The sequence below is a fragment of the Aedes albopictus genome, chromosome 1, assembly GCF_035046485.1.
Source record: "Aedes albopictus strain Foshan chromosome 1, AalbF5, whole genome shotgun sequence".
Classification (NCBI taxonomy): Eukaryota; Metazoa; Arthropoda; class Insecta; order Diptera; family Culicidae; genus Aedes; species Aedes albopictus.
In genome coordinates, this window is record NC_085136.1 from 97,277,286 (window position 1) to 97,349,374 (window position 72,089).

The 72,089-nt window shown below is 40.5% G+C and overlaps 2 protein-coding genes and 1 long non-coding RNA gene across 3 annotated transcripts; 1 reads left to right on the plus strand and 2 right to left on the minus strand.

The window, feature by feature from the left end:
• Positions 1-23,608: 23,608 nt before the first annotated feature.
• On the minus strand, positions 23,609-24,403 carry LOC134288762 (uncharacterized). The gene has a single exon (XM_062854624.1). The coding sequence runs from the start codon at positions 24,401-24,403 to the stop codon at positions 23,609-23,611; it is 795 nt and encodes a 264-aa protein (XP_062710608.1).
• Positions 24,404-24,722: 319 nt separating this feature from the next.
• On the minus strand, positions 24,723-25,919 carry LOC134288763 (uncharacterized). The gene has a single exon (XM_062854631.1). It carries the CDS (start codon positions 25,917-25,919, stop codon positions 24,723-24,725), a length of 1,197 nt encoding a protein of 398 aa, XP_062710615.1.
• A 23,919-nt stretch (positions 25,920-49,838) lies between these two features.
• LOC115257097 (uncharacterized) lies at positions 49,839-51,031 on the plus strand. The gene is made up of 3 exons (XR_009996324.1): positions 49,839-50,384; positions 50,442-50,718; positions 50,779-51,031. It is a non-coding gene; the product is annotated as an uncharacterized LOC115257097 (long non-coding RNA).
• The last annotated feature ends 21,058 nt before the right edge of the window (positions 51,032-72,089 follow it).

Below are 72,089 nucleotides of genomic sequence, written 5' to 3' on the forward strand. Positions count from 1 at the left end.
GTCCATCGCATCTCAATTGTGACATGCCACAATTTTCCTACACAATGGAAGCAGTGGTTTCAAAGGCAATACAGATAAGGGATGAATAGTTTGTGCTCAAAGTTTCCTCTTTGTATAGCTTATTAAATATCTGTACATTTTTATTTTATACACTCCCAGCCAGGTGCATAAAAAAGTTCCACTGTACACTTATCAATGCCGACGTTTCGGTCCGGCTATTGGACCATCTTCAGGGAATGCATATTTTTTAAACTTGGCACAAATTAACATTGAACACATAAAATTACATTACACAAGCTTACTCGATACGCTGTGGAAATTCATTTTTATTTGTAAATAAACGTGGAATTTCAGAAGTTCAGTAGTTGTACAGTAAATTCTTCAGGAATTTTCTCGGGGGGTACTTCAAGTTCCTTTGTGATTTTTTCTAGTTCTTACAGAAGTTTCTCCAGGTATTTCAAAAGGAGTTTTTCTAAGGTTCTCTCTATTAGTTCCTCCGGGAATTCTTCTAAGAGCTCCGGCAAGAATTACTCCAGAAATTCTTTCGGGAATACCTCTAGAGAGCTCCTTCTGCAATACACGTAGTACTTTCTTCAGGAGTTCTTCTAGGTCTTCCTCCGGAAATTCCTGCAGAGGTTTGGGAATTTCTAAAGGAGTTCCTCTAAAAAAATCATTTAGGACTTCTTCCAGGAATTTATAGGATTTTTTCACGAATTCCTTAAGAAGTTCATCCTGAAATTCTTCTAAGAGTTCCTGCAAGAATTCGACCAAAAGTTTTTTCGAGACTTCTTCTAGAAGTTCTTCCGGGAAATCTTGTAGGAATTCCTTCGGATTTTTTTCTAGTAGTTCCTTTGGGAATTTCACTCTCCATTATTTCAGAATTCCTCTAGGGGTTCCGCCGACAATTTCTATAGAAAATTCTTAAAAAAAAAGAGTTCTTCCAAAAATCATCCAAAAGTTCATCTGAGAATTGTTCTGAGAGTTCCTTCAAGAATTTCTCTAAAAGTTCCTCTGGGAATTCTTCTAGCAATTCTTCCGAGAATTCATCTAGCAGTTCCTGCGGGAATTTCCCTAAGTTCTAGAAGTTCATCCATGAGGAGTTTTAGGAGATCCTCCGAGAATTCTTGTATGAGATCTTCCATGATTTCCTTGAGAAGTTTTTCAAGAAATCCTTCAGGAATTTCATAGGGAATTCAGGTAGAAGTTTCTCCTGGTATTCGTTGAACAGTTTCTCCGAAAATTTCAGAGCGCGTTCAGAAATTTCTATTGAAGTTCCACCAGGAAGAATTTTCCGGAAGTTTATCCAGAAGATTCTCTGGGATACCGAGAGTTTGCACCGATAATGTTCCAGGGAATTCCATAGAGAAATATCCGGAGGTACTCCTAGATTCCTAGAAGAATTTCCAGAGGAATTCTCTGAGCAAATTTCCGAAGGAACTGATACAATTTTTTCACAAAATCTTAGAACAAATCCACGAGGAACTCCTGGAGAAACTGCAGGAATAATTTCCGAGGAATGTTCCAGAGATTCTTCCAGAAATTCCACCAGTGCGTTTTCTGAAGAAATTCCTCCAGGAATTCCTCATGTAATTCTTAAGAAATATTCAGGATATCCTCCAGGGATTCTTCCAAGAGTTTCTCCAAGGATTCCTCCAGGAATCATTCCAGGGATTCCTCTAGGAATTTCTCCAGGAATATCACTAGAAGATCCTGCAGTAGTTCCTCCAGGAATTTCGCCAGATATTTCTCCAAGAACCTCCATTGGCTCCTCATGGAATTCCTCCAGCGATTTCTACAGGAATTCCTCCAGATATTCTTCAAAGGATTCCTTTACGAATGTCCACCAGAAAGTCCTCCAGGGATTTCTCCAAGAGTTCCTATAAGGATTCCTCCAGAAATTCCTAGCGAGATTCCTTCAGAAATTCCATGAGGATTCCTGCAGGAGTTCCTACAGGGATTTCTGCAGGAACCTTCATGGCTTCCTCATAAAATTTCTTCATTTGTTCCTTCAGGAATTTTCCGGGAATTCCTCCAGAGATTCCTATAGAAAATCCTTCAGAAATTCCTCCTGTAATTATGCCAGAGATTCCTCCAGAAATATCCACCAGGAATTCCTCCAGAGATTCTTTTAGGAAATCCTCCAAAGATTTTATTCAGAAATTCTTCCAAGGATTTTTCCAGTGGTTCCTGCAGGAATATTCACCAGGAACTCCTGCATGGATTCCTGCAGGAATTCCTCGAGATATTGCTTCTGGAATTCCTCCAGGGATTCTTCCTGGAACATCCACCAGGAATTCCAAAAGGGATTCCTCACCAAATTCCTACAGAGATTCCTTCAGACTCCTGGGATTCCTTCAGGAATTCTTCCAGAAATTTCTATAGGAATTCGTCGTGGGATTTTCACAAATATTCCTCGAGGAATGTTTCCAATGGCTCCTCAAGAAATTCCTTCAGAAATTCCTCAAGGAATTCTCCACAGATTCCTCGTGGATTTCTTCCAGAAATTCTTCGAGGAATTCCTCCAGGGATTCTTTTAGAGATTTCTCAGGGAATACTCATCAGGAATTCTTCCAGGGATTCCTTCAGACATTTCTCGAGAAATTTTGTCAAGAAGTTTTCGAGAATTCCTTTAGAGATTTCTCAAAGAGTTGATGTTTGCTACCGTTACGGTTGGTACAAGAAGGCATGGAGCGTAGAGAGCACGATGTGCGGACTAGGTAGAGCGACAGCTACGAACCGAGTGTTGTGGCGTACTATTGCTAATTATGTATTATCTTAAATGTGATGTTTAACAAATGAATATATGTATGTATGTCATTCTCTAAGAATTCGTTCAGGGTCTCCTCCAGGAATTCCTTCTGAAAATTGTCTATTTTGGAGGAACCGACGGGAGAACTCCTTAGGGTATCTGTTGAGGAATCTTTAGATAAATTTCTAAAGGATTACATGGAAAATTCGCAGGATGATTTCCTTGAGGAACTCGTGAATTCTTGAAGAAATTTGTGGAGGAATCATTGAAGGAATTCCCCGAAGAGGAGGTTCTTGAGGATTCTCTGAAGGAATTCTGTGGGAAACTCGAGAGCAATTCCCAAAGATGTCCCAGGAGGATATGCTAGAGGAATTCCTGAAGGTATCCCGAGAATATACCCTGTGGGTTCATTCAAATATTACGTAACGCAAAATTTGCCAATTTGAGACCACCTCCCTCCCCCATGTAATAGCTTTTGTATGGAAAATTTTGAAATTTTGTATGAAGCGCAACGCAGCGCTGGACCCCCTTCCTCATCCCATAGCGTTACGTAATATTTAAACGAACCCCAACGGACTGGTCAAAACGGACCCCATTGCAAAAGGAAGGTTAAGAATTATTTTCTGAGAATTGTTTCCGTAATTTATCCAGAAATCCTTGATGACTTCCTTCCGAAGTTCCTCTGAAAGGAAAACTTTAAGGTGTTTCTCCTGGAGTTCCGTCTTTAGGTCATAATAGAATTGTTTCTCAAAATCGTCAGGAAATTCCTTCCAAAGATGCTTTATGATATACTTCCCTGGCACCATCTACCGTTACTCTATAAATTTCCCTCAAAGTTCCTCCGGGAAACCTTTCTTCCGAAGTTCTTTCAAACAAAATTTACCGTTGCTCCAGTGCAATTCCTTTTGGTGGTTCTATGGATGGCCTTCTAAAAGACTTACGGAGGAATGCTTTGTGGAATTCCTGGAGAAATCTCATATCGAACCCTTCAAAAAATTTCTGGTCAAATCCCTGGAGGATTTCTTCTTGACGAACCACAGGTGTCACTCCTGAAGAAATTGAAGGTGGAATTGCTGGAGATATCGTAAATCAAGGTGAAACTACCAAAGGTGAAACTTCTGTTAAAATCCTAGATGGAACTTATGGAGAAATTCCAGGTTGTACTCCTGCGGAATTTTTAAGTGGGCCGTTTGGAAGTATTTACGGTGGGACACCTGGAACAATTACAGGGTGAACTCTTCTAGAAATCTCAGGTGAACTCTTGGAAGAATTCCAAGTAAAAGTCCTGGCTGAATACCAATTTGAGCTTTTGAAAAAAAAAAATCCAGATGGAAATTCTAGAAATATCTGTGATGAGACTCCTTAATGAATATCAGTTTGTACTTCCGGATTAATCCCAGGTGGAACTCCTGGAGGGAGCCTTGATGTAACGTTCGAAAAAAAAAGTCCAGGTTGAACTCCGAAGGAATTTTATATCTGTGGTAATAAGCTTCACCTTGAAGGATAACAATTTTCACTTTCAAAACAGTGGCCACTTGACGTTTAATGCGCAATTTAGAATTTGAAACAAATACCGGAGGATGCGTGCGGGATGTGGTCTATTCTAGGCGTTCCAAATTTTTAGAACTGTTATAAACTTGGACCAAATAACACTAGTTTACAGCATTTTTGAACTCGGTAAGCTGATGATCATTTTTGGTGTAGATTCATGCCCTGAGTCCAAAAACGCGAAGGAAAAAAATTACAGTAGAGCGGAAATTTTTTCGACTTTCCATACAAGGTTGATGATTTGAAATCGATTTTTGTTCTATTTTTAAGCAAAGTCGCTCACTTCACACACCTTATTCTCCGTAACCAATGTTCCGATTGAGCTGATTTTTTTTACTGTATCTCGCCTACATATGATATGTCAAAAAAACGTTGAGAAAGAATTTTTCAATTGTTTTTTTCTTATTAAAAAAAATACATTTCTACATATATTTCTACATATATTAAAAAAAATACATTTCTACATAGATCGTTCCCAAAACTCGCCAATATCTTGAATTTTATCAATCTGACGCAAAATCTGCATTCAGATGATCGAATGATACTATATTCAGCTTTTAATTTATAGAAAAAGATTTAAAATTGGTTGAACAAAACACAAGATATTTGAATTTTATTAAATTCCATATTTTAAAAAGTTGTAAAACTCGATATTGAGCTAGATCTCAAAAACTGTTCTACTTTAAATTTTTTGAAGCACGGTTTCGAAATCAGCGCTAAATTATGCTTAAAAAATGTTGGTCATTGACAGAAGTTCACGACTTTCGTTTTATTTTGTAAACTTGTGTAATTGGACCACGGCTGAAAACCACCTAAAAGTTGATGGAACACGTGACCGTTCCCATATTGAACCACCGCGAAGCACATTGCCCGGAGGGTCGAGTCACATATACCAATCAACTCAGCTCGACGATTTGAGGTGATGTGTGTGTGTATGTATGTGTGTGTACAAAAAAAAACTTTTTGGCAGAAAACCTCAACCGATTTTAACCTTCACATACCCGACCCCCGACAACTTATTTTGAAAATGCTGGCATTTCGTCAATTTTCATCCGACTTTTTTGAAGTCGCCCTTAATCGATCATAAATTGGTCCAAGTTTATTACACTCAAGTGGTCATGTAATATCCGGAACCTTTCCGGAGATATTCTGGATTGTACTGGGGTCAGGGGGTGGGGGAGTTGTCTGTTTTGCCAAATGACCTAAAGTGATTATTTCGTGTGTTATTGTGTTTGAGAGGCCCTCGCGCAACCTGTTTCAGGTGTTCCGGAGCGGCCATATCAGTTGCTTCCTACTTCAGTCAATTTTTTCAGCCCCATTCTCTTGATATCATGAAGTTTGATAAGTCGCACGGCATGTTTTAGTTGCAAACCAGAAATGTCCCCGATGTCAACCGTTCCACGGGGTTATGCTAGATGTTCCGGGGTGGCCATATTAGTTGATACAGACTTCAGGGTATCGTTTCTGACTCAGGCATTCGAAATCATAAAGTTTGATATGTCGCACGCCATGTTTTGGATGAAAACCAGAAGTGACCCCAATGAGGCCCCCGCAGAACCTGTCACGGTGATCCGGATGGATCAACTTATTCAAATCTGCTTATCACAGTTGTGTTTTATTGTTCGCAATGAAAATTCCGCTGAAAATCGATGGTTCAAACACAATAACACACGAAATAATCATTTTTAGCCATTTCGGCACCCTCCCTGACCCCAGTACAATTCGGAATATCTCCGAAATGGTTCCGGATATTGCATGGCCACTTGGGTGTAATAAACTTGCTTCTGTTTATGATCGATTGAGGGCGACTTAAAAAAAGTTGGATGAAAATTGACGAAATGCCAGTATTTTGAAAATGAGATGTTGGGGGTCAGGTACGTGAAGGTTAATTACCGACGGTTCATTCGACGCGGAATCTAGTCCCTCTGTTTCCTATTGAAAATGGTCGAATCAGTTCAGCCGTTCCGGAGTTATGGCCAGATATGAAAATGCTACAATACCATGCATGCGACACATCAGACCGCGGTTTTTTCTATAACCTGTCGAACGGTAGGCAGGAAGATACTCTCAGTCTATATCTGAACCGGTAGTGTACCGAAATCGGTTCCGGATGTCCCGCCGGAAGTGCAACATATAAAAGTGAGCCAAATCCATGCATGCGACACAAAAAAGTCGCGGCTCTTTAGATAACCTGATGAACGGTTAGCAAAAAAAATGGTTTCAGACCATATTTAAGACAACCAGTAGTATTCCGGAGCCGGTTCCGGGTGTCCCGCTGGAAGTGGTCAAATTCATATGGAAGCCAAACCCATGCATGCGACACATTTAATTGCGGCTTTTTTGATAACCTGATGAACGGTTTGCAAGAACACAGCCTTTTATCACATCAGAGACTACCGGTAGTACTCCAGAACCCGTTTTGTATGTTCCGCCAGAATGACCAAAATGTAAAATGAATCAAATCCATGCATGCACATCAATTTTCGGCTTTTCAGAGAACCTGTTGAACAGTTAGCAAGAAACTAGTCTCAGATCACATTTGAAACAATAAGTACAGTCTTGGAACCGGTTCCGGGTATCTCACAGGAAGTGGTAAAACAGTGAAAATAATCAATGTAAGCGATATATATGTGTAAGAGAACAAAATCTTGACAAAACTGAAGCAGGCTCACCAAATCACACCTTTTCAAATTCCTGAGGTGTAAATATACAGTAGAATTGGGGTTGCATGGGAAAATTGGAATTTAATTGCATCAACCTCGAATAAAGTTTTCCAATCCCATTTTGCGTCTAAAATTACTGCGCAAAATTTTGATCCGACTGGTTGCTCCTCGCGCTCTGTGATATGGTTCAAATTTGAATTGGATTCAATGTGAAAAATTTCACTTGCTTTTATTCTTTTGGTCAAGTTTTATAATAAAATATAGCCTGCAGAAAAAAGGTTATCGAAGACTGTAAAGTGATTTTTAGTTGTGAAATAAGTTATATTTTAGCTTGTTATTATCGTCTTGGTATTGATCGGCCTCCAGTTATAGTAAAGGTGGTCACACAGTCAACTGATATTTTTCACCTCTGTCTATACATTGAACATAACGTCAGATATATGTATCAACAATAAGTTTTCCAACTCGATGATGGCTTGAATACAATTCTTGCTTTTATAAATAAAGTATTCACATATTCGACGAGAAAGGCACTATCACCACTAGGTGGATTAATCCGGTTTTTTTTTTCTAGAAAATTCGTTCAAAATATATTCTACTGAAATCTACTGAAATCTGCTTTTAACTAAGTTTTTCGAAACAGGTAGGACTATTTGAAATGTTTAGACAGAAATCCAATAATTTCAGGTGAAACATCAAAGAATACAAATATGGCTGCCAAAACGGCCAACTTGAACCTCTACTTACGTTTTAAAGTGCACTTATCTAAAAAAATCGTAAACAAACGTGCCTGAATGAATTATCTTACATTTTTAGCAAGTGAGCAAAGTAATAGTAGTAACCTGGGTAGTAACGTTATTAGTTTTTCAGGTTGCACGTTTTGCACCATGAATTTCGCTAACAACCGAAAAGATAAGAACTCTCTCTCACTCTCTCTTCTTGGCGTAACGTCCTCATTGGGACAAAGCCTGCTCCTCAGCTTAGTGTTCTATGAGCACTTCCACAGTTATTAACTGCGAGCTTCCTCTGCCAATGACCATTTTGCATGTGTATATCGTGTGGTAGGCACGAAGATACTCTATGCCCAAGGAAGTCAAGGAAATTTCCTTTACGAAAAGATCCTGGACCGACCGGGAATCGAACCCGTCACCCTCAGCATGGTCAAGGTCAAGATAAGAACTGAACCCTCCAGATAAGCTATCCAATACGTCTACTTGAGACTTACCAAATCATAGAAGAAATCAATTCCCCATGATCAGAAATGCTAATGCAGAACATCACCTTCATAAAAACCGCTCTTCGAAGTCGTAAAATTTTCCACCGCGGCTCGCGTCGCTTTCAGCCGATTCAAACAGTGCAGAACGGTCACCTGATGGAACACCGATTGTGGTGAGAAACAGCAGAGACCTCAAACTAGAACCGGACAAATTGCTTGCGAGGGATAACAAATAGGCCAATATGTAGATGAACGATTGGTGGAGGGAGGTGTGAGAGGGTCACATTAATAAACATACAGCCGCACGACCGACGAACCCCAACGGTTCAGCCGGCCCATTTCTCATACATAGACCCCACCGTTGACGAATTGTTGCGGGAAAAATGGTGTCCAACTTATTTTTTCGGAAAGTCTATTAACGAATGATTTAGGATCGCCACCCGGCCGGCCGCAGGCCACTGCGGAAAGTGGGAAACCTGCAATTAAGTGTGACCGCACCACAACAGGGCACCCGCCCGAGGTAGATTGGGCGTTGCGGTTGTTGGCACACGGCGAGGTGAGCGGAGCTTTATGGAGATGTTAATATTTATGTTTGGTGGATGCTGTTGGGAATCGATCTCGAAATGGGTCGTAAAAATATGAGATTTACAAATAGGCGAAGCCCCTTTTGTGTGAGAAGCTCCCATGACGATGGAAGCCGCCGCCGCCGTCGCGATGATGGAGTTCAAGGGTGAGATAGCTTTTATCAGGAATTTTATTGGATTTTAATGAGGATAACCGTAAAAGTCTAAAAATAAGCCTGGAGTCACGGCTTACTATCCAACATCGTTTAGCTAGGTATAGTGCGACGAGATGAATTACTCTAGGGATTCCTCTAGGAACTCCTTCAATGATTTCTTCTAGAATCCTCCAGAAATATAAGCTGGAACTATTCAGGTATTCCTCCAGGCATTCCTCCAGGGACTCCATCAGGAATTACCTCAGGTATTTTTTCAAGAAATTTATCCAGAAATTTCTCTAAGAAATCCTCTATGGGTTCCTTCAGAAATTATTTCAGGAATTTATTCAGGGATTCATCCTGGGATTTTTCCTAGGATTTCTCCGGGAATTCTACCAGGATTTCCTCAAGAAGTTTATCCAGGAATTCGTCCTCAAGAGGGCCCATATAGCCGTGGCGGAAAACGCACGGGTATTCAGCATGACCATGCTGAGGGTGACGGGTTCGATTCCCGGTCGGTCCAGGATCTTTTCGTACAGGAAATTTCCTTGACTTCCTTGGGCATAGAGTATCTTCGTGCCTGCCACACGATATACACATGCAAAATGGTCATTGGCAGAGGAAGCTCTCAGTTAATAACTGTGGAAGTGCTCATAGAACACTAAGCTGAGAAGCAGGCTTTGTCCCAGTGAGGACGTTACGCCAAGAAGAGAAGAGAGAAGATTCCTTGAGGAATTCTCTAGGAATTTCTTCAAGAATTTCATTAGAAAATTCTCCAGGGATCCCTCTTAAGATTCTTTCAGAGATTTCTCCAGGAATTCCTGCGATGATTTCTCCAGAAGTTCCTCCAAGAGCTCCTCCTGGAATTTCTCCAAAAATTTCGCTGCGAAATCCTCTAGAAAGTTATTTGGGAAATTCTTCAGAAATTTCTCCAGGAATTTCTCTTAGGATTCTTCCAAATATTTCTCCATGAATTTCTCCTTCAATTTCTTCAGGAATTCTTCTGGAAATTTCTCTAAGAATTTCTTCAGATACTTCTCCAGTAATATCTGCCATAATTCCTCTTGAGATTCCTCTGCCAATTTTTCCAGGAATAGTTCCAAGGAATTTCTCCAAGATTCCGCCAAGATTCCGCCAGGAATTTTTACAAAAGTTGCTCCAGGCATTCCTCCTGAGATTCCTCTAGTGATTGCTTAAGGGATTCCTCCAGGGACTTTTTCAAGAATTTCCCACAGAAATTCTTTCAAGAATTTCTACAGAACATTTCTCTAAGGGCTCCCCTAGGAATTCCTCAAGAGGTTTCTTCAGAAATTTCTCCAGGGATTCCTCTCAAATTTCCTCCAGGGAATACGCCAGGAATTCTTTCAGGATTTCTTCCAGGGTTTGCTACAGGAATTCTAGTAATTTATTCAGGGAGTCCTCCAGAAAATTCTCCTGGAATTTCTCCAGGAATTCCTCATGGGATTCCACCAGAAATTTGTCCAGAAGTTCATCCATGCATTCCTCCTGAGATTCCTACAGACTTTGTTTCAGAGATTCCTCCAGGGATTTCTCCAAAAACTCCTCCAGGAATTCTCCTAGGATTTTTTCCAGAAATTTTTCTAAGGATTAAAAAAAAAAAAAAAAAAAAAAAGGGATTGCTCCCAGATTTCCTCTATGGAATACTCCGGGAATTCATCCAGGAATACTTTCAAAAATTCATCCAGGAATTTCACCAAAAATTTGTCCAGAAAAGAAAATCGTGAAGAAAATTTTGGGTTAGTCTTAAATAAGTTCATAATTTCCAAAAGAGTTCAGCTATGATTTATATAGTTTTGTAGATATGACAAAAAAATATTACAAGCTTCAGAAAAAAAAACAATGCACGAGTAAAGAAAAATCCCTAATCTTCCATAAATTGGCCACCGCTACCAGCACCGCGCTGATTTGTGTGGAATAGGCGACTGTTGAAGAGTGTAGTAATCCTTTTAGAATAAAATTTTATATTTTCAATTTCATTGTGTTAGATTCAGTTATAAAAGGTAGTTTTTAAAAATTAGGTAAAGCTGCTCACCACACTCTCGTTCACACTTAAACTACATGGGTGCGTTCTTGTTATGTGACATCTGTTTTCTCTAGGCGTTCAAAAACTTCTGCTTGGAAAAACCATTGCAAATTCTACCACATTTTTTTCCACATAATACTTGAAATCCACAAGAAGCATAAAACAATATATTGCAGTAATGCTGCTAGAAAATTCAGAGGTTTTTTGGGATACCCATCAAAGAAATCTTTGGAAAACTCGGTCGTATAAAACAAGTTGAACAAAACATTGCTACTTATATAATTCTGATTATATCAAATTTCCAAACAAAACTAACAGTCCATTTTGGACAATGATTTTGGAATGTCTGAAAAGTTGAGAATAGTCTCCAATTTGGTATATTATGCCAAATAAATCTACTATTGATCTGTGTTTGCCATTATGACAATGATTTGCAGATTTTTTCTACTCTCCATATCTGGTCTGGTCTGGTGGGTTCTAGAGGAAGGGACTGGAGCCCAGCTACGCCAATGTTTACAATACCTCAAAGCAACACATTTTGTCTACAATCCTATTAAAAAGATTAACAATTAAACTTCTTTTTGCAAATTAACATTTCGGAATTGTCCCATTCTCTCAAGCCAACCACTAAAAGGTCACATTAGAAAATTTGGATCACCCGGAGCGGCACCCATTGGCAACAAATTTGCTGTGTGTGTCCCATAATGGACGGCTCGAGTGGAACGAATAAAGCTTTCCGATGGGATTAACGCTGAGGACAAACTACAAACAAGTTCATTATCACCGGGCTAGGACTAGGAGGACCGGATGAATTTCATCTCCGTACTCCTTTAGATTGTGACTGTGATGGGAAAGGGTGGGGCTAGGGGTTCCATTTCCGGGTATTGCCTTCCATCGGACAAAGTTACACATTGTCCCAAGGTTTAATTTCGGGTACCCCCTTTCCACATATACATAGTCAGCACGGCACAGTCGCCTCCGGATTAAGGGGTTAAATTCCAGCAAATTTGCCAAAACTGAAACCTTAAACTGTGCGACGAAAGTGTTTTGCGGGTGGAAACGATGGGAATGGAATGTCATACGGGCAGAGGGTCTCCGGAGCAAATTGATGACGAGCTGACTCCGACAAAACATTTTGCATAAATTATTCTCTTTGTCTTTTGGATTGGGGGTGATGGTGGCTTTGCACTACTACACGACCAACGAGGCAACTGAAAGGCGACCCGAAAGGGTCAAATGCCTGGTTCAAGCTTCGTTTTGGAGTCTACTGTGGACACTATGGGGAGTGAGTGTGTGGGTAATGGGTGCTGTGAACGACAACACAAAAGTGATTAAATATCTTCACTTATTGAAAGGTCTGTGTCCTTCGTTCAGTAGGAAAAGTGCCCCAGTAAGGGGGCACATAGCCAGACAAGAGCTTCCGACTTTCCAAGACCGAAAGGATATACTTTCGTTGATTTATTTTTCAAATGAGTGTAGGGTGCCTTTTTACTACTGTGCTGATTGTATGGAGGCAAAACTTTTCTTGGAAACGTAAATGTGACAAAAACACACCATCACAAAACAAATATGTATAAACGATTTTCTGGTTTTTTTTTTTAACTGTTTTGTATATTCTGTCTTCTATTTGATATGTATCTTCTATCATTTATTTAAGTTTTCAGTATTTTGTTTCAATTTGTTATCTTTTTCTATATTATTTTAAGTTTTGTTTTTAATCTTCTATTGTTTATCTTTTATTTTCTATTCTCTTAGCTATCTTCTATCTTTTGTATTTTATTTTCTGGCTGATATCGATTATTCGATATTTTGTGCTTACTCTGTGGCATTTATTGATCTACCGTATCTACTGAACACTTGCTGGTCATGAAAACAGTTTCAGATGGCTCTTGGGGGTCCAGCGGCTAGAACAGAACTCATTCCTCTACCACATACATCCCTCCTAATGGATGTTCTCTAAAGCGAGGAAATTTGTTTCAGCTAGACTCGATTGTTTTCGGAATCCGGTTGAAAATTGTAATTCCAGCAGACACTGAACCGAACCCCCATCCACCCCGAAGGGTGTTAATTGTGCTAATTTGGGGCATAAACTTGGTCCTCCCCAAAGCAGTCAGTCAGTGGCAGCAGTGGTGGCGGCATGCCCAAAGCTACCTTTGAGCGTTGAAAAATTGAACAAACACGTGTCTGCTACTGCTTCTCCCACTCGCCAGCTGTCCTATAGTTTACCTTATCCCGGAGACAATAACTCATCGAAGAGACTAACGAAGAGACATCCTGGGCTGATGCCGGAGGCAACACAGCAACTGCGATGGAACTCGCTCGCCTATCGTCGTCGTCATCGCATTCAAATGAGCCAAGTGTGTGCCATAGTTCATTTTTATCGCTCATTGCCGCCAGGTTTTATACTCTTGCCGTTCTGCTAAGGCGAAAGTGAAGGCGACGCGACTGCTTTGGTGGCTGTCATTATTCATCGAAGGTCCTTCGAAGAATGCACGATGGTACGATGGAGCACTGGGTAGAACGACAGAGGTGTGTGTGGCACACAGGATTCCTCCATTAATCTTTCGAAGATTCTTCTTGGAATCTTAAGGAGATTCTTCCATAAATCTCTCTTAAATATTTACACGGAGATTCCTCCAGAATCTCACAAAGATTCTTCCTTGTAAGATTCCTCCGGGAATCTCAGGGAGATTTCTCCGGGAATATCGGGGAGATTCCTCTGAAAATTTCTCGGAGATTCCTCCTAAAATCTCTCAGAGAATCCTCCGAAAATCTCTCGGAGATTCCTCCGAAAATCTCTCGGAGATTTCTCCAAAAATTTCTCGGAGATTCCCCCGAAAATCTCTCGGAGATTCCTCCGAAAATCTCTCGGAGATTCCTTCGGGAATCTCGGGAAGATTTCTCCTGGAAATCCGGGGAGATTCCTCCGGGAATCTCGAGGAAATTCCTTCGGGAATCTCGAGGAAATTCCTCCGGGAATCTCGAGGAAATTCCTCCGAGAATCTCGAGAAAATTCCTCCGGGAATCTCGAGGAAATTCCTCCGGGAATCTTTAGGAGATTCCTCCGGGACTCTCGAGGAGATTCCTCCGGGACTCTCGAGGAGATTCCTCCGGGAATCTCGAGGAGATTCCTCCAGGAATCTCGAGGATATTCCTCCAGGAATCTCGAGGATATTCCTCCAGGAATCTCGAGGATATTCCTCCAGGAATCTCGAGGATATTCCTCCAGGAATCTCGAGGAGATTCCTCCAGGAATCTCGAGGAGATTCCTCCAGGAATCTCGAGGAGATTCCTCCAGGAATCTCGAGGAAATTCCTCCAGGAATCTCGAGGAGATTCCTCCGGGCCTCTCGATTAGATTCCTCCGGGACTCTCGAGGAGATTCCTCCGGGACTCTCGAGGAGATTCCTCCGGGACTCTCGAGGAGATTCCTCCGTGAATCTTGAGGAGATTCCTCCGTGAATCTCGAGGAGATTCCTCCGGGAATCTCGAAGAGATTCCTCCGGGAATCTCGAGGAGATTCCTCCGGGACTCTCGAGGAGATTCCACCTGGACTCTCGAGGAGATTCCTCCGGGAATCTCGAGGAGATTCCTCCGGGAATCTTAAGGAGATTCCTCCGGGAATCTTAAGGAGATTCCTCCGGGAATCTTAAGGAAATTCCTCCGGGACTCTCGAGGAGATTCCTCCGTGAATCTTGAGGAGATTCCTCCGTGAATCTCGAGGAGATTCCTCCGGGAATCTCGAGGAGATTCCTCCGGGAATCTCGAAGAGATTCCTCCGGGAATCTCGAAGAGATTCCTCCGGGAATCTCGAAGAGATTCCTCCGGGAATCTCGAAGAGATTCCTCCGGGAATCTCGAGGAGATTCCTTCGGGACTCTCGAGGAGATTCCTCCGGGACTCTCGAGGAGATTCCTCCGGGACTCTCGAGGAGATTCCTCCGGGACTCTCGAGGAGATTCCTCCGGGACTCTCGAGGAGATTCCTCCGGGACTCTCGAGGAGATTCCTCCGGGAATCTGGAGGAGATTCCCCCAGAATTCTCATGGCGATTCCTCCGGGAATCTCACTGGAACACCTTATAACGCCTCTGTCCGCAGCGAAGTAACCCACCTGTGACAAATGTGATTTTCATTTCTCTCCTTATCAATTCATGCACCGACCGTCCAACGACAACGACGCTTTGAGGATGCGAATGCCTCCAGCTCAACCAGCGTAAGCGTGACAGAATCGAGTCGAGCAATAAATCACATTTATCACTCCTGCCAGGGTGTGTCGTCTTAGAGCTGAAGGAGGTAAGAGTCGAATTGCTCATCCCGTAAAATTCCACCAGATTTGAAACAATGTACATAATTTAGAAGCAAATTGTTTGCGAAATCGCTTGAGATTTCTTTGTTCAAGCAGACAATTAGTCAGGCACTCGGGCTTAAGTCGATGATTTGCTTCTTCCGTTGCGTTGGTTGATTCAGCGAACGCTGAGATTCCGTTTAACGACTCGTCTACGTCAGCCGGCAGCGAGAACGCTGACGACGACGACACCCGCGTTCTACTCCATACTCATCCTGGAAGCACATAAATAAATATAAATCGCAATAAAAGCGGTCTTCACATTATACTAATGGCATAGAAATTCATATATTAAGTTGCGCATCGCTCAATATAATATAATAATCGTAATGATGATGGTTATGATAATAATCGGGTGAGCGGACGCAGTCACCCCGAAGAAGCCGGGAGCGAGCGCTGGCTGCTGCTGAGGAGAATGCGTCTACCGACGCGACGGTCGTCTATCCAGCCGCAATCGCCTTCACAGGATAGGTGCTTCAGACTCTGACTAGACGGCTGGCCTGCTGCCGATTAAGAACCGAAGTCTTTATGCGAGAGCCTATTACCTCTAGACGTGAAGATAACGGTTATGTGATGATAACCACGAGGACTTCGGCTAAATATAGACACGAACGACGGTGACACCGTTCTGGTTTGTGATTTGAGGGTGACGTTTTGATATGATTTATTAAATTGTGAAATAGAGGAGGACAACGATGAATGTTAGTGCCACTGAAAGGAGTGTGCGTTGCTGAGCTGCTGCTTGACACAGTTTCCTATGGTGTTCGGGTCAATATGACAAGAGTCGCACTTTTAAGGCGCAATATCTTTTGATCCTGCTTTGCTATAGCTTTGAAACTTTGTGACTTTTAATCTCTTGCCAAAATTTTATTTATAAAATTTTGACCGATAATATTTGCCGTTTCTGAAGGGTTGCACAAAAAAGTTACGTTTAAGGTGTTCGGGTCATATTGACCCGGATTTGGTACAACGATTACACAGTCATTTCTCAATAAAATACTAAAGTTTTTGCGCTCAAAATTATCGTTGAGGCTTAAAGTTTGTGGATCCGGCCCAAAGCTAAGGTTCGGTTGTATGTGGCCACTTGTAACCGACGCCAGAGGGATCATGGTATGGTCATTTTCGCAGGAGAGTATTTTTCACAATGAATTATGCAAAACCCGAGCAGAAGGGAATAACAACAGCATAAGAACCTGTGTTATTTGGATAAAATAACTGAATAATAGAATCGATTATTTTTAAGTTATTAACATAACAGATTATGTTATAAACTTGTCTGTCAGAAGCGGCAAAATAACAAATATCATAACAAAAAAATGTTCTTGGAAAACCATTTTAATAACTTGTTTTGTTAGTTTCAATAACAACTTAATAACAGTGCATTTGGAAAATATTTCAATAACACATTTTAATATTAATTTGGTATTTATAATTATCGGAAATCAAAATTTGTTATTTTATCTAAATCGTAACTAAGCAAATTATGATACTTTTTATACAAAATTATTCACTTTGTCTCACGAACCCACAAATAACATGAGTAACAATACTGTAAAATGTAAATGATCGAAAAATATACTTCCAGAAATTTCTCCGAGAGTTCTTCCACGAAATCATTCACAGATTTTCAAAGGCTTCTCTAGAAATTCCTTCAGAATTATAAACAGAATTCCTTCACGAATTTCTTCAGAATTCCCCGTGATTATTTGTCCCGAATTTCATCCTGAGATTTCTCTGAATTTTTTTTTTGAGAATTTCACCAGGAGTTTTTTTCCGACGAATTCACCTGGAGTTTATCAAAAGAATTTGCCAAGAATTCTAATAATTACTCAGAAGTAATACTTTGGAATTTCTAAGAAGATTGTGCCAGGAGTTCCTTTGAAGATTTCTCCAGGGTATCGAAGGGTTCCTCCAGAACTTCCAAGTGTTTTTCTAAATATTATTTAAGGAATTTTCAGAGAATTCGTTCGGAAATTTCCTTCCTAACTGAATACAAAAGTGGAACAAAACAAAAGGACAGCTCATTATTATCGAAATGTCGCTTTGATTTCAATACTTGTTACTGTTGTGCTATTGTTGATAAGTTAATCAATAGTACAACAATAACAAAACTTGTACTCAACGAAACATGTTATTGAAATGTAATTGAGTGAATGTATATCAATAGCTTGATCCAACAAAATTTGTTATGGAAAAGCTATGCCTTGATAAATAAATAATAACAAAACAAGATATAAAAACAGGCTATGTGATTTCGTAGTTATTAATTTGATATTCTCCTTTGCTCGGGAATGCAGCTGATTTGAATGTTTGGAGAGCTAAATGCACCGGAAAAAGCATCAAACTGCTCTAACCACTAAGCTAACTAACCAGATGACTTTTGGCTAACAGGTGACCACGGGACTAAATATGGAGGCCTCGGAACGGCTTCCCGGGGACCCCGATAGGTGACCATTTTACAAATATGGTTAATCCATGCCGTGCGACATATCAAAAGTTGGAGAATACATCAGTGACCATGTTAGAAGCCAGAGGCAAGATTGGCCACTTGGTGGTCCCGGAATCGATTCTCGGGACCCCGGAAATGTGGTCAACTGTTGCAGTTTGTATTACCTTGCCGTATGGCACATCAAAATTCGCATTTTTTTTACTATGCCGTGCGAAATATCTACATTTGCAGAATTTTGTTGCGAATATATCAGTGGCCACATCAGATATGAAAAGCAGGATTGGTCACTTGTAGGTCCCGAAAATGTGACCAATTTTGGCATTTTATATGACCATCTCATGTGGCACATCAAAATTTGTAGAATTTCATAGATAATTCATCAGTTATCAAACCAGCAACTGAAGACAACATTGTCCACCTGGTGGTTCCAGAACAGGTTCCGGGGACCGGTTCTCAAGACCTCGGCAATGTGGTCAACTCTCACATTTTCTATGATCATGCTGTCCGATGCATCGAAATGCGCAGAATTTTGATGCGAATACATCAGTGCTCACATCAAATATCAGAGGCAGGATTATCTATTTGGTGGTCCCGGAACCAGTTCCTACGATACCGGAAATGTGGCCAATTTTCGCAATTTGTATGACCTTGCCGTATGGCACATCAAAATTCGCTAAATTTCATAGATAATTCATCAATAATTCGTAAGTCATCAAACCAGCAACTGGAAACAACATTGTCCACTTGGTGGTCCCGAGACCGCTTTCCAGGACCAGCAATGTGATCAATTCTCGCATTGTTTGTGAACATACCGTGCCATATATCGAAATTTGCAGAAAATTGATGCGAATATATCAGTGGTCATGTCGAATATCAAAAGCATGATGGCTACTTGGTGGTTCTGGTCTCGGAGGCCCCGAAAATGTGACCAATTCTCCCATTTTGTATGGCCATCTCGTGTGGCACATTGAAATTCGCAGAATTTCATAAAACAATCATCAGTTTTCAAACCAACCACGGGAAACAATATTATCCTCCTATTGGTCATAGGATCGGTTACCAGGACTACGGGTCCTGCCAGGTTCCGCATTTTCTATGACCCATGATCTGTCCGATGTTTCAAAATTTGGAGGATTTTTATGCGAATACATCAATGCTCACAAGAGATATCAAAGGCAGGATTAGTTACTTGGTAGTCCCGGAACCGGTTTCCGAGGCCCCGGAAATGTGACTAATTCCCTGATTTTGTATGTTTCTGCCATCAAAATTCGTTGAGAGCCCGCGAGAAACGTTTACGGAGATATCCAGAGAGGTTTCATCGAGCGAGAGGGGTGCCATTGATACACATGGTATGGAAGATATGGGTGGGAAAATACAAGAGGAGCTCCAAGACATGCTCGACTAGGGTGTGTGGGAGTGGGAGGAGTAGAGGGTAAAAGAGGACGTGATCAGAAAAGTTTTATCGGAGTTCAGGTAAAGAAAGCGGCATAAAGAGTATGCCATCGGAGTTTTCAAGAAGCTTTTAGAGGACCTAGAGACATTTCAGCGGGATACGAGAAGGGCTTAGACAGATTTTTGTGGCAGTTTCAGGGGGTTTGGCAATGAGAGAGTTTAGGGCTTCGTGGTGTCTTAAGTGAATTCAGAGGGTCTTCTTAGAGGGTTAACGTGAGGTTTCGAGGAATTTTATTGATTTATTTGAATTCCAACAGAACAACATAGTACTCTACTCAGGTAACAGGAAGTCTCAAGAGGATTCAGGTAAATTTCATGTGGTTTTAAAAAAGTTTAGGAGGGGCAATGGGTATTTTATGGGTTCAAAGGTATTCAGAATGAGTTTAATGGGCATTTTAGGACCTTATTGTTTCACTATGACTAATTCTTCACATAATTTTGAAAGCGAGTTCTAGGGGTTTCTAAGGATTTCAGATGTGTTGATGAGGGAGAGAGTGAGAATAGTTTCAAGAAATAATGCCCCTTAGGTTTCAGGCGATTGTGAGAAGGGCGCTGATATTCAAGGTGCGAGGGCTATGGCGACCCAAAAGGGGCCTCGGAGAGCGGCTAAAACGTCTGGCGTTCGATTTGAATAGGTCGAATCTACATAGGAATAACAGCAAACTTAGGACCAATTCAAATCGAACGCCTGAAGTAGTAGACGCGTCTTAAGGTATGTCAAGATCCATCAAGTTCTACGCTGCTGAAAATTTTAAGAGCACAAGGATCGACAGCCAGAAAACGCCCTTCACTCAGTAACTGCGGAAATACACAAATGAAACGAAATGAAAAAATGGACTCATTCGCGATGCAAACATAAACCATATTTACTTATTTGGTGGACTAGTAGTTTGCGTTAATTCTACGCTGAATGAAAAAAACATTGTCCATTGGGCCGATCCTGGACCAATCACTATCAGTCCGCAACTTTTCTGAATATTGTGATCACCATGCGGTTGTCCGGTATCCGTTCGATGTGGCGCGCTCATCGCGCCAGTTCAATCAGTCTGACCAGTTTCATCGGGAACCATGCTTTTTTATCTATTCGCCGCTGTGGAATCACAAAACAGATGATAGGTCTTTCAGTTATATACCCCAAACTTTTCTAAGATTTGACTAGCATACAGTTGGGGTGAAACATCAAACAATCCAAATCGGGATCTGTTGAGGAAATGGCTCGGGAGTGGCAGGATGTGGCTTCAGAAGGATCCTACTTCAATGGGACGACTCACCATCCGACGGCCAACCAGTCATCGAAGCGCCAAAAACTGCATACAGGAACTCAGAGGGCACTTCGGCAGGTGTCAGGGTCACTTTGCGACAAGATTCGGTGATCAGGAACCACACAAAATTATTTAATTTCACTACTTTTTATTGTTCATGAAGGTACACTGCAGTCTATTCGGGAGTTGACTGTAAGGATTAAATTCACTTCAGGCGTTCGAATTGAATTGGTCTTAAGTTTGCTGTGATTCCTATGTAGATTCGACCTATTCAAATCGAACGCCAGACTTCTTCTCTGTTTGAGCTACGGATACGAACTGACTGTATTTCTTGATTGGGTATTTAAATCCAGTTAGAATGACAGCTGACTCGGGTTTTATGTGTTTGTGGCAATTATACAAATTGACAGTAGTCGGTCTAGCAAATAGTACATAATATACCCGGTCCTGAACATCGCCCCCACCTTGAAATACTAAATTTCAATTATTCAATACAATATTGCATACGAATTCTACTTGCTATCAATAAAAATATAACTAAAGAGAAAGAAAAGGTAAACAAAGTGTAGATGTGCCTTAACTAAATAGAACGAATGAGCCATTTTACGAGACGTTTCGGATCAGCTGATCGCTCATATCATGAATGAAAATTTGACAGGAGGTTGCGCCCAAGCCCGTGAGTGTTAATATCAATATCAACACTGTTGTCGTTTCGTAAAATAGACTATAGGGCACTGCACTGTTTTGATTTTGTATGGGATTTTGACGTTTTGTGGCCTTGTTGTTTACAAAATGTCTGTAAGAGTGAAAGAGAAGGAGATAATTTCATGCACTGCCCTATGGTCCACTGCACGAATTTATGCTGGCCTGCTTACTCTCACGCGAAATTTGACGTTTGAGCGGTGCCGACACCGGTCAAACGTCAAATTTCGCGTGAGAGTAAGCAGGCCAGAATAAACTCATGCAGTGGACCATTGTCATTCTATTTCTCTTTCATGTTGACGTCTCTCGGTCGGTTGATGTCGGCGACGCTGCGTAATCGGCTCTGGCATCATTTCATTCTTCGCTGATTCCAGGAACGCAATCATCATCGTCGTAGGAAGGAAACAAACAATTTTTTGTGATCGGCCGCTTGATGATACCACGGGAAGTTTTCAAGGTCACCACCGCGTAAGCTGATCGTTGTCGGGATGAATACTGACGATGCGAGCAAGTGGCCACTTCACCGGATGCTGCTGTTCATCGACGAGGATTACGAGACGGCCGGGAAGAAAAGCGTCGTTCGGCTTGTTTTTGTTGCACAGCTGCAGTTCTTGCAAATGGTCCACTGCACGAATTTATTCTGGCCTACTTACTCTCACACGAAATTTGACGTTTGAGAGGTGCCGACACCGCTCAAACGTCAAATTTCGTGTGAGAGTAAGCAGGCCAGAATAAATTCGTGCAGTAATCCATAGGGCACTGCACTGTTTTGATTTTGAATGGGATTTTGACGTTTCGTGGCCTTGTTGTTTACAAAATTTCTGTGAGAGTGAAAGAGATGGTAATAACTTCATGCACTGCCCTATAGGTCACTGCATGAAATTCTCTCCTTCTCTTTCACTCTTACAGAAATTGTGTAAACAACAAGGCCAAGAAACGTCAAAATCCCATACAAAATCAAAACAGTGCGGTGCCCTATACTCGCTTCGCCAGTGGTGCCAGATTTGCTGATACGCTCGTTGTGTTGCTTGGAAACGGTCGAGCATGCTAAGGGAAACTTTCCTGAGATCCGGCTCGGGGACTGCGTGCATCGTTGATCCAATTAGAAAGTGTGCAGGAGTTAGACACGCCAGGTCGTTCGGATCCTCGGAAAGGGGCACCAGTGGTCGGCTGTTCATTGCTGCTTCGATTTGGGTCAGCAGCGTCGTCATCTCCTCGAATGTCAGACGAGAGTTCCCCAACTGGCGATACAGATGTGTTTTGGCAACCTTAACGGTTGCATCCCATAATCCACCGAAGTAAGGCGCCTTTGGTGGATCTCTCTCTCTCTTCTCGGCGTAACGTCCTCATTGGGACAAAGCCTGCTTCTCAGCTTAGTGTTCTATGAGCACTTCCACAGTTATTAACTGAGAGCTTCCTCTGCCAATGACCATTTTGCATGCGTATATCGTGTGGCAGGCACGAAGATACTCTATGCCCAAGGAAGTCAAGGAAATTTCCTTTACGAAAAGATCCTGGACCGACCGGGAGTCGAACCCGTCACCCTCAGCATGGTCCTGCTGAATACCCGTGCGTTTACCGCCTCGGCTGTATGGGCCCTCCATGGTGGATACAGGTGCCAATTGATAGATTCGTTGGCGCAAAAGGTGTGGATGCTGTCGGTGTTTTCCTGCAGTAGACGATGGATTTCCTCCAGCTCATTTTTTGCGCCTTCAAAATTTTTCCCGTTGTCGGAATAGACATCGGATGGTCGACCTCTGCGGGACACGAATCTCCGGAACGCTGCCAGGAACGTGGGTGTCGATAGGTCCCCAACCAGTTCGATGTGGACAGCCTTCGTGCTGAAGCACACAAAGATGCAGATGTAGGCCTTCGTTGGTTGTGCTCTCTTATGGATTGCCCGGAGATAAACTGGTCCAGCGAAGTCAACGCCGGTGATGCTGAACGGACGGCTCGGTCGAATGCGGTGGACTGGAAGCTGGCAAAGCTGCTGTGTTGCTGGAACGGGACTCGCTCGGTTGCAGCGGAAGCAGGCATGTATTTATTACGCCCTGGATTAGCCTTCGTCCTCGAATAGGCCAGAATTTTTCGCGCATAGCGGCTAGTGTGAGGCGGCCGCCACCATGGATTAGTTGAAGATGGTATTGCTTGGTGAGAAGGCGTGTGTAGGGGTGAGGATTTGGTAGGAGGACAGGGTGCTTGGTAATGTAGGGTTGCTCTTACAAATTTAATCTCCTTCCCACTCTAATTATGCCTTCAGGGTCTAGTATGGGGCTTAGACGGTGGATCGGCGATTTTTTGGAAATTGCTTTGCCACTGCGTAGGTGCTTCAACTCTTCTTTGAAACCATCGGCCTGGGTCAACTTGATGAGTATCGACTGGCTAGCGGCGAGCTCCTCTTGCGAAAGTGCGATGTTGGGAAGCGGATCACAGGAGGGAAGTGTACGCCGTTTTTCACGATATTAGCGGACAAATCGTAAGCAGTATGCGGTAATGCGGACCATTGCGGAATTCGAGGAGAATGAAGCGAAGTGCGGATTGACGAGCGTTTCGCTTCTGGCTATTGCCACGACGACCTTTCTACGTTCCTTTCCATCATCTGGGTATTCTGGTACTTGTTCACATGGCCATTGATTTCCTGGTAACGAAAGCCATTTTGGTCCATGCTTCCATTCTTCGCATTGGATGAACTCGTCGATTTCCATACCTCGAGATACGTGGTCGGCGGGGTTCTGCTTTCCAGCTGCATGGTTCCAGTGTGCTCCGTGGGTAGCTGATTGGATGGCGGAAACGCGGTTGGCCACGAACGTCTTCCAATTTTTGGGAGGAGCGTGAATCCATTGGAGCGTAACGGTGGAGTCACTCCAAAAATAGGAAGCGGGAACGTCGATCTGGAGTGCCTCGCTGATTTTGGTATGCAGTTTCGTTGCAAGGTCGGCGGTACATAGTCCGAGCCGCGGAAGGCTAATACGCTTCAGTGGGGCGACACGTGATTTTGATGCAAGTAGGTGGACGGCTACGTTGCCCTGGGAATCCACGGATCGGGCATACGTGCATGCGCCGTAGGCCACTTCAGACGCATCAGAGAAGGTGTGGAGCTGGATTGTAGCGTTCGGCAGGAGAGCGTAGCGTGGTACGTGGGAATAAGAAAGCTTCGGTAATTGCTTGGCGTAGCTGTTCCATTTGTCGGCAATCGATTCCGAAACGGCGGCGGCGTCGTAGCCAGAAGGTTGCAACCATAGGAGCTGCATCAACATTTTTGCACGGATGACAACAGGTGATACTATACCCAGGGGATCGAACAGCTGGGATATGCCGGACAGAATGGTTCTCTTCGTGGTCGGTCCATGGCTAGGTCGTAATGCGGTTTCAACTCGGAAGATGTCCGCCTCGGGTTCCTAACTAATCCCCAAAGCCTTGATCGTTTCATCCTTACCGAATTGTATTGCGGATTAAGTCCCGATTTGGTCAGGCTCCAGTCCCTGTAGAACTTCAAGCTTGTTGGAGGTCCACTTCCTCAGACGGAATCCGCCCTTCGCCATCAGTTCTCCCAATTCGGTCCTCAGCTTCAGGTCCTCAGATGGCTTCAGGAATCGACTGTGCACCACCAATAAAGTCGTCAACATAAAATCCTTTTTTGACTGCTGGTCCTCCCAGGGGGTACGCATCTCCTTCATCGTCGGAAAGTTGAACTAATGTACGAGTTGCTAGGAAGGAAGAGGGTGCCATGCCGTACGTTACAGTCAGAAGGCGGTAGGTTTGGACTGGGTCAGCATCATGGAAGCGAAACAGGATTTGTTGGAACGGTGTGTCGTCTGGATGGTGCAAAACTTGGCGATACATTTTTTCTACATCACTCACTTCGGCTACTGGGAAGGTTCGGAAGCGAAGGCAAATGGCGTGCATATCGTCCTGCACTACCGGCCCTATAAGTAATGCTTCGTTCAACGAGTGACCGGAGGACGTCTTGGCGGAGGCATAAAATACGACGCGAACCTTTGTTGTCGTGCTGGCCTCCTTTAGCACGGGGTGATACGGAAGGAAACATTGGTTTGATCCTTCAATCTCCTCGTCGGACACCAATCGCATATGGCCTAACTCCAAATACTCTCGCATGAACTTATGGTACTCCTCTTTCAACTGGGAATCTCGGTCCAGTCGGCACTCGAGGAGCTCGAAACGACGCAGTGCTGTAGCTCTCGATTCTCCAATAAGCTCATCAAAATTTTGTTTGCGTGGTAGTCGTACTATGTATCGTCCTTCAGGGTTCCGACTGACTGTTGATGCATAGAGGTCTTCGCATTTCTTCTCGTCCATCGAATAAGCAGATCTGGTCGGAAGTTTCTCTACCTTCCAGAAACGTTCCAAACTTTCTTCGAGCGATACCAAGGACATGGTGGTGATGGAGCAAGCGGATGCTTCTTGACGGTTCTTGGGGGTATTGACGGCACCAGAGACTATCCAACCGAAGGCGCTGTCTACCAGCAGTGGTAGGGAATCGGACAAGTGAATTCTGGCGGCAGACTTGAAGCATGAGAAGAAATGTTCATTCCCGATGATCATGTCAATACCGGAGCTCAGGTTGAAGTTTGGATCAGCATAGAACAAGTCCTGGGGCAGGTTCCAATCTTCGATGGGCACGTCGTGGGCAGGAAATTTAGGGACGACGCTTTTTAGGACCAGGAAATCAACGTCGAGAGCGAAATCTTCCTTGTGAGCGAATCTGCGTTCGGACAGCATTGCGAGCGTGCTGAGGCTTTTCTCCAACTCCATGAATCAAAACGTTCACTTTGCTACGTTGCAATCGTAGGATCGGCGCCATGTTCTCGGATATTATGTATGGCTTTCTGGGAAACGAAGCTTGTGGCTATGGAGTGGCGGACTGATGGTGCTGATTAACCGAGATCGATTCGAGGACTCGCATACGACGATGGAGGAATTCAACGAGGTGTTTGTACGTAAAAGCATTCAGAGTGGACGCATAATCCTCCCAGGCCTTCAGAGTATCATCATGCAATCGCGTACACAGGATGTGCTCCAGCATGGTACTCCAGCTATCCACAGGTTCACCCAGCTGACCTAAAATTTTCACATGCCGCTCGAAGTCATCAACTATGGCATGCAATGCGGATGCGGACTCTCTCTTCATCTTCGGACAGTCCAACAGTGCTTGAAGGTGGCGTTTTCCGTAGGAGGTACTCAATTGCGTAACGGCTGACGAGAACATCCCAAGCCAATGGATAATTTGCCGCGCTAATCCCAATTGACTCAATTAGTTGAGTTGCTTCACCTTTGATAGCAGCCCTTAGATAATGGAATTTTTAGATGTCCGCCACATCCGTGTTTGTGTGTATTAGTGCCAGAAACGTGTCGTGAAAGGCTAGCCAGTCTTTGTAGCCCCCCGAGAATTCTGGCTACGAGAAAGTAGGCAGTTTCAGACCCTTCAGAGTGGAAGGAGCCCCGGTGGTAGTGGGTGGAGGAAGATTTCCGTTCACATTAATAGGAGCAGGAAGTTTAGAGCGTAGGAAAGCTTTTATTTTAAAGAGCAACGGTTCAAAGTTAGAGCGATAGGACAGATTCCTCACCATGCCTTCGTTACCTTCCTCCATTTCCTCCAACTCGGCCTGCACGTCCTCCAACCCCTGCCAAATCACGTCCAAATTCTCCAACCGCAATTCGACCTCGAGCTTGTCCCGTTCCTCCTGGTACTGCGCCATAAACTGCTCAGCACGTCCTAGCGAAGCAATCAGGGTAGTGCGACGGGAGGCCAAAATCTGCTTTTGGCGTTCGTCATTTGTTTTCGAATGCTCAAGATTAGAGCTATTAAAAAGTGAGTAGGAATTCAAGACTGCCAGTTGTGGCAGCGTGGATATCAATGCTGCAGCATGAAACCCGACAGAACGTGCAAAGCTAAAAACAAACGTATCTTCTTTTAAAGAATGGGAGAGTTTATCTGTGAATTAATCTACAGACAATCCAAATTTTACTTTAATTGTAATACGATAAAAAAAAACTTCCCAAAACTGATTTCGGAAGTACATTATCCTTGTTTGTTTACTTTCGCATTCGTGCCAAATCCCTCTTTTCTTTCCCTTTCCAGTCCGTCGGCAGTCGAATCTTTTTCATTAATCCAACTCCACCTTTCCGAAAACAGCAGAAATCGAGCCCATTAACGGTTATGAATGGGAACCCTTTTGTTGTGTTGTGATGTGGCCTATTCAGCCGGCAGCCAGCTCATCCTCATTCATTCTCCGATGTTGTTCGGAAAGCAATAAAGAATCGTTACATAGTTAAAGACGGAAACGGCTTACATCTACGCTCTGTTCTCTGAGCCGCCCGGCCGGGCAGGTAACAGGTAGGATCGTTCTTTTGTCCGAACCAGACAGCAGGAACGGAACGACCAACGACGACGGTAGGTAATCCAATTTCGTTATAACATCCGGCTTTGAGGGAGGAGAGAGGCAACAAAAAAATAACGTCGAGAAGAGCCTTTTGAACTAGGATAATGAAAAAAGTTAAGCTCTTCAAACAGCAGGATGCAGGTACGTTACCTACACACCGCCGGCCAAAGCTGCTCTAACGGAAGCTCTTCTCTAGCAATTAATATCGTTAATATTGAAGTAAAAAGATACACATGGGAGCACCAAAGATGAGGCTTTTGTTGCCGGGAGCTGCCGCAGCCGGAAGAGAAAATGGATAAAATGTGGATTGTGGATGCGGTGCAGTATCATGGCTCTTTACCTGGTTTGCGACGTCGTCGTCGTCGTTCCATCACCATGGTCTGGTCGTATCATCGCATCGTATCGTCCGAAACGAGTCCCGGATTGTGCAGGATGAAACCACACGAAGGATCACAAGCGGCACCTCTTTAGTTGATGCATTATGCTTAATTCATGAGGCACAAAGTACATGAAATTTAATCACATTTACAGGGAATATGACCTCTTAGGATGAGTGCTTTAATCATTCCGGATTCCTATTACGCCCGACTTCAAGGATATCACCAACCATCCGGGCTGAAAATGATGATGGTTTTCCGTCACACGGGGTTGAATCAGGGATGGCACCTTCAAGTGTCGAGCTCATATTCGCCTTCATGCAAAAATCATTCGAATCCCGGTGTGTGTGTATGTTGAATGTAAGCTAATTAACACTTCAAAAGAGCAGTCAGTGAGTGTCAGTGGCACCAGCATCCAGCATCCATTAAATGTATGTGTGTGCATGTGCGTGGGTGAATCAACAGCAGCTGCAGACAGAGGATGCGGAAGGATGCTCCCAATTAGCTCTTGCAAATGCAAACAAAACATCCACCCACAAACGGGCTCTGTTCCGTTCTCAGTTTTGAGCTGTTCGCGTTGATGGCATCTAAAGCCTGTATCTGCAATAATTGGGACACAGAAATACACCTGTAACTCTGCAATAGATACATTAAAATTGCTCAAATTTGGCCTCATAACATCTTGAGATGTGTTCATTTCACCTGCAAAATATCATGTGGATCGTTGCAGTACTTTTTGTTGTAGCGATGAAAGAGTGAAATGTGCGCCATTGAATTTTGTACAGACCCTAGTTTTGCTTGCCAGCGCTGTAACTTTTGAATTTGGCGAAGAAAATGGCTGAAATTTTGAACACAAACCTCTCAATCTACATTTGTTGCTTAGGCAAAATTTCAAAAAAATCGATGCACTATCAACAATGTTATAGTCGAAACATGTATTGGGACTAAACGTGATTTTAGCTCCTCAGACAGCAAACAGTCTGCACCCTTTATTGTTCCGATTGTACTAAAGAAAGTACTATATCAATAATCATCAAATTTTGCAGGCATAATATACACGTTATCAACTATCTTCTGTAAAAATTTCATGAAAATTGGCAGAGAAATTCAAAAGTTATGAATAGGCAAACATTACACATGAAAAACACGAAAATTTTTCACTAACACTCACCCCTATCAACACCAGTAACTTTCAAACCAATTGATCAACGTTGATGAAATTTTGCAAGAAAGTGTCTCTATAAGTATCATAACTGCTAACGAAATTTTATAATTATCATCACAGAACTTTGAAATGTAGCGTAATAGAACCATCTATTATGCGAATGAAAATTGGTCATGATTGTACAAAATGCTTAAAACCACGTCTGTTTGTTTTTCATCCACAGTTAAAAGTAATGCATCGATTTTTATGAAATTTGGCACACATAATAAACATACACCAAAGAGTTCTTGGTCAATGATTTGGCAAATTTTACCGATTCATTACAGAGCTACTGCCGTACTTCTGTGTCCCGATTATTGCGGATACAGGCTTTAGGTAGGTAGGAATGAAATAACTTGCGACGACTACGACAACGACGACGAATGTCATCATAATCCATCAACCAGCATTGCACTGCTCTGGTTTTTGGTGTTCTGTCGTCTACCGGAAATGAATATTCAACCCGAAATGTGCGAAATGAAAAGTGAAGCTGTCCTGTGATTTTGGTGTGGAGTTGTTTCTGTTTGCTCATGCATTTTCAAAGTTGTTCACGGCATCACTCGATTCAGAAATTCCTCTAAGTATTTGCCATAAATTTGTTAAAAGATTTCTTAGGAAAATTCTTCAGAAACTTTACCATTAAAAATTTTTCAAAGGAATTATGTATGTATAAAACCTTTTACGGATTTCTTCAGAAAATTCTCCAAGGGTTTCATTAGAAAATTCTACAGAAAATTTTCAGAAGTTTTGCCGTCAGAAAATTTAAAATGGATTCCCTACGAATGTTTTAAAAAGATTTTTTTTTCAGAAATAGCAGTCTTTGATCTTCAGAGCGATTGTCTTTCTAGATATCTGCGACTGCAAAACTGAACTCCTAATACGTTATTTTCGAAACAGTCAAACCCCTAAATATCCAATGCTCATGAATTTCTTCAGAAATTTCTCCAAGAATTCTCACAGAAAATCTTTCAGGGATTCAATCGAAATTCCTCCAAAATTTCCTTCACTAATTCTTTCAGGAATATATTAAGAATTTCATCTACGAATTCCTTCAGAATTTCCTCTGAACTTTTTTTGCCATCAATCACTTCATTGATGTCATTGACAAGTCGTTCAGTTTTTCAATTGATTCCTTCAAATGGTTTTGCAGATTCCTTCACAAAATCTTCCAGGATTTTTTTTATGGATTCTTCCAAGGATTCACTCAGAAATTCTTAAAGGATTTCTCAAAAAAAATCTTCTATGGATTAATTCAGGAGTTTGTACAGCTTATCCGGGTATTCTCTCGCGAATTTCTTCAGGTATTCCATTAAACATTCTCAAAAGAATGCTGCTGGAAATCCTCTAGATTATCTAGCTAGATTTCTTTAAGAGATTTCAGAAGGAACTTTTCTAGGGACTACTACATAGATACCTCAAGTAATTCCTCCTGGTAGGCATGTCTTTTTTCACATTTTTTTTTTCAAAAACCTCTAGTAATTTATTTACGAATTAAATTTAGAATTCATTCAGGAATTTCTTCCTAAAAAAATCAACAGGATTTCTTTAAATTATTTTCAAGAGATTTTTCTGGGAATATTTGCAAAGGTTTGAAATTCAGATATTATTTCAAGAATCCCTTTCCCATTGAACAACAGATTCCTCCAGCAGTTACTTCAAAAAATTATCCAAGAAGTTTGTGATGAGTTTTCGCCAGGAATTATGAAATTATTCTGATTCTCAAAATACCTTAAGTAATTATTTTGTGAATTCCACCAGACGTTTACGAGCATTGTCTTCACGTATTCCTCCAGAGATTGCTTCAGAAAGTTCTGCAAGTATTTTTCCAGAATTTCAGCAGGAATTTTCACAGAAACTGTTCCGGAATTATTGCATAGCATTGCATATCAAATTCTGCTATACTTTGGCCTACGATGTGGACACGCTCCTTGCCACCGTGGAGTTGGCCTCCTACTCAGCGCACACGCCCATGTTGCGCTCATGAAGTGGGAACCTATTAATGAGAAGAAAATTGTAGCCAGATTCAGAACACGGGTTCGAAACCTTACCATGATCCAATGTTACGCGCAAACCGATGCTGCCAAACCGCAAGATAAAGAGAATAAAGGAATAATGCTCGAAAAACTATTGAGTTTTGTTTCTGGATGTTTCAGTCTTCGAGGGATTTCATTGGAGTATCATTGAGTGTCATGAGCCATGAGTGTATCAACAAGTTTCAGGAGCTTTCAGGTAGCTTGAAAGAGTTCTAGTCTGTTTAAGAGTGTTAATGAAGAGTTTCTTGGGACTTCAGGGGGCTTTAAGAGGATTTCAAGGCACTTAAATAAGCGGGTCTCATTGATTGTGGAGAGATTTCTGGAGGATTCAGGGGTGTTTAGAAGAATTTCAAGGTTGATGTAGAGGAGTTCGCTTTGGGAAACTTAAGAGAATTTCAGATGATTTTAAGGAGTTGTCAAATAAGTTTTGAAGGACCTCGGGGAGGTGTCAGGATATTTCCTGACTTTTCAAGGTTGTATCAGGGAATTTATGAGGGGTTCTAGGGATAAAATGGGGCTCCAAGTGCTTTAAGGAGAGATTTCCAAGGGTTCAAAGAATTTCATGAAGATTTCAGGGAGGTTTTAAGGCCGTCCAGGGAGCTTAAGTGGGTTTCAAGGGGTTTCATACGAGTTCCCGGGGATTTCGAGGCCTTCAGGAGAGCTCCAGGCGCGTCCAGCTACAGGTTCAAGTAGGGTTTAAAATAAGCTTTTGGAAATAGAAGGAAACTTACAAACGAGTTTCTAGGCAAATAATGACGATTTTGAAGGTTTAAGAAAACTGTTGTGTGAGTTTGTAGGAGCTTGTATGGGCATAAGTAAATTTAAAGGATTTGGTGGGTTTCATTACAAGTATCCGGTGGTCTACACTGAAGGGGGTTCTTGAATAGCCTTAGAAAGTTTAGCGAAATCCCAATGCTTACCCTTCAACAACAAATCGTACTTAAATGGAGGTTCGGGCGTAACAGAATATATTAGAAAATCTTGAGCTTCCGATGAGAAATCAAAGATATAACAAAGCCCAGAATATTCCCAAAAAAGGATCTACCCAAGAAGCTTCAATGGCAATGAACCTACAAACACATGGCACCACCCTGAACACAAGGCCAACTTTCTTTACTGCTCCTGTCATAAAATCAGATGCCCAATAAAATGATCCATATTATACTACCCCCTTTTGAGCCCGTAAACAAGGGCAAAGAATAAATATTGATATTGATAAAGCAAACACCCTCCGTACCTTGCCCCCTCGTACTCTTCACACTCAGTTGAATATCTCCTGTTGTGATATTATTGTATCTCCGTCCGTTGTCCTGATGCTGTTGCAGCTGCTGCTAGTCAGCCAGCCAGCCAGCCAGCCATGAGAGGGAGAAACGCTCAATTGGTCGTTCGATCGCAAGTCAGGCTCGTACCGAAAACAAAAACTAATAATCGCATCGATTCTGCTCCGGTGCTTGACGACCCGAAAAAAAATGCATTACAATTCCAGTGAAACTGGAAAATTTCTGGAACATATCTTGCAAATAAGTGGAACATGCGATTTTACATAATGCTGCATGTGATTTCATATCACAGACAATGGAAATTAGCAATGCAAACTGTACAGTTTTCGTAATACACCTATCTATTGTGTTAGTTACTGTAAAATTCTGCGCCTTAGAAATTTACACGTTTCTTTCTGATGTCGCTACATGTTTAGGCACACAGATAAAAAACGTGAGAATTTCTGTGACAAACGATGTACATTTTCGATCGTGGGATAACCGAAGAATTTGCATTATAAGTACACTCAAACCTACATTTAGGTTGAATCCGTATAGATAAAATCTATTTAGGTCCCTCCATTTAAGTACCGTTACCTAAATGGAATCTGATTGTGTTCATAGCAATTGGAGTGTTTCAGATTAGGGATAAGGTTGTTTTAAGGGAATTTAGTTGCAAGTGGAGTTAAGGGGAGTTCAGGGCATGCTCAGGGAGAGCAATGAGGGGGGATGTGGTTGGTTTGGGACTGTTTAAGGTTTCCTAAGTACTTTATTGAGCAACCTGAATCGTTTAAGAAACGCTTTGAAGCGCCGCTGAAATCTCTCTGAAGCTTACTTAAGAACTGTGATCCAAAATGTATTTTCAGAATCTGTAGACCCCTTTAACTCTCCTCTAAATTCCCTGTAACACTCCTGATACCCTCCGAAACCCCCTAAAACGCCTCTAAAGCCCGTCAAAAATCGTGTAAGCTTCCTAAAAAGCCCTCGAAATCCCCTTTAAACCCCATTGGATCCCATGTAACGCACCAGCGACCCTCAGAAACCACCGAAATCGACTATGTATCGCCTGAGTAACGCCTCTGAAACTCGCCAAAAATCATCTGAAGCTGTCTGAAATGCCTTCGAAATCCCCCTAAAACCCCCTCGGACCCATGTTACGCAACTGAGAATTTTCCAAACTCCCCGAAATTATCCCTGAAGTCCCCCTCCGGTGCAACGCCTCTGACACCCCCCTCCTCCCTCCTGAAATTCCCATGAAGTCTCTCCGAAACCCCGCTTGGCCTTCTTAAAATCTCCAGATCACTCGCCCTTCTTACACTTCTTTGCAATCTTCAAAACCATTTAGGTAAAATTCTATTTAGTCAGTCCCGACTTGTTACCTAAATGAAGGTTTTGGTGTAATGTAATTTTGAATAAATAAAATGTATGTCATGTAATTTACTATGATTCAGAGAGATTACAGTATTACAGAGATTATAACATAAATAAACTTGCTTTTTAACTCGGGATCACCTTCAAGGACTCTTCACTGTATACCAAGCGGGAGATACTCGCACTCGTTGATGTTCCCCGTGCTAACGGTGCTGCTGGAAACTCGTAAAATGAACTAAAGTGTTATTATCGTAAACAATTCCAAGTCAGTCTCGCCAGTCCGCCCAGCACAAACACAATGTATCGTTATTTTTGAGATGGAATTGCTCTCATTTGGTGGGGATGTTCAATATTTCTACCCCATCGTGTGTGCTTCAATTTCGAGCTGAACGATGAACGTACAATGAAAGAAAAAGTTAACAAAATAAATATAGATTTTAACTTTTCTTTAATGCCTTCCAATTCCCAAAAACTCCAACCAACCCAAAAAGTAACGAAACTATTTGGGAAATGTGCACCGTTTGGTGAATGTTGTTACCCAGGCTCCACCGTTAATGAAGGGTAGAGCATCGGTAAGTATCCAGTGTTGATCAGTTTCTTGAAGGGTGGCTTCATCCAAATAAACTTCTGCCTGCAAAGAAACGATGAATCTATGGTTTCAAACTTCTGTAGCCACAAAGAGCATGCAAGAATGTTTATTTAGTGTAAATAGTTTCACAATAGGGAGGGTTCGTTGAACTGGTGGATGGAGATTTGCATATCCTTTTCGAAAATAATATAGGGGTTGTGTTCTAGTAGTGGACCCCCCTAAAGAAAAAATAAAGCAAATATAAATGTTAGGCATCCTGATTCCTAGCAACTTTCACCGGGGAACGTCAATTTTATTTTGAAAATTTTAGGTTGTTTTAACTATTTAGCCTTCCATAGCTCGCGTGGTTGGCCACCACCGTCACACGGTGGTACACGCAGAATATAAATTGACAAGAAGGGGTTTCAACATGCTGTGGTGCTAACATCGCCAAGTACTCCATATTGGGATTCTGGAGAAGGCTTCGGATGCTGATGATTTCAAAGCAATACGAAACTTTAATTTGAAGTCATTATTTCGACTCTTATAAGCGTATAAAATACAATGGAAATAATCAAGAAAATTATCAATTATAAAAAAATAATGTAGTTGAGAAAGAATTTCAATCTTGAACAATTAGTGATGATGGAATTGGAGAATTTTCCAAGGAATTCTGCGAGAAATTTGTCCAGGGAATCCTAAAATTCCTAGATAGAAAATTTCGATCGGAATCCTTGTTGCAATCTACATAGATTCCTCCAATGATTCGTGCATGAATTTCTCCAGGAATTATCCCAAAAATTCTACCAGGAATTCCTCCTGAAATTCCTTAAAATGCCCCCAGGGTATTTTTTTTCAGGAATTCCTCCACGGATTCCTGCAAAAAAAATCCTAAATGTATTTCTCCGGAACTCCCACATTCCTCCAGGAATTCGTCGAGGAATTTCTCGAGCAGTTCCTTCCTCAACGGATTCCTCCAGGACTTTCAACATGACATTTTCTAGGAGTTTCTTGAGGAATTCCTCCAGGGATTCCTTATTGAATTTCTTCAGAAATTCCTCAAAAAAAAAACCCTCCAAAAGTTCGTCCAGGATACATACAATACATACCTTCAGAAATTCCTCGAAGAGTTCCTTCAGACATTCCTCCAGTTTTTTTTCCAGGAAACCTCATATTCCTCCAGTAATTCCTACAGAGATTCCTCCTGAAATTTCTTCTTGGAAAAATCCTCTATGTCTGTCAGAATACTTCCTTCCAATATATCGAATCCCACTCCCGACAAACTCGCAAAATGTGAGTTCTTCCTTCGGGAGGGAAGTAAAGCGTGGGTCCCGAGATGAACTAGCCTAGGGCTAAAAATCTCGTTAATACAGATGAAAAAAAAGAACTCCACAAATTTCTACAGGAATTCCTCCAGAAATTTCCTCCAGCTAATCCTGCAGAAAATCCACTAGAAATTTCTGCCAGAATTCCTCCAGAGAATCCTAAAGGGGTCTCCAGTTAGCCTAGTGATTAAGGCTATGGATCGCCAATCCGGAGACGGCGGGTTCGATTCCCGTTCCAGTCGGGAAAATTTTCTCCGCTCCCTGGGCATAGTGTATCATTGTACTTGCCTCACAATATACAAATTCATGCAATGGCAGGCAAAGATAGCCCTTCAATTAATAACTGTGGAAGTGCTCAAAGAACACTAAGTTGAAGAGAGGCAGGCCAAGTTCCAATGTGAAGGTCGAGCCATAAAGAAGAAGAAGAAGAAGAACCCTAAAGGAATGTCTGCCGGAACTCTTCAAGGTATTCCTCCAAGAATTTCATCAGGGTGCCTCAAGGGATTTCTTCCAGGAATTCCTCCACGGATTCCTTCAGAAAATCCTAAAGGAATTTCTCCCGGGACTCGTCCTGGAATTCCTCCAGGAATTCGTCTAAGAATTCCGCGAGGAATTCATCCAGGAAATCCTTAATTAAATCCTCCACAAACTCTTTCAGAAATTCCTTCCGAAATACCTCCAGGAATTTTTGCAGGGATCCCGCTAGGATTTCCTCCTTGGATTTTTCCAGAAAACCCTAGAGAAATTTCTCCCGGAACTCTTCCAGGAATTACTCGTGGAATTCCTCGAGAAATCCCTTCTGGATTTTTATAGGATTTTTTCAGGTTTTTTCCGGAACGTCTTGAGGGATTTCTCCAGACTTTCTCCAAGCGATAACTCCAGAAATTCCTCTAGGTATTCCTCCAGAAAGTCATCTCAGAATTTCTCCAGAGATTCCTCATGAAATTCTTCTAGGTATTCCTCCAAGAATTCCTCCACGAATATCTCCAGAAAAAAATCTTCCGGAACTTTTCCAGGAATTCCTCTAGGAATTTCTCGAAAAATTTCTCGAGGGATTCCTTCATGGATTTCACCAGGAATTTCTCCAGGAATTTCTTCAGAAATTCCTCCAGGGATTCATCAATAATTTTCTTCAGATATTCCTCAAAAATCCTTCCAGAAATTCATTCAGGGATTCTTCCAGAGTTTTTTCAATCATACCTCCAGGAAGCTGCAAATATGTGTCCAGAAATTTCTCAAAGAATTCCTCCAGAATTTTATACAGGTATTTCTGCTTTTTATCAAGAATTTCTAATGAAAAGCCTCTAGGAAATTCAAGAGGGATTACTCCTGAAATTCCTCCAGGAACTCCTCCATGGACTTTTCCTGAGTATCCTTCAGAGATTCTTCCAGGTATTAATTCTGGGCTGTAAAACGATGAGTCGATAAGGAGAGCTTTCCTCCAGGGATTCTTCCAAAAAATTTTCTAGGAATTTTCCAGCGATTTCTCCTGAAAGTTCCAGGGATTTATCCAGGAATTCTTTCATGGATTCCTTCAGGAATTTCTCTTAGGATTACAGCCGGGATTTCTCCAGGAATTTTCCAATGCTTCCTCCAGGATTTTCAAGTCTTCCCTTAGGAATGCTTCCAAGGATGCCTCCAAGTATTCCTCCTAAAAATCCTCCTGGAATTCCTTCTAGAATGCTTCCACGGGTTGTTCCAGAAATTCCTCCAAGAAGTCCTCCAGAAACTTCTCCAGAAATTCGTCCCGGAATATCTCCATAAATTCTTCCAGGAATTTCTTCACGAGGTCCTCCAGAAGTTCTACCAATGATTCTTTCAAGTATGTCTCCAGGGATCAGAAATTTCTCCAGGAATTCTTGCACGGGTGCTTCTAAGGATTCCTTCAGGAAAGCCTCCACAGATTCCTCAAGAAATTCGTTCAGAGTTTCCTCCTGAAATTCTCCCAGGGATTCCGCTAGGGACTTAGGGAGTCCTGCATAGATTCCTCCAGGAATAACTCCTGAGTTTTATCATGGAATTCCTGCAAGGATTCGTCAATGAATTCCTCGAGTAATTCTTCCAGCTATTCTAAAAATCCTTCGAGGCAATACTCCAGCAATTTATCCAGGAATTCCTCCAGGAATTATTTCATGGATTTCTCTACGGATTCCTTCTGTTTTCCCTTCAGGTTTTCAAACTGTAATTCCTTAACGGATATCTTCAGGAATTCATCCAGGGATTACACCAGGGATTTCTCAAGGAATTACTTGTGAAGTATAATCCCGGAATAAATCTGAGGTAATCTTAGGAGAAAATCCTGAAGGAATAGCAGAAGGAACTACGAAAGGAATCCATGAATATATTGTTCAAGAATCTTGCAAATAACTCCCGAGGGAACCTCATACGAATCCTCTTGAGGAATCTCAGGAGAACCTCTTGGAGGAATTCCAGAATGAACTTTTTAAGGAATCCTCTTAAAAATCTCATACAAAGAGCTGACTAATCCTGGAAAAAATTGCAGGAGAAATTGAGGAAAAAAATTCAGGCAGAATGCATTGGGGAATCCCAGAATGTATTTCCTAAAGAATTCCTACGGTAATCCCGGGAGGAATACCTGAAGGATCCCCAGTGGAGGTTCTAGGATTTTTCCTGAGATTCCCCTGGAATTCCTTCCGTGATTTCTTCACAAACTTATTCTAGATTTTCTCTAGGATATCCTTCTGTGATTTTCTAGGGAGCGATATCTAAGATTCTTTTCGGGATTGCTTCAGAAGGTCTCTCTGGGATCCTTTCAAAAAAATTTTCTGCGATTCCTTCAGGAACTCCTCCTGAGATTCCTTCGGGAAGTTCAAGAGATTCCTTCCGGTATTTTTCAAGGAGTTCCGGGAATCCGACAAGAAGTTCATCTGGGATTCTTTTAATGGCATCTTTTGAAATGCCTTAAAAACTGTTTTCGACTTCCAGAAGGCATTCCTGGAAAAATGTAATTCTGGAAGGAACTGTTGGAGGAAACATGTAAGTGTTCCCCAAGGAAACTCTTCAAGAACTTCATGAGGAATTCCATAAACAAAAACTGCTGGAGAATTTCTTTAAATCCTCCAAAAAATCCTCAATAAACTCCAGAAGGATTTCCATTAGAAACATCTGAAATAATTCAAGGAACTCCCTGAGAAATTCCAGAAGGGTTTGCAGCAATTCAGATGGAACTCCTGGTGGAAACCAGAAGAGAGTCCCTAGATGCATTCTGGAGAGTTATTGAAGCAATCCCGGAAGCAGTATCAAAATGAATTCCTGGAAGAAGTTCCTGAAAAAATCCGGAAGCAATTCCTGACAAAGGCCCTGAAGAAGTTTTCAAAGAACCTTCAAGGCAGTTCCTGTAAAAATCCCGGAAGAAGTACTTGGTGGATTTACCGTAGGAGTCCCGGAAGGAATTCTTGAAGCAATCCCAGGAGCAGCTTCCGAAAGAATCTCGAAAGAAGTTCCTCGAGGAATCCCGGAGAAGTTTTTGCAGGAATAATGAAAGAATTTCTTGTTAGGCAAAATGTAGGATTCCTGGAAGGCTCTCAGAAAGAATTCCTGGAGAAATCCCAGAAGGAGCTCCGGCAAGTCAGAGAAAGAATCTCTGAAAAAAATCCTGGAAGGAGTTGCAGGAGGAATCTCAGATTGAACCTTTCAGGAATCTCAGAAGGGATTCTTCTTCTGGGACTTCTGAAAGAAACTCAAAAAGAATCTCAGATTAAGCACCTTGAGAAATCGTAGAAGGGAATTATAGAGTGATTCTATGACAAATTAGTGGGGAATCGACGAAAATAAATCCTGGAAAAATCACAGGAAAAATTGCTAGGGTAATCCCAACAGGAATTTCGGAGGAGGAATAATTTCTAGATAAATTTCGGAAGGCATTTTGAAGAAATCCAAGAACTCCTGAAATAACCTTAGAAGTTATTCCTAAAGAAATTCCAGAAAGAAACCTGGGAGCATTTCCTAGAGAAATCCCGGTAAAAGCTAAAGAAGGAATCTCAGAAGTAACTCCTGGAAACCCCCAGAGGGAACTTCCGAAGGAATCCTAAATGAATCGCCGGAAGAATCTCATCAAGAACTTCCTGGGAATCGCAGAAAGAACTCATAGGGAATAGTCCTGGAACAAATTTGAAGACAAACCGCGATGGATTTCTTGAAGACATTCCGGAATTCTTCTTGAAATTCTTGTGAAGCCAAGAAGGACCTCCTGGAGGGCTGCCACCGTCACATGAAAAGTAGGGGTTTCTGAGTACTCTCAAAGACTTGAAATTCCATAGCAACAGCGGCTTGCAGTGCCATATACAGTAGAACTGTAAATAGTAGAGTACATCGGACATCAAGCGTGTGAATAGTATTTTTCAAGAGTGCGACTGTTGAATATGACGTCATACGTTCCATTGTTGTTGTAGGAATCATGTTTCATGCTCGTTTGGATACAGGTTTTGACAGTTCGTTTGGATACAACGGATTCATCTTCGTGGATCTATGTTTTCTCTACTATATATTGGTAGAACTCTTCCAGAAGTTCCTTCGGGTATCCTTTGGGACTCGACTTGGAAATTCTATACCTTCATATAGAAATTCCACCAGGAGTTTTCGACTTTTTAGGCTCATGGTATCAAATGGAGCTGGATTGGCTCATCACATGGCCTTAAAAATTGAAATATCTTCAAATAATCCCGAAATTCACATGCATCTCCGCCCGGAGTGGATCCAACCCTATGTCAAATTGTCGATACTATGGAAGTTTTTACACAAATATGGGTTAAATCATGCATTTATTTTGCACGCTAGCCGGAAAGAGATGAGGATTTTCTCAAAAACGTGTGTGAGAGAGCGGCGTAAAACGAGCTGAATACTCTGATAGAGGCTAGCAGGCGAAAAGTTAGTATAAGCTAAACAATAGCTGGTTAATGGTGTAAATGGCTGAACACAATGACAGCTGAATATTGGTCTGAAGTATGGCTTGTTCAACCTCTTTAATCCGCAATACATAGATGGTTGAATATCAAGTTCAATTGAATATTATTTATCTGGGTAACCAGCTTTAAACACCATCATACGAAATTAATCAGCAGCGGTTCAACCTTTAATCAAATAATTTTCGACAGCTGACTCAAGGTAGTTTTCGTGAAGTCCCCATCGCTTCTTCAGCCTCAATACAGACATAGTTCAACTTATGTTCTAGACTATTCAGACACAACAAGTAATTCTCTTGTTTTCGAGAATATGTATACAATTGTGTGTGGTGAGCTAAGATGAATGACTATAAATCAGGAGGTCCGAGTTCAGTTCCCAGTTTTCTCACAGGTTAGTTTATACATTCCTTATCATCTCTTCTGGAAATAGACGCAGCTAATGGTAAAAATAGGAACATGAAAGTGTTTTTTTTTTATTTTTTTCCACGATTAATAAATTTAATTTTATTACTGATTGAGCGCATATTAAGCCTTAAATCAGCCTTCCAATGAACCTCAAATCAGAATAAGGTTGAATAAAATTACCAAAATTAGACGTTTTGTAGCATACTAATTATTCCAAATTAACAATCATAAAATTACATTGATTAGGGTTTCCCAAATGGTCAACGACGGGAAATACCGACTTACTTTCTTACCTCTTCGAGTTGTAAAAACCCAAACAACCTTTTTACCAACAAACAAAAAACCCATCGCTTTTAACCTTTCTTTCAACCGTCAACAAAAAAACCCATACGTAACGGCACTGCAATGCCAAGGCAATGAACAATAAACTTACCTTTTAGATAAACATCACTTACCTGTAAAAACATCACCAGACTGTTGTACAAACAGCTACCTAGGCTAAGAGAAATGTGTAAACATAGTATATAAGATATAGTGAACATTAAAGACACATGATTCGTGAAGTTCAAGTTTAACTGAGCGGACACGCTGTCCGTTGTTTTATTCCTCAAGTTGTGACGTTCACCGCCAATCCTCTCTGAGTTTCTTCCGACCAGAACACCAGCGAACACGATGTTCGAAATGATTGTTGTTTAACTGCTAAAGTGTTATAATAGGCCGATACCGTCGCAGTTGCCGAATCCGCCGAGCGAGACGAAGAATTATTTCGTTCAATTATACATTATATTGTTTCCGACTAGAACAGTTTAGGAGCTAAACAAAGAAATACACATTAATAAAAACTAAAAAAAGGTAAACAAAGGTGCAGTCCTCTTGTGCTCAGACTGTGTTCAAATGAATGCTGATTTAAAATAGTTGGAGAAACGTATGTACAGCATCAAATTGTTACCTGGATAGAGCCCAGCAGCTAGAAACTTGTAGCCAGAGGCTACCAGCCAGAAGCTACCCAAGCAACACACATGTTATATAAGAGTTACGACAGCGCATGTTTTGGTTGTATAGAAGTTAATTCGACGTTATTTCAACATTGCGTTAGAATTACGTAAACTAAACTTCTATACAACCAAAACATGCGCTGCCGTAACTGTTATATAACATAAGTGTTGCTTGGGTAGTAGCCATAAACTAGCAGCTATACAACAAACATTTTAGATGTATAAAAGTTGAACCAACAACTGTTAAGCAAACTTCAGTTTAAGATATTGTTATTCAGCTATCTCTGACTCTTGGATTGAAGCTAGTAGCTAAAGGCTTCTAGCTTCTATTTCGTAGTTTAGTTCCTTACTGTTTTTTATCTTGCTTTACCGTTCTTGTACATTACTTTTAACTACTTCTAACTTAATTCTTGTTTCTAGATTCCATCTTGCTTCCATATTTTATCTTTCATTATTCCACCAAGTTTTTATCCTGTATAGCAAACATTTGTCTATTCACCGTTCACTTTCTCTGCTTTTGCACATTCAATTATCTATCTACCAAAAAAAAAAGTTTATTAAAGCTCTCCGAGCTAATTCTAAAAAGCTAATAATAATTGTTTCCTGACTCATTTCTAGAACAAGGCGATGCCAAATTTTCCTCAGATCTATCTACAAGAGATTCATTTCACGCTTCTGCTGAAAAATCGACAAAAACGCTTCCGCACCCCTTAGCCACTGCTAAATTCCGGAAGGTAACATCTTCACCTTTCATCTTCCGTAGATTCCCGAAAGGAAGCACCGCTATCAACGCCGTCACCGAAGCGTACTGTTTCCCGTCACGCTCGAACCGCCGCGTCGGGCTGCTTCCCAGTAAAACCTACTTCCGCAGCAGGGGGTGAACCGACGACGACGACGACGACGAGATGAAAAATTAGCAAACCATGTCTCTATCTCCAGAAAACATCTCCCGCTGTGCCGTGACTTCCTGCGCCACGCTCGATTGTAATAACAATAATGATATGTAATAAATACAATTTTCAACTGCCGTTGCAGATGACTTCATTCCCGATCCCGATATCGCAAGAGGATCCGATCCGAGAAAAGGTAGGTACTTACCGGCACGTTCTCGAAAAACCGAGGGGGAGTCGTCAATTGATGGTACAAAAAACTGATAACTGTCAGCCACGTTCCGCCATCCTTATTCTCTCGGTCAACCTGAAAAATCAAATAACAACGCCCAACAAAACGAGCTCACCCACTCCCTACAAATTCGGATCCCCGAACGAGCAAGCGTTTCGACCAATTCGACAGGGGAAATTAAAAACCATTTAATGGAAAATTGAACTTCAAGGCAATCTCGTTGCTCGCAACGGGGGACCCTCCGACCAACTCAAGCTCAATCACCGAATTCGTCGTCGCCATCGTCTAATCCAGGAAGCCGTCAGCAAATCAACGCCTCTCTTGTTTATATGGTTCCTCCATTTCCCCGAAAACCGACAGCGTCGCGTTTGTCCACAACCGGAACGAGGGGTATTTGTTGTTGTTGTTGTTGTTTTTCGAGGAGACGTTGACGGCTCACCCAGGTCCAGCTTCAAAGAAAAGCTGCTCGTTTTGCGCGTGAACAGTAAGCTTATGCCTGACTTTCTCCGCTTGTGAAAACACGGGACCGTTGTTGGACGGTTGTTGTCATCTCAGTTGCCTCTCCGATTCCGATTTGGTACTTAGGCAAATTTATGCAAAGCAATTCCTTTTGTTTTTTCATGCAGTCAAGCTCCGGCACTATCCGCCGGCAGAAACAATAACAATAACAACGACGACGAGGAGAAGCAACCGGCTGCTGCTGCTGCTCGCGCGAAAAGAGCTGTCAAAGAAGTCGTCACTTTTCTGCCGGGATGCCAGCCAGCAGCAAGCAAGCACGCGTTGCAAGCCGCGTGCTTTGTGCTGCATCAAAGCCACAAAAGTGTATACGCCGCAATGGACTGCGTCAGGGTTTCTCAACTGGGTGTCAGTGGCGCTGTAGAGATTGGGACCACTTCCTATGGGACGGCAACCTAAGGTGAAAGCTCCGGAACGCTACAAAACAAGTGGTAAGCAAGCTGAATACCGGTGGCCTAGCTTGCGCTTAACTGTTGTGATACCTACCGTGGAAGCCTGAAGGCTACAGCGTAACTTTACTCAATCGCTCCATGCAGTATAGGACCTATTTTGGTTCCACCAATTTAATCTGAACGGGGGGGGGCACGTCGTTACATCTCTCACCCGTGAACTTGCATATAACTTCCGAGGGTTCCTCTCTGGAGCCACCATCATGATTGATTTCGGGTGCACCGCTTTCCACCATGTCTAGTAGAGCTGACTTTACCGCAGGTCTTCTGAATACTCCTGTTGCTGTAGGTACTAGTGCTACACGCCTACAAACCCACTGGTGATGCCCCGTTCAACCAACAACTCGAACCAGTTCACCAACTTTCAGGTCCCTCGTTTCCGCGTTTCCACACCATTTGATCTGACGAGTCAGAATTCGTCCCAAATCGATTAGGACAGTTCCCAGCTACTTCGTAGGTCTGCTCACTGCAGGATTGGCTCGGATGGCAGAATCTTCTGGCCACTATTGGGTTTCCCAATAGAGAGCGGTTTGGTGTGACCGATTCTTTATCCGCTACTACATCGTCTGATTTTCAAAGAGCGTCTGCAATTGCTCCAGTTGTAAAATCAGAGCTGAGCAGAGCAGAGCAGAGCAGAGCAAAGCAGAGCAGAAGCAGAGCAGAAGCAGAGCAGAAGCAGAGCAGAAGCAGAGCAGAAGCAGAGCAGAAGCAGAGCAGAAGCAGAGCAGAAGCAGAGCAGAAGCAGAGCAGAAGCAGAGCAGAAGCAGAGCAGAAGCAGAGCAGAAGCAGAGCAGAAGCAGATCAGAAGCAGAGCAGAAGCAGAGCAGAAGCAGAGCAGCAGCATAGCAGAAGCAGAGCAAAAGCAGAGCAAAAGCAGAGCTCTGCTTCGGAAAACTTACCTCCTAAGTCTAGTCGAAGTCAAACGGACAAGAATGCCCAGACTAAATTCAGCTCAAACACTTTTAACTGGAGAACTTTGTCATCGTCTGACCCGCGGAAGCATGCGGTAGGAAAACGCTGGTCTTCCACGGAACGAGCGGATTGCATATTTTTATAACGGAAATACCTGCTAAAGGCGCGCAGGGGTAATCCACAAGAAGCAACAGCAGCACACAGTACGGTGGCAACCGACGCGTCGGTTTGTTGTCTTAATATTTTGATTTGATGTGAGTATGCATCATTTGGAGAGGAGCGCTGGACGTACGCTTTGATTCTGACGACGACGGGAGCATAGCGTGGCGGGAACCTGTCTCAGTTCATTTCGCGCCATGAGACAACAACGCAAACGGAGACAAGGGACCGCTGCTGCCGCGGCTTGGCAGTAGTGGAGCAGATCTGCAATATGAAGTTTATGGAGTGGAGCCACTGTTCTTCGCCACTGTTCTGCTCCTTGTGTCGTCGTCGTCGTCGTCGATGCAATGAATAAAAGATTAGTGGCAGGAATTAAACTTTATTCAGCTTGACGGAGCTTTCCTGCACTGGTTTCCTGCGGCAAGTTGGCTGTCTCGTCTAGGAGACGGATTGAAGATGTGGATGGTAGGTACCGTATTTGGAAATACATGCGCGGCGGTGTTTGTTTGTCAAACAGGTGGTATCATATATTAAAAAGTTTTGGTTTGTGGATCGCTTTATCTTGGAAGTTGGAAGCTAGAATATATTTCTATTTTAGCAATAGTAAACCCACATATGGTGTCGTGTGACTTTAAAAAATCAAGGTAGGAACAAATATGATTCGACTAACATCTCAACTTTGAAATTGGAGTGCTTGAACATGTTTGTTTATATTGCGGCAGACACGAAGATACTCCCTTCTCAAGGATACCAAGCGAATGTCCATAATGATATGGTTTAGGATCGCACCAAGCGACAATCTTGCTTAGTCTTGCAAAATGGATCTGCTCTATAGGCTTTAGGAAATTCCATAATTTATCATTTCAGGAGAGATACTACAAGTCCCAGCGCAGCCAATAAGATCGTAAACAAGCACTATACTGCCGCCACTCGCAAAACAGTCCCATCTTTGCTGGGTTTCCTATTCATATGGGACAGTTTTGCGAGTGGGGGCAGTATAGGACAAACACAATTTCGGACCCATTGTCGATCAGCCGTCGATGAAGCCGGCTTGATAACTTCTCATGAACTCATTCGTTATAAGAGACATGACAAAAATAATCTGGAATATGACACTTTATTTCCTTCAGCGTGAAAGCTAGACTATTTACAATCAGCCGCGTTTAAGGGCGATTTGGGGCTTTTTAAATCGATTGGATGCGTTTCAGGGCGTTTCAGATAGTTTCAGGGTGCTTCAGAAGCTCTGAGGTGAACGTGACGGATATTTCAAGGTGTTTCATTGCGTTTCAGGAGGTTTCATAGGGATTTAGTGGGCTTCAGAAGCTCTCAGGTGAATTTCACCTATTCAAGCTCTTCTTCGAGCTCTTAGAGACAACCAACCACGTTGGTAAATTCGAAGACCTATGCTCAATCAAGTTCTTGGAATTCCTCAAACAGACAATGAACTCACCACTCGGCAACACATAGTTGCATGAGGCTGTGTAAGCTTAAAGTTCATTCATAATGCTCTAATAGATCATTAATTAATAACGCAAGTGGATCCGATGGCTTAAATTCCAGGAAGTTCTCAGATACTCCTGCACAATAAAAGAAATTTACTCTTGATAGAACATAGATGCATGAGAATGTGTGAGTATGAACCTTATTTATAATCCTAATAGATACAACAAGCACCTCTCGTGGATTCGATAATCTTTACTCTAGGGAGACGCTTAAACAATCGTCGAACTCACCACTTGATCGATCATATCTAGCTGAGGCTGTGTGAGTATGAGCCTTAGTATTAAAGCTTTCAAAGACAACCAACTACGCTGGTAGATTTGATGTCCTATACTCAAGGAAGTTCTTGGAACATGATTTTTGATTCATAATGCTCCAATAGATCACTGATTACGATATGTAGTAGATCAGATAGCCTAAATTCCAGCGAGTTCTCGGATACTCTTCAGGGGGTTTTTGGTGACATTTCAGGAAGTTTCAAAGGATTTTAAGCGGGTTTCAGAGGCCTATTTGGGGATTCTGGAGGCTCTTGAAACGCTTGAAAGAATTTCATAAACGTTTGGGACGGTTACAAATTCCAAAAGGGATTTGAGACGATCTAGACTGATTACACTTGTAGATCCGATGATCTATACTCAAGGGAGCTCTTGTATATTTTCTCAATGTGATTCAAGGAGTTTAACGGATTCACGATACTTCAGAAGACTCTCGGTGGTTTCAGGGGGCTTCAACAGTGCTGCAAGGTAATTTTAGAGGGGTTTCAAGGTATTTCAGTAGATTTCAGGGTGTTCCAAGGAGCTTGAGGTGGATCTCGGGGTTCAACAGAAAATTCTGAGATCCTCAGTAGATCGTAACGAGATTTAATGGCGTTTCAGGGGCTCTCAAGAGGCTTCAGGGGGGTTGCAGTGAGGTTTCAAGGTGTTTCAATAGTTAACAGAATGTTTCGGGGGTTTACGTAGGGACTTCGGATTAGAGATAAGCTTCTGGGAGTCCCAGGGGCTTCTAAAGGGCTTTCAAGACGTTCCTGGGAGTTTCAGGGTATTTCAGTTGAGATCCTAAGGGTATCTGGAGGGCACCTGGAGGTTTTAGAGAAGCTCATGAATGTCTCGGGGGAATATGAGGGATTTCAAACTGTTTCAAGGTACACTTAAAGCTCCATTTAAATGGGGCCCATTTAGGTAAAGTTTATTCAGCTCCTTCCATTTAAGTAACGTACGAGGATTAGATATAAGGTTCGTTAACGTGAAAGAAGTAGTGAGTATCAATATCAACTGACTTTTCCGGCTGAAATTAAGATAGGAAATTACTCATTTTCCCATTTACCATCGGAATATCGGAACTTTTAGTAGAACATTTATACTTGAATCACCAAGTAAAAAATAAAAACATACTTCACTGTTCACTTTTACAAAAAAAAACTTCAATTGAAACTTTTAAAGATTCTTCAAAAGTTTAATTTATTAGTTTTTCTTTTTGAAAAAGTGAATGATGAAGTGTTTTTATAATTTTTAACTAGTGATTCAAATTATTGATGACGTCAAACCCGACATAAATCTTTCATTGACCTATTTTTATTTGGCCACCAAACCCAACATAGAACCTACAGTTGTCCAATGTTGGTCCAACAGTGGCATACGATAAAAATTTACCAGACATTCAATAATATTTCAGCCTTGCGGTATTTTGCAGGGGTTTTCGTGTTTCGTGCCCAGATAGTCATTTGAAGGACAATATTAATACAATTGACAAGGATCCCCTTCTAATTAGTTAGGTGCTCTGATTGAGTGAAATTGTTTCAAACATTACTAGAAAAATGTACTGAATAGATTTGTTAGTTACTGTAACGCCTGCAACACCTTGCAAAAACTCACTAAAAATCCTCTGAAACTTCGTAAATTCCATGGAAAACCCCCTGAGACCCTCTTGGACCCATGTAACGCACCTGAATCCCTCCAAAGCCCCCCCTGTAACACCTTAGGAATTAAAAAAAAAAAGACACTAAACCGTCTTCAGCCAGAGGCTGCACAGACTGAACATTACTTACACGAGACAACGGATAACACGTAGAAATGACGTAGCTTTTTTAAGCGATTTTTAATACCCCCTTCCCCCTCGTAGCATTTTGTCACAAATTCAGAAACCCCCCTCTATAAATGACGTAGCTTAATAAACACCCCCCCTCCCTTCAAAAAAAATTGTCATTTAATAAAAACTCGAACTTAGCTCTGATTTCAATTTTAACTTGAATGTTAATAGAATATTATGAAAAAAACACAATAACAAGAAAACATTGCCGACTGCCAGGTTCAGATCGCCGACATCAAGACCATAGGTGCAACCAGTGGAGATTATTATCATCAAAGTCAATGACACAATAAACCATCCATCGTTCTGCTTCATGCCGAAGAACAGGAAATTTATGCTCCCAATACCAAATTAGCCTAGAAGCTCTTCCGAAGATATTAGTTTGCTCACTTATAAATCTATTAAGAATATCAAATTGGTTTCATTTGTATAAAATTCACCACGACATTCGAAGGACCCAGCAGGGATTTCTTCTAAAATTCTTACAGTAGTTCATTTTGGAATTCCTCAAGAAGTTTCTTTTGGGATTCCCATTTTTGAGAATGTCTCCCATTTTAGTTCCTCCAGCACTTCCTTCTGGGATTTCTTCATGAATTTTCTTTCTGATTCCGTTAAAAAATTCCTCGTTATTGTATTCCTTCAGGGATTACTTCAAAGATCCCTCCAATAATTCATTATGTAGTTCTTTCTTAGATTCTTCCGAAAGCTCCTTCTTCAGATTTCTCCTGGAGTTTTTTTTAAGGTTTTTCTAACAGTTCATCCAAGGAAACCCCTTCAGGTGTTCTTTCAAGGTTTTCTTCTCCTCTCTCCCACCAGCAGTTTCTTTGGACATCTATACAGGGATTTTGACCGAAATTTCTTTTGAGATTCCAACAGAACTTCTTTCTGTGTTCCCTTTCGGGAACCCTCCAGGAGTTCCTTCTTGGTTTCCTTCAAGAATTCACTCAGATATTCATTCCAATATCTCGGCATGTAACCCCTCAGGCATTCTTTCAAAACACTCCCAGGAGTTGCTTCTGGGATTCCTCCAGGTGTTCTTTTTTGAATTCTTTCAGGAATTCCTTCCAGGATTCTTCGGGGATTCTGTTACGTTAGAGTTTGTTTTCGCCACAAAGCTGCATAAGTATAACAAAGCCACGATAAATTTGTAGCAATAGTGGAACTATTTGTCGCAAAACGCTTATGTAAATAGATCAAAACTAACTAACTAAACTAAGCCAAAAAGTACTCACGCAAAGACGCAAACAAGTTTTACCATCTGGGAGAAGCACATCCATTCAACCCGTTGAAACACCCCTCGTTGACGAACCACTTTCGGCGAGTAAACAATCAGCCAAACCCCTTCAGGCAGGCAACATCGAAATACCGTTGCGTCAAAACGTCATCTTAACTTCCGCTGTTTGCACGACACAACAGAGACGAAAACGTTCACTTGCAGCACCGCGAAAGCCGCAGCCGCATCGTTGTTCACATTTTATCGAACGGTAGGTCGTGAGAAAAGTGACCGGAATAAGTGGCCAACAATTAAAATCTATCACCGTTTAGGAACCAGCAAAGCGGTGAAGCCCCGTCTTTCATCGTGCCGCTTTAATCGGCCATTGTGGTTGAGGACCGCGGGCCAGAATAGAAACACGCGTAAGTTTGGACGGGAGGCGGCAAGTAGCAAAAACTACATGAACTTTTTTCCAACAGAACTACATACGTGCCGCAGAAACAACCCGCTGACCGGGCAACCCGACAGTGGCAGCACCATCAGTAGGCCACGAGCTGGGACGGTCGGCATAAACACACGAGCACGGTTTCGCACGAGGTCGATGTGAGTGATGCGTTCTAGAAACGAAGTCAGTGAATAATAAGAAATTTGATTCCGTCCAGCAGATATCACGGAAAGGCATCCGGCGCAGAAGGCACCACTCGACCGAGCACAGTGCATTGACCAACAAAGGGAAGAGAGGGGATCGTCAGAACCGTAAGTACCATGGCATAAGTTGGTTAGGTTAAAATGTAACCCTCGATCCTCTTCAAACAGGATCCCTTCTTTTATCCGCCCTCGAGATCAGTCCCGGAATCACACCGAAGGCTGGTGCCCGCGGAAGTGTGCGATTATCGGAAGAATCGCGGCAGCGGACTGCAGGCGTTGGGTCACACACCACGAACGCACCGTTACGTAACGCACCGCACTGTGGCGTCAAGGGGCCCCTGAACAAATTGCATGAGTACTAACCATAGCATGTAAGCAAAGTAGAGGAAGAAGAATGGCCAGCTTGTAGGCCCAAAGTGAAACTACACACCATCAATAAAGCTTGTTTTTTTATCATGTATGTGGCTTGAGTTTTCTGGCGAATTTTGAGCATATGTTGACAGCTAGCCGAGTGTCTCAAGCTCCGATCTTCGAGCTAAGACTAATTCACAACAATTCTTCTGGGATTCCTCGAGGACTTTCTTCTAGGATTTATCCAGGTTTTTTTTGTAGCGACTCCTCCAGTAACTTTTTTCGGCATCCCTCGATTCACTCCACCCAGGATTCCTCCAGGATCTGTTACAATTCTGCGAGGAATCCCTTTACGGATTCCTCCCACAATTGCTTCTGGAATTACTTTAGGATTTTCTTTCTTAGATTTCACCAGGAGTTATATCCAGATAATCATCCGTGATTTTCCAAAACCTATTTTCGGGATTCCTTCAGGAATTCCTTACAGGATTCTTTCAATTATTTCTTCCGTGCTTTCTTCAGAAACTAAACCAGGAGTTCCTTCTGACAATCTACAAATATCTCTGTTACGTAAGAATATAGTTTGAGCACCCCTGCTTGTTGCCGTAATAATTTGCATTGTTCCAATTTATTTGCTTTTTCTCGTTCTGTCAACCATGTCACTAAGCTGGTCACTGGGCCCATATAGCCGAGGCGGTAAACGCACGGGTATTCAGCATGACCATGCTGAGGGTGACGGGTTCGATTCCCGGTCGGTCCAGGATCTTTTCGTAAAGGAAATTTCCTTGACTTCCTTGGGCATAGAGTATCTTCGTGCCTGCCACACGATATACACATGCAAAATGGTCATTGGCAGAGGAAGCTCTCAGTTAATAACTGTGGAAGTGCTCATTGAACACTAAGCTGAGAAGCAGGCTTTGTCCCAGTGAGGACGTTACGCCAAGTAGAAGAAGAAGAAGAAGTCACTAAGCTTGAACAGTATCAGTGAAAACAAGCGACAGAACGGGCGCATTTGAATTGGAACACCTAATTCTAATGTGGAAAGTCACCGTAAATGTAAGTTTGTTCTATGTTATGTGTCTAAAATGTGTGTATTAATAAAGTAATTAATAGCTTTGTAGCATGTGGCAATGAATCCGCGATGCGTTTTATTTGCCCTGCTGAAGGACCGGTGCCCTATTGTTCGCTGTTTTCAACAATCTCCTTCTGAGATTCTTCCAGAAGTTTATTCAAGATTTTTCCGAAAGCTTCATCTAGAATTATCCGTGTACTCCTCGCGGATTTTTTTTAAATGTCTCTTTTTCCTTTCAAGATTGTTCCAGGAGTTCCTTTTGAAATTCTTCTGGAAGTTCCTTCAGGGATTCCATCTGAGATTCCTCCATATCCTTTTGGAATGTTTTCAGAAGTTTTTTCTGTGATTCTCAGTAGGAATTCATGTGGAAATATTATCCTTCTCCTGTTGGGGAAACCTATAAAGAACACAATGAGAAATTCCTCCTAGAGGAGCTCCTTCAGAAATTGTTGGATGAAATCTTCGAGAAAGTTCTGTAGAAACTATATAAGGAACTCCTGGAATAATGCCGTAATGCCAAAAACTTAGAAAATTTTTTTTTGCAACCTTAGCAGCGTGTAGTGTCTTATAGCAAGCAGCAAACTATTGGTCTTGAGAAGCATTTGAGCAAAATTGATTTTGTCTGCAAACATAATACATTATTCTTTACGCTGGATTCCTAAACCACTTTCTCAACAGTTGTTGCGTCCAATAGCTGTATGTCTTATGAAATGAAGCCGGTATTTATTTCCATTATTTGTTATTTATATTAATGCGAGGCGGTAAACGCACGGGTATTCAGCATGACCATGCTGAGGGTGACGGGTTCGATTCCCGGTTGGTCCAGGATCTTTTCGTTAAGGAAATTTCCTTGACTTCCTTGGGCATAGAGTATCTTCGTGCCTGCCACACGATATACACATGCAAAATGGTCATTGGCAGAGGAAGCTCTCAGATAATAACTGTGGAAGTGCTCATAGAACACTAAGCTGAGAAGCAGGCTTTGTCCCAGTGAGGACGTTACGCCAAGAAGAAGAAGAAGAATTAATGTGAATAGAAAAAAATTAGGCAATATATTTTTGATTTACTGGATAAAAAAACTTAATGCAAGTAAAAATGTTATTGATTATGAAATATTTTTTTCAATAGACCTAGTAGAAAGCTACGTAGCATATCATAAACCCCTACCCCCTATTGTCACACTTCGTCACGAAATCACAAACACCCCCCTCCTACCAAAAAGCTACATCATTTATGGACGACCCCAGACGGTATAATATGAATTACCGAGGCCCAAGAGAAGTTTTAGAGGGGTTCCTTGGCAATTTCAGGGGTCTCATGGGATTTTGGATGATTTCAGCGGACTTCTGGAGAGTTTAGGAGAAATTTATGAAAGTATTAAGAGGGGGGGGGGGTTAAAATGAGGGTTCCAAGGAGGTTTTGGGGGTTTTGAGAGGTTTCAAAAAGTTACCAGAGGAGTTTCGGGGGGCTTCAGAGGACTAACTGGAGACCCCTCTAGCATTAGGTAAGAAATACGTTATTTTATCTCCGGTGCAAACCAAAAACCTATGCTGCCGTGACTCTTCGTGGTGGGAGTTTCGGAAAGATTTCAAGGCATATTAAGCTATGTTTTGAGATGCCTTGTTGGGGTCAGGTGTTGAATCAACTATTGTTCATCACAGCTCAATTGGGACAGGGTATTTGACTAGCACCAAATTAAATATGGGTCATACCACAATATTCCCAAATAATGAACGCAGTGGTTAAAAGGCTCTACAGATGAGGGATGAAAAAAAATGTTTTGAGATCCAATTCTTTTACTCACGGGAATCTTGGAAACCCTTTGGCAATTAAATAAGTTCTCCGTGTCTCTCTCATATCTTTACCTTAAACTCGCCTTGAGCACCTTTTAACACGCCCTTCCTCCTTTTCCCTGTAAAGCCCACATTATCTCTAAATTCCATTGAGATTCATACAATTTAGCTGGTAAGCGTTCAAATTGAGCAAGAATAGGGAATCATGAACTTTTTTGTGCATAGGGTATAAACGAAACTGGATTAGCAAATACATATACCTTTCAGTAATAATGTAAGTTGTGTGATTGTTGATAAGTTGAGCAATAGGCACAGTCTCAGTTGGTACATTACGCCAGCAAAAATAAAAATAATAAGGTGATAGCATGCAGCTATCTCTATGTTTTCCGCGTGTATCAACATTATTTCAAATCAGCCGGAACCGTTAAAATATAAACCAGTTCATCGTCCAAAACAGACAAATCCGGAAAACATTCCGTCCAAATCCAATCACCGCGATGACGACGCAACGGCAGTCAAGCAGCATGGAACATTGTTAAAATATTTGACATGCGACGCGTGATCTTGACGCATAACCATTAACAATCGCCGCGGAGTTTGTCAATCAACTCCCACTCTCTCGCGCGCATGCGATTGATCGTTTGGAGTCGATTCGGATCGAATCAAACCGAATCGATGGATTCGAATCCAATCCAAAACTGTGAATAATAGACCGGGAATAAAATCAACCCATCTACGGGTAGGTAGGTACTTCTGACAGGTAACAAGAGCATCACGCGGATTATGCTAACGATGAACAACTAGAAAGAACCGTCCGCCTCGCATGATGACGATGATGATGTAGGGTTAAGATTCGTTGCCCAGCATTGTAGATGCTCGGTTAAGATCTACTGAGGAAGTACTGGTAGGGCAAGTCGATGTTAGATGCGTCATTACCGTGACTTGTAATTGGAGAATTTCATCTGTTTTAGCTTGAACAGAGTCAGTGACAGAGGTCGCTCAGTGCTTCTTGATTTTGTTCTCTTGTGGAGGACATTCATTGGTGAGCTCGTTCCGATTTATTCGAACATTCCAACATGATATGTTGAAAATTCAATCGTTTGATGAATAAAATCTGAAAAACTAGATATTCAAAATCTTATTTGATCCGCTGCTTTCAGAAACTGTAAAAGTATAAGGATAGCATTTATCCTCAATCTCCCCTTATCAAGAGAATCCAGAACCGCGAAAGACAGTCAGTCAGTCAGCCGGTGCTGGAACCGCACCGACCGGCTAACGAAGAGGACAACCGCACACTCTACCGCCACCACCGCCGTCGATAATAATGATGTCCATGATGGGGAAAAAACTATATTATGATTCATTACTCGCACGGTCGGTTGCGGCTGCTGGCTCCTTTACCTCGCCTTCGCAAGACTTTGATTGCGCGCCCATTCTTATTGCTGCTGCTTGATCTGTTCTCTTTTAGATTCGCTTCACTTTTTGTTTTAGAGCAGGAGACGGGCTTCATCGTCGTCATCGTCTCCCTATTATGCGTCCCGGGATTGGACTGTGGTTTGATGTACGTCAAGGTGTACCTACTCCTTCTTCGTCATGGGGTAGCCCACATAACCTGAACGGATGGAACATGGCAATGAGAGAAAAATCGCATGTTTGTCTCGCTAAGCATGCTACATTAACGATTATTAACCGCAGCTTAAGATAGATGCGGGGTTTCTTGATCGTGATTTTACGATGAATTGAACAGCAAAAGTTGCATATGCGACAAAGAAACAGAAAATTATTTCAAGCTTAAATAAACCGTTGAAAAGTGAAACCGTTACAAAAAAATTGATCGGAATAGAAAAAAGCAGGAATATTAAATTTTTAAATTGAAGGATATGTAGAAAATACACATGAAAAAAAAAGTTGCATAAATAACAAAAAACATACAAAGAAGCCAAACTACAGAGGAAAACAAAGAATAGCCAAAATCATCGAGAAAAGAATAAAGTCAAAATTGTAGAATCTCCCTTCAATATGCTATGGCTTCTTATCATAGCTTTCGCTCAAGTGAAATTAAAAAGTACATTTTAGAGGGCTTCTGGAAACTCCTTGCAGGAGCATTTACACAGCATTTTCCAGAAGAAACTTCAAGCGCCTTCCACATCGATTCTTAACCACCCCCTAAACGTTCTGGATGTTCCTTCCACTAGGATTCTGGGAGCATTTCGAAAGTTTCTTCCTGAGACCAAATGGGTCTGTAAACTTCTTCTCGAAAAATTTCGAAATCACCTTCCGTCCAAAAGTATATAGAAAGCTTCGTTCAGTAGCGTTCAGAAACATAATACTATGGACATTCTGGAGTCCATATCAAGTATAGTTCTGAATTTTGTTTTTTTTTTTGTATTTGCGGAAGTAGTTTGGAAGGATAGTCCAGAAGAACTCTTTATGGTTCATCCATCCACAGGAATTCCAAAAGCTCCTTCAAGTATGATTTTAGTAACTCTATCCAGATGGAAGCTTATTTCAGAGGAATTGCGGAATCTCCTTACAGAGAGATTCTGGAAGCTACATTCTGATAAATTTTGAGCAATTCTGAACAACTTCCAGAGAGATTTTCTAAACTGGCTCTAGAGAGATTGTGGAAGCTTCTTCAAGAAGAATTTCAGAAAATCTTTTCAAATGGATTCTGGATACTCCTGCCAAAGGAAATTTGTGTACTCACTCCAGAGAGATTGTGGAAATTTCTTCTAGATAAACTCTTTATGTTTTTTTTTCAGAGGGATTACCGAATTTCAGAAACTTTATCCAGAACAGTTATGGCATCCAGGTTACTCACTGAGTAATCAGCTCTTCAGATAAAAAAAACTCGCAGTGAAAGAATATGCTCTTCATCAAATCTTTACTTAATTCAAAGTCTACGAGCTTGTTCAGCTCTCATAAACACAAAAAAAAAACCTTGTGAATATTTCAATTCTTTTAAATATTTATTCAGAAACTTCTCCAAGTATATTTATAATTTTTTCCGTGAAAAAAATCAAAAGAATCCTTCGGAAATTCTTCGAATATTGTATTCACGGATTCTCTTAAAAAAAATGCCAGTAATTCACTGTATAATTTTCTGCAGCAATAGCTTCACAAATTCCTCCATGTATTCCTTCAGCAATTCTTCCAGAAATTATTCAAAACCTTCAATGGTTATTTTTCTTCAGAAAAGAATACCTTCCATAGATTTCTTTACAATTTCGTCCAGGGAATCATTGAGAAAGTCTTCATTCGGGGTTTCTTTTGTGAGATCTTCTATGGTTTCCTTTGAACAATTCTCCAGCGATTCCTTTAAAAAAATCTAATGAAATTCCCTAGGATTTTTTATTTATTTTGTTTTCTTAATCGTTTGTTAAAGGCTTATGCGCAATCAGGCATAACGAAGCCGAATTTATTTTGTTTTTTTTACAATTTCATAGTTTGTCATATTTACTAAGTTAGCTTCGTGGAACCGTAAAACTCGTGGTTTGGTCGAGGTAGAGGAAACAATAATATTTAAGGAAGGGATGGGATAATGGGGCTTTTCGTTAACTCTCTGCAGCATGGCGTGACGTAGTTGCTGCTAGTCAAACATGGGGTGGACAAACAAGTTTTCTTTAGATTTTTTCCGGGTATTCCCTTAGTAAATCCTTTAAGGATTTCTTGAGAAATTTCCCCAGAATTCCTTGAAACACTCTTGTAAAGATTACCTCCAAAATTTCTCCATAGCTTTCTTTAAAAAATCATTTAGAGATTCCACTAGGAATGTGTCCATGGATTCCTGTGAAAACCTTCCATGTACTTCATCAAACATTTCTCCATAAATTATTTAAGATTTTTTTTATCAAGAATTCTTTCGAGAAGTCGATCAGGAATTTCTCTAGGAACCACCAAATCCTTAAAAAAATCTGATTTTCGGTTTGTGTGTAACGACTGTTTGTAGTAATTTACAATTTCGGATTTCGGCTTATGCAGTCTTTGGCTTTAGCGTTGATTATTTTTTATCTTCGCCGACGTTTCGGTCCTCGGATCGGACCTTCTAAAACCAAAGACTGCATAAGTGAAAATCCGAAATTGTAAATCTGAATTTCTGTTGGGAAAAATCCCAACAATTTCATCATAGTTTCCTTCAGAAATTCATCAAGAAATTTCTTCAGAAAATCATTTAAGACTCAAATAACCATCATTCAGTCATCAGCAATCATCAATTATTCAAAAGCAGTTTTTTTTTTGCTATAAATCAAAAAATCGTCATTGTAAACTATTTCACTGTTATCCAGATGGTGAGTAGAGTACAGTGATAAATTTTCTTTAAAATGGGTTGTGATTTCAGCCAAAAACCTGTTTTTGATATTCTGGTTAAAGATGATGGTTTGTTTCCTCATAACGGTTCAATAAGATATTCTTCCAAAGTTTCCTCAATAGAATCATCCAAAATATCTTGAGAAATTTCTCCGAGGTTTCTTTTTGGTATTCTTTCATGAGTTTCTTCAGAAGTTCCTTCAGGAAATCTTCTTGCAAAAATCCAGTTATTCATTGAGAAATTTAGTTAGATTTTTTTTCCATGAATTCATTTAAAGATATCATAGAATTACTCAGAAATTTCTCCGAGTATTCCACTATGCGTATTTTCTGAGAAATTCCTCCAGGATTTTCTTCAAAGAATTCCTGAACAGATTGTTTCATGAATTCAAATTTCTTCAGAAATTATTCAAGAGTTTTCCAGGAACACATACAATACTGGACAGAAAAAAGTACGTATTGCTTGTTTGTCATACAGAAATTTGAACTCTGAATCTCAGCTTCTAGTGCACAGATTGACTTCAAATTTTAGCTTGAAATTTAATTTGTTAAGAAATAATATATTTGTGGAGCGGACCTGGTGTGGTGATTAGAACACTTGACTATCACGCCAAGGACCTGGGATCGAAACCCCCTCCCGACATACTCACAAAATGTGGGTTCTTCCTTCGGAAGGGAAGTAAAACGTGGGTCCTGAGATGAACTAGCCTAGGGTTAAAAATCTCGTTAATACAGACAAAAAAAAGAAATCATATAGACCTTTCCAGAAATTATAAGCACACCTACGCATAGCGAGAATATAATAATTTTCATAACAAAGAACTACGTTTATATTTTTATATTCTTATTAAAAGTATATTCTTCGATATATGTAACAAGTTTATATATTAAAACGTGTTTTTATATCCATAATGTTCATTACAAAAAATCAACTTTTTAACTCTTTGCACAAACCACTTTTTTATACTTATGCTGAGTTCATGTAACTATAAAATATTGTTTTCCAATTTCTTTTCACAGGATCACTTCGAAACATGTTTCTTGAGATATTTGATTAACGTTTTTTGAAAAATAACATTTAGCCTGTGCTAACGGGCACTTAAACATTTTAAGAAAACTTAAAAATTCAGCTCTTTTCATTTTTTAAAAAATGTGTCCACATATTTTGGAATTTTCAAACATGTTCCCTCGACAATACAAATATTTCACTCTACGCACGGTGAAGCAAAGGCATTGCTTTTACTTATAATTAAATTAAATTGTAGTTTTGCACATGCTCTAGTTTAAATTTTGCTACTTGTTTAAGCTATTGCAAAAATTGGTTTTTGAAACATCGATTTTTGAATTGGAGTGGAAGTTTCGGGTACAAAAGACTATATTTGAAACTAAAACCAATGAATGTCCGATAGACATGTATTTGCTGTAATGAATGTATTTTTTTCAATTTTTTTTTCTACTGTAAATTTTTACATAGAAGAAAAATTGTTAAATAAGGTTTTTCAAAAAATAGTGCAATTTGCGCAAAACGTTTTTGAGGTACCATTAAGGAATACTCTGCAACTTACAAACCAAAAGTCAAATGTAACTTTTGATAGCCGGAATTTGAAGTTAATATATTAAAGCAGGATATGTGAGAAAATGAAGCTGATTCTTGCATTCATTCCTAAATGGCTGGGCTGCAAAGTTGTGCTTATAATTTCTGGAACAGTCTATAATAAATATTTTAAAACATTCGAGAAATTTCAATATTTAGACGAATATATTTTTCAGCAAAGTTGATCAGTCTTACGAAAAACAAAACTTTCTTAATAACCCGTTTACTCGAAAAGTTGTGTTTACAAAATAAATGAAAAATATTAATTTAGCTATTTTCCTTGAAATGTAAATTTTGCGATACAGGTCGGACTCGATTATCCGGAGTCGGGTTTTGGAAAATGCTGTAAGAAACTGAAATTTTGGCTGATCACGTATCAACATTGGTTTGACAGAATGTCAAAATTTCAGCTTTATAGAGCATCCCGTTCCCCAGATATATGTTTGAGAAGCATCAGAACCCGACTCCGGATAATTGAGTCCGACCTGTATTTGAAAAAATATTGCTAAGAAATATTTTCTTTTTTTGCTGATTAAATTTCAAATAACTATGAATGTCCAGACAAAATCTAAGATCAATCGGTGCATAACAAGCTGAGATTCAATCCCCAATGCTAGTATTTAGCATTTTGCATACAGCCAGTGCGCACTTTATTCTATCCAGTACCTACTGAACATATTTTTTCCCATTTTGTCTTCCATGGATTCCTTCGGAAATATGTTCACGGATTTAAATTGAAATATTTTCCAAGAATTCTTTTGAAAATATCTGAATATTCTGAAAATTTCTTTAAAGTACTACACTGAGGGTTTCGCTAAGAGATTCTAAGATTTTCTTCTAGATTTTTTTAAGAAACCCCTCCTTCGTTTTTTTGGAGAATTTCCCTTGAATTCTTTCAAGAGCTTTTCCTGAGATTTCTTCAGGAATTGAACTTGAAATTCCAGTAGTAGTTCTCTCAATAATTCCTCTGCAGCTCCATTTAAGAATTCTTAATTTTTTTTTATTCCTGTATGGAAATTTATAAAAACAAAAAAACATTGATTATTAGTTGATTAATTGTTTGTTTTAGACGAAACTGGATACTATTCCACATTTTTGTTCTGTTGTTGTTTTTTTTAATAACTGAATATTATTTTCAAAATTGCTTTCAATGCACAGTTAGAGGAAGAAGCGAGATAACTCCCGTGTTTTGTCGTTCAAAAGAGTTTATCGGTTTTCCAGAAACCATTTTTATTTTTTCAATATTTATTTTGGAAACGGTATCCATAAAAATTATAAATATTTTTAACCAGAAAAAAAGAAGATAACTTTCTTTGTGTATGGAACCCTATTTTAGAAATACTACCCTGCTATTTTTGGAAAAAAATTTAAAAAAATGTTGAAAAACATTTACTTTCGCCTAACATATATCTCCAACGATGCCTAAGGAGATTCCTTTTATAGTTTATTCTACCAGGATATTTTTTTTTCATAAGCTCTTCCAACGTAGTTTCTCTTTTGTTTAATAACATTAATATTTAACAACATGTTTGAGTTATGATGACTTTTTTAGAGTGTGAGAAAAATTCACGAATAAAAAATTTAAAAATAGTTATTTATGCAACAAGTTGCAAAATGATGATTTTTTCAGCACGAGTCGTACATTTATCCAACGAGGCTTGCCGAGTTGGATAAATACGACGAGTGCTGAAAAAATCGAGTTTTGCAACGAGTTGCATACAACATTTTTTGTAATTACGAATAATACACATTCAGTATGATCTTTTCTCGGTACACAAACATGCATCAGGAGGAACCACGTGCGACCATCCATGCTCGGCAGTGCAGTTTTTTTTCGATCAGGTAGGCTATGGTATGATGGGGCCTATGAACGAGATCCCGTTGTCAAACAGTAGTGTGTGAGGTTCGGCAAAAGTCGAAAAAGTAGCTTCAGCAGCTGCTTTTTTGCCCGATTTGCACTCCGGTTAGGAATAAAAACCGTCCAAATTGGGATTCCAGCTGGTCAATTGACGCAATAGCAAGTAGCTGAATCTACGAAGGACACTCAAGTTTGTAAAAAGTGAGAGCTGGCAAAGGTGCCGAAAAGTGCTACTTTTCAGCACTCTTAAGAGTGCCGAAAAGTAGTACTTTTCGGCACACTTGCATCAGTAGTGAAAAGTAGGCCATTTCTGCACACTTCAGGCAATTGAAAAGTGAAACTTTTTACAACGTAATTACAAAAAATACTTTTTTGTAATTACGTTGTAAAAAGATCCACTTTTCAATTGCCTGAAGTGTGCTGAAATGGACTACTTTTCACCACTAAGTATTACTTTTCGGCACTCTTAAGAGTGCTGAAAAGTAGCACTTTTCGGCACCCTTGCCAGCACACACTTTTTACAGACTTCCGGGGCTTCCACAGATTCGAAAACAGCTTCTGCACTCACTGTCCATCTCGAAGCCTAATCTGGACGATTCCTATCCCGAATCGGACTGCAGGTCGGGTGAAAAAGCAGCAGCTGAAGCTACTTTTGCGACTTTTGCCGTCGCTTGTGCACAACTATTTGACAACGGGGGCTCGATCATAGGCTACACATGAGAGAGAGGAGACAGCTCACTGACAGCCACGATGTTTACATGTCTTCTTCTTACTTGTTTGTGCAACTTTGGGCGCCGCACAATGGTTTGAAAATATAAAATTGGTCAAAAATGATTTTCATATTGAGTTCGCTGCTACAAACCATGAACAATTAATGGATTCGTTGCGCTGGTTTGGGAAAACTGACCATCATTATTTTATCTTTTTTAATTACAAAGAACGGAGCCGTATTTCAAAAAGAAATTTTGGAAATTTGACCACCTTACACCATCAATGTGCGATTTTCAGTTGGGTTCGCGGTGACAGTTTGTGACAGGTCCTCCTTGACATTAAGTAGCACGCAATCGAAGCCAGCTGTCTCCTCTCTCTCAGGGCTACACCATAGCCTACCTGATTAAAAAAAAACTACACTGGCAAACATGGTCGCACGTGGTTTCTCCTGATGCATGATTGTGTAGCGAGGAAAGATTATACTGAATGTGTGTTTTTCGTAATTACAAAAAATGTTGTATGCAACTCGTTGCAAAACTCGATTTTTTCAGCACTCGTCGTATTTATCCAACTCGGCAAGCCTCGTCGGATAAATGTACGACTCGTGCTGAAAAAATCATCATTTTGCAACTTGTTGCATAAATAACTATTTACACACTTATTTTAGAGTCACTTGTTCGGCTGTTCTATTTTCGGTAAAAGTTCGGATTACCGAAGTTCAGCGCAGTGTTACCGAAGTTCAGCTAGAGTTTACTGAACGTTCGGTAATATTTTGACGAACTTCGGTAATATGGTGCTGAACATTCGGTAATCTGAAATTTTACCGAAAATAGAACAGCTGAATACGGTACTTTAATTTGTGTATGGGAGTGTGTATGGGAGATGGTTATTATTCAAAACTAAACATTTATCATGTTGATAATAACAAAAATCTAATACTCTAGAAATAATAACCTAGTTGTAAATCAGTAAGATAAATTTCACAACCAATTACCGAAAAATGGGTAATATCATTTCAAAATCTTTAGATTTAAAGGAAACAAATAACGCAAATTCGCTCAGATTTTAGATTCTCTTGTTCGGCTGTTTTTTTCGGTAAAAGTTCGGATTACCGAAGATCAGCACAGTGTTACCAAACGTTCGGTAAACATTAACGATGATTCGGTAGAGTTTACCGGACGTTCGGTATTTTTTGCTGAACTTCGGTAATATTTTGCTGAATTTTCAGTAATCTGAACTTTTACTGAAAATAGAACAGCTGAATACGATACTTTATTTTAAATGAGCGTGTATTAGATTATGATGGCTTTACAGTGAATTATTTTCAATCACCCGTATTATGCTTCCCTGGTGCCTTTGAGAATAAGTTTTGTGCAGGATTCTTCAAACCCTATTGCTAGAAAATTAAATGCGGGGATTCAAGAGGGAGTCTGAAAACTACTTCCAGGGAGAGTACAGTCGAGACTCTTATAAAATCACTGGCCGGGGGGCGCAATAGGAATCCGCTTAATAGGAGACTAAGAGCTTATGGGATTTCGGCATTTTGGGGGTGTGGCCTATTATCTCGGGTGTGTTAAGAGTTAACGCAATACTTTCTTCGGCAAAGTTTTAGGGCTTGATAAGATCTACCATTTAGAACTTTTGTTCATATGATTAGTTGGCAATTTGGCCGCTAGAGGGACCATCAACAATTTGATGCTAAATTGCACTACAGGAACCATATCAGGTTGTCAAGCAAACGTTACGATATGCGACAGTTCAAGACCCTGATAATTTGGAAGGATAGTGTCTTCGGGAAAGTTGTTGGGTACGCCAATAACTTACTGACGATGCGTTGCGAAGTTCGAAATTCCTCCACTGGGCGGCGCTAGTGAGCAAGTAAAATTTCAAAACCTCATATCACAGAATCCCGATAACTTAGGAAGATGGTGTCTTCGGCAAAGTTGATCAGTATGACATGAACTTACATAAAAATAAACATTTGTTTCGCAATTCTGCCACTAGGCGGCGCTAATGAACATGCAAATTTTAGAAATCTCATAGCTCAGACTCCTGATAACTTATAAAGTTGGTGTCTTCGGCAAAGTTGATCAGTATGACATAAACTTACATAAAAATAAACACTTGGTTTGCAATTATGCCACTAGGATGCGCCAGTGAACTTGCAAATTTTAGGAATCTCATAGCTCAGAATCCTGATAACTTAGGAAGTTGGTGTTTTCGGCAAAGTTGATCAGTATGACATAAACTTACATAAAAATAAACACTTGGTTCAAAATTCTGCCACTAGGAGGCGCTAGTGAACTTACAAATTTTAGAAATCTCATAGCTCAGAGTTCTGATAACTTGGGAAGTTGGTGTTTTCGGCAAAGTTGATCAGTATGACATAAACTTACATAAAAATAAACATTTGTTTCGCAATTCTGCCACTAGGCGGCGTTTACCGGTTTTTTTCGTCTTTTTTCGACTTTTTTGGCAGTTTTTCGGCTTAGCATGTTCACTAGCGCCGCTTAGTGGCAGAATTGCGAAACAAGTGTTTATTTTTATGTAAGTTTATGTCACTCTGATCAACTTTCCCAAAGACACCAACTTTCTAAATTATCAGGATTCTGAGCTATGAGATTTCTAAAATTTGAAAGTTCACTAGCACCTCCTCGTGGCAGAATTTTGAACCAAGTGTTTATTTTTATGTAAGCTCTTGTCATTCTGATCAACTTTTCTGAAGACACCAACTTTCTAAGTTATCGGGGGGAGCGACACTAGTTTTGCCAAGCCGAAAAACCGCCAAAAAAATCGAAAAAAGACAAAAAACCCGGTAAACGCCGCCTAGTGGCAGAATTGCGAAACAAGTGTTTATTTTTATGTAAGTTTAGGTCATACTGACCAACTTTGTCGAAAACACCAACTTCCTAAGTTATCAGAATTCTGAGCTATGAGATTTCTAAAATTTGCAAGTTCACTAACGCCTCCTAGTGGCAGAATTTTGAACCAAGTGTTTATTTTTATGTAAGTTTATGTCATACTGATCAACTTTGCCGAAAACACCAACTTCCTAAGTTATCAGGATTCTGAGCTTTGAGATTTTTAAAATTTGCAAGTTTACTAGCGCCTCCTAGTGGCAGAATTTTGAAACAAGTGTTGTCAAGCAAACGTTACGATATGCGACAGTTCAAGACCCTGATAATTTGGAAGGATAGTGTCTTCGGGAAAGTTGTTGGGTACGCCAATAACTTACTGACGATGCGTTGCGAAGTTCGAAATTCCTCCACTGGGCGGCGCTAGTGAGCAAGTAAAATTTCAAAACCTCATATCACAGAATCCCGATACTGCGATAAAATAGAAAAAATCCAACGGGGTTGCGGTGGTTTCGACCGCCGCAGTCGTTCCGCAAACGTCATAAGTGCTCGGTTAACGCTAAAAAGCTCTCACTCACTTGGTTGCCATAAAATTCAAAAATAATGAAAATTGTTTCATTTATGGTTTATGCAATCGCAATTGCTGCCACAACATGTAACTTATTTTTAAACTATATTAGGTGTAGTTTTAGCACTTTAGTATGCAGCTGTACGCCATTAAACATAATTTAGATTCTCATCTATTTATTTTTGTTTCAAGGTTGTGTGCATACTTTTTGAAGTGTGCAGCAGTTTGACGTTTGCGGAACAGGTCTTCTTTGTCTTCTTCACTCCGCCAGGTTGGAAGATTTCTCTGGATAAGCAATAACTTAGGAAGATGGTGTCTTCGGCAAAGTTGATCAGTATGACATGAACTTACATAAAAATAAACATTTGTTTCGCAATTCTGCCACTAGGCGGCGCTAATGAACATGCAAATTTTAGAAATCTCATAGCTCAGAATCCTGATAACTTATAAAGTTGGTGTCTTCGGCAAAGTTGATCAGTATGACATAAACTTACATAAAAATAAACACTTGGTTCAAAATTCTGCCACTAGGAGGCGCTAGTGAACTTGCAAATTTTAGAAATCTCATAGCTCAGAATCCTGATAACTTAGGAAGTTAGTGTTTTCGGCAAAGTTGATCAGTATGACATAAACTTACATAAAAATAAACATTTGTTTCGCAATTCTGCCACTAGGCGGCGTTTACCGGTTTTTTTCGTCTTTTTTCGACTTTTTTGGCAGTTTTTCGGCTTAACATGTTCACTAGCGCCGCTTAGTGGCAGAATTGCGAAACAAGTGTTTATTTTTATGTAAGTTTATGTCACTCTGATCAACTTTCCCAAAGACACCAACTTCCTAAATTATCAGGATTCTGAGCTATGAGATTTCTAAAATTTGCAAGTTTACTAGCGCCTCCTAGTGGCAGAATTTTGAAACAAGTGTTTATTTTTATGTAAGTTCATGTCATTCTGATCAACTTTTCCGAAGACACCAACTTTCTAAGTTATCGTGGGTAGCGACACTGGTTTGGCCAAGCCGAAAAACCGCCAAAAAATTCAAAAAAAGACGAAAAACCCGGTAAACGCCGCCTAGTGGCAGAATTGCAAAACAAGTGTTTATTTTTATGTAAGTTTATGTCATACTGACCAACTTTGCCGAAAACACCAACTTCCTAAGTTATCGGGATTCTGAGATATGAGGTTTTGAAATTTTACTTGCTCACTAGCGCCGCCCAGTGAAGGAATTTCGAACTTCGCAACGCATCGTCAGTAAGTTATTGGCGTACCCAACAACTTTCCCGAAGACACTGTACTTCCAAATTATCAGGGTCTTGAGCTGTCGCATATCGTAACGTTTGCTTGACAACCTGATATGGTTCCTGTAGTGCAATTTAGCATCAAACTGTTGATGGTCCCTCTAGCGACCAATTTGCCAACTATTCATATGAACCAAAGTTCTAAATTGTAGATCTTATCAAGCCCTAAAACTTTGCCGAAGAAAGTATTGCGCTAACTCTTAACACACCCGAGATACTAGGCTACACCCCCAAAAAGCCGAAATCCCATAAGCTCTTAGTCTCCTATAACGCTCACCCCTGTCTAGTAGGAGTTCGTTTAATAGGAGTCCGTTTAATAGGAATTCGTTTAGTAAGAGACTCGACTGTATGTGCGCGCACTGACTTCCTAGAGATATTGGATTCTGGAAGTTCTACTTTCTGGGTCTTTGTCAATTCTCTCCAGAAAGATTGTGGAAGCTCTTTACAGAAAAATGTTAGAAACTCTTTTCAAACGGCTTCTGGAAGTTTCTCTCTCAGACGGATGCTGAGATCTACTTCCCGAGAGATTCTGAAATCTCTTGCCAGTGGGATTCTAGAACCTCTTTTAACTCCTAAACTACCAAGGGTCCAAAAAAAGTCGGAAGTCCAACTTTGACAAGGCATTTCTCGGCCGTTTTTCAACCGATTTCAAAACTTTTTTTTTGCGATGGAACCGGACAGGTTTCAAGATCATCGTCCATTTAAAAAAATATGAAATAGATGCGTCTACCCAAAGTTATTAAGCAAAAGGCACTTCCTAGTTTTTTTGAGAGCGCATTTTTTGCGCACATTGATCAATAAAACAAAATTTAAAGCGATGGCATATGGTTTTTTCGACTCTAAATCATGCGTACAGCTGGAGTGAACATGTTTATGCAAATTTAGTGATTTTTCAGTACACTTATAATTTACCTTACTCAAAAAACTGCTAAAAAACCCTATTTTTCACATAAAATAAGCAATAAATCAAAATTCAAAGCGATGACATATAGTTTTTTTGGTCATAAATTGTTCGTAGGATTGTACTTGACATTTTTGATGAACAATGAAAATGTTCTAATTACACTCATATTTTGTTTTACCCGGAAAACTACGAAAATTCCATACCTTTTAAAACAAAGTAGTCAACAAAACTAAATTCAAAACGATAACATGTAGTTTTTTAGCCTCGAAATGTTCGTAGCAGTTTGGGGGACATACTTGAAGAATAATAGTGATGTTTTCATTACACTCAAATTTTGATTCACTCAAAAATCAACGAAAGTACCACATTTTTCACACAAAGTGCTTAACAAAAATTATGGCTTACAATGCAAAGTAGTTTTTTTACCTTTAAATTATTCGTGAAAGCGTACTGGACGTTCTTGATGAGTAATAGTGACGTTTTCATGACACACTTAATTTATTATACTCAAAAAGCTACAAAAATTCCATATTTTTCATACAAAACAGTCAATAAAACAAAATTTAAAGCCATAACATGTAGTTGTATGGCCTTAAATTTTCCGTTACAATATACTGAACCTGTTTTTGATAGAATGTTGATGTTTACATTACACTAATATTTTGTTTTATGAAAAATGTACAAAAATACCACAAAAAAGCGAATAAGCTAAAATTTAAAGCAATGTTATGTAGTTTTTCAACTTCGAATATATTGTACAGTCGAGACTCTTATAAGATCACTGGTCGGGGGGCGCAATAGGAATCCGCTTAATAGGAGACTAAGAGCTTATGGGATTTCGGCATTTTGGGGGTGTGGCCTATTATCTCGGGTGTGTTAAGAGTTAACGCAATACTTTCTTCGGAAAAGTTTTAGGGCTTGATAAGATCTACCATTTAGAACTTTGGTTCACATGATTAGTTGGCAATTTGGCCGCTAGAGGGACCATCAACAATTTGATGCTAAATTGCACTACGGGAACCATATCAGGTTGTCAAGCAAACGTTTCGATATGCGACAGCTCAAGACCCTGATAATTTGGAAGGATAGTGTCTTCGGGAAAGTTGTTGGGTACGCCAATAACTTACTGACGATGAGTTGCGAAGTTCGAAATTCCTCCACTGGGCGGCGCTAGTGAGCAAGTAAAATTTCAAAACCTCATATCTCAGAATCCCGATAACTTAGGAAGATGGTGTCTTCGGCAAAGTTGATCAGTATGACATGAACTTACATAAAAATAAACACTTGTTTCGCAATTCTGCCACTAGGCGGCGCTAATGAACATGCAAATTTTAGAGATCTCATAGCTCAGAATCTTGATAACTTTGAAAGTTGGTGTCTTCGGCAAAGTTGATCAGAATGACATAAACTTACATAAAAATAAACACTTGTTTCAAAATTCTGCCACTAGGAGGCGCTAGTGAACTTGCAAATTTTAGAAATATCATAGCTCAGAATTCTGGTAACTTAGGAAGTTGGTGTTTTCGGCAAAGTTGATCAGTATGACATAAACTTACATAAAAATAAACATTTGTTTCGCAATTCTGCCACTAGGCGGCGTTTACCGGTTTTTTTTTCGTCTTTTTTTCGACTTTTTTGGCGGTTTTTCGGCTTTGTATGTTCACTAACGCCGCCTAGTGGCAGAATTGCGAAAAATTGTTTATTTTTATGTAAGTTTATGTCATTCTGATCAACTTTGCCGAAGTCATCAACTTTCTAAGTTATCAGGATTCTGAGCTATGAGATTTCTAAAATTTGTATGTTCACTGGCGCCGCCTAGTGGCAGAATTGCGTAACAATTGTTTATTTTTATGTAAGTTTATGTCATTCTGATCAACTTTGCCAAAGATACCATCTTTCTAAGTTATCGGGGGGAGCGACACTAGTTTTGCTGAGCCGAAAAACCGCCAAAAAAATCGAAAAAAGACGAAAAAACCCAGTAAACTCCGCCTAGTGGCAGAATTGCAAAACAAATGTTTATTTTTATGTAAGTTTATGTCATACTGACCAACTTTGCCGAAAACACCAACTTCCTAAATTATCAGGATTCTGAGCTATGAGATTTCTAAAATTTGAAAGTTCACTAGCGCCTCCTAGTGGCAGAATTTTGAACCAAGTGTTTATTTTTATGTAAGTTCTTGTCATTCTTATCAACTTTTCCGAATACATCAACCTTCTAAGTTATCGGGGGGAGCGACACTAGTTTTGCCAAGCCGAAAAACAGCCAAAAATATCGAAAAAAGACGAAAAAACCCGGTAAACGCCGCCTAGTGGCAGAATTGCGAAACAAGTGTTTATTTTTATGTAAGTTCATGTCACACTGATCAACTTTGCCGAAGACACCATCTTTCTAAGTTATCGGGATTCTGAGATATGAGGTTTTGAAATTTTACTTGCTCACTAGCGCCACCCAGTGGATTTTTTTCGAACTTCGCAACTCATCGTCAGTAAGTTATTGGCGTACCCAACAACTTTCCCGAAGACACTATCCTTCCAAATTATCAGGGTCTTGAGCTGTCGCATATCGTAACGTTTGCTTGACAACCTGATATGGTTCCCGTATAGTGCAATTTAGCATCAAATTGTTGATGGTCCCTCTAGCGGCCAAATTGCCAACTAATCATATGAACCAAAGTTCTAAATGGTAGATCTTATCAAGCCCTAAAACTTTGCCGAAGAAAGTATTGCGTTAACTCTTAACACACCCGAGATAATAGACCACACCCCCAAAATGTCGAAATCCCATAAGCTCTTAGTCTCCTATAACGCTCACCCCTGTCTAGTAGGAGTTCGTTTAATAGGAGTCCGTTTAATAGGAATTCGTTTAGTAAGAGACTTGACTGTACTAGTTTAGTGGATTCATTTGAACAACCTTAGTGATGTTTTTATTACACTCATATTTTATATCACTCAAAATACTAGGAAAATACCACATTTTGCACACAAAGTAGTCATCAAATAAAAATTGGAGTCAATGCATTATAGTTTTTTTTGCCATGACATTTTCTGTAAAAAAGTACTATTTAGACTTGTTTGATAAACAATAGTGATCTTTCAATTACACTCGTTGTTTTCTAAATTTGTTTATAAAAAACCAAAAACAACTCAAATAAAGAGAACTTACTATGCGCAGCATATAGTCACATGTTGATGTACCGTCAAAAATATATTTTTACACAGATAACTATTTTTGATAGTTAAAAGCACTGAGATTTTCACTCAGGTGGAGTACTGACTCAATTTGTTATTTATAATTTTATAAAATTCTTCATGTTTTTATACAATAAATTAACCTAACATGTTTCATACGGCTTTTTCCATCATGTTGATACTCTTTGCGTTGCAATCTGTAATATTTTTTGGGATTTAATATGTTTGTCAGAGCACTATCAAAGTTTCCCCAAAATGAAAATGTTATTCTCCCTCACATGAAAAAAAAAAATATTGGTCACCCAAAACAATTAAAACTGTCCAATCATTACATTGAAATTATAACTGAGACACCAGTACTTGTTTTAAAATTATTAAATCAGGAAAAATACATGGAATAATATATTAGGGAATTTAGAATAATATCATATTTTTTCAGGAATCTCTTATTTTTTTCCTTTAGCATTTTCGAAGCTTTTTTTCTGGCTTTCTTCAGTCCTTTCAAGTTTCCATCCTAGTTCCCATGCAAAATGTTTTTCTTTTATTTGCTCTCATTAGTAGTTCCTTCCGTGGTTTATTCGATATTTTTAGATATTTCCGATAATTCCTTCTGGAATTTCTGCCAAAGAGTTTTCCGATATTTCTCCTGAATTTCTTCGCTGGTTTTCATCCGGAGTTTCTCCCGGGATTTCTCTTAGAGATTTTCAGAGTTCTTTCGTGAATTTTCTAAATATTTCGTACAAGAGCTTTTTTCCGAGATTTCCCAGTTCTTCTAAGGATTTCTTCCGAAGTTTCTCTCGCGTTCCTCATTGCATAATTTCTCGCAAAAATCACGTGGATTCATTCCGACATGTCTCCGGTTATTTACAACAATGAATTTTGTAGGTCTCAGGCAGAAGGTTTTCCGAGAAACACTTCTAGAAAAGTACAGTACTGGACGCGTTGACCGATTTTCATTCAAAGTGCTTAAGTTTGGAACTCT

Bases quoted from the DNA above. Each gene is read 5' to 3' on its own strand.
- LOC134288762 (XM_062854624.1), bottom strand. From the start codon at position 24,403: ATGTTGATGCAGCTCCTATGGTTGCAACCTTCTGGCTACGACGCCGCC.
- LOC134288763 (XM_062854631.1), bottom strand. From the start codon at position 25,919: ATGGAGTTGGAGAAAAGCCTCAGCACGCTCGCAATGCTGTCCGAACGC.